Source organism: Emys orbicularis, chromosome 9, assembly GCF_028017835.1.
Source record: "Emys orbicularis isolate rEmyOrb1 chromosome 9, rEmyOrb1.hap1, whole genome shotgun sequence".
NCBI classification, from domain to species: domain Eukaryota; kingdom Metazoa; phylum Chordata; order Testudines; family Emydidae; genus Emys; species Emys orbicularis.
This window is the reverse complement of record NC_088691.1, coordinates 17,531,777-17,592,202: the sequence shown is the minus strand read 5'-3', so window position 1 is coordinate 17,592,202 and position 60,426 is coordinate 17,531,777. Positions and strand designations below refer to the sequence as shown.

The 60,426-nt window shown below is 44.1% G+C and overlaps 1 protein-coding gene across 1 annotated transcript; it reads left to right on the top strand.

Moving 5' to 3' along the window:
- Positions 1-10,012: 10,012 nt before the first annotated feature.
- LOC135883611 (synaptotagmin-like protein 4) lies at positions 10,013-57,719 on the top strand. Its single transcript, XM_065410825.1, has 16 exons — positions 10,013-10,113; positions 22,229-22,380; positions 29,034-29,145; positions 31,097-31,190; positions 31,602-31,683; positions 32,269-33,387; positions 34,901-34,999; positions 36,925-37,016; positions 37,828-37,929; positions 40,101-40,270; positions 42,367-42,469; positions 44,514-44,675; positions 45,534-45,612; positions 46,659-46,758; positions 51,863-52,068; positions 57,574-57,719. The coding sequence occupies exons 1-16, from the start codon at positions 10,013-10,015 to the stop codon at positions 57,717-57,719; spliced, it is 2,919 nt and encodes a 972-aa protein (XP_065266897.1).
- Positions 57,720-60,426: the final 2,707 nt, after the last annotated feature.

The window sequence follows — 60,426 nt, the reverse complement described above, 5'->3', positions numbered from 1 at the left end:
TACTAGCCTCTGTCAAATATTGAACTAGACTAGACCATTGGCACGATCCATTATGGCAATTTCCATGATACTAAGACCATTTCAGCAAGAGCTGTGCAAAACTGGAGTTTTTTGGGGTTCACTGGCAGTTCCAAAAAATTGGGGGAGGGGTGTGAATTGTTTTTGGGTTTACCTGAAATGTCAATTTTTCTGTTCGAAATCTTCAGTGAAATGTTTTCATTTATTTTTGGTTGAATTAAATGTTTTGATCTTGGGGTGTGGTGTGTGTGTAGTTTTTTTTCCTGAGCAATTTTGGTGACGCCGATTTGAATTGCAAAATGTTTCATTGACACTGAATATATGTTTCACCTGAGAAATTTCACCCAGGTCTAATCTCTGTGATGTCATTTGTCACTGAACACTCTTTATAAGCTGTTTATGGAGATGTAAGAGTTTTATTAATAGAAAAAAATTCTATTGGGAGTCTCCATCATACCAAGAGTTATTAGACCGTATATAATGGCAGGCAATACTGAAACTGAGTCCAACCAAGATCATACTCTTGTCTAGTAAAGTGATACCTTTTGTACCCATGTAACATGAATAGTTCTGAGAATAAAAAGCCATTGATTTAGTCAGAGCTGCGTTCCTCCATTGGTTCCTCCCTGTTTACCCATCATTGTGCTTTCAGTGGAAATGACCAATTGGGTCACGTACAACTCCTGTCATGTACAGAAGGTGGGTTTAAAAAAAAAAAAATCCGTGGGAAGTTGAAGTAAATAAAATTTATTCTGCTGCAGGATTTCCATTTTGAGATTGGGGAACTTAACCAATCAAACCCCTCACAGAAGCAACTCTGAAAGGTGAGAGATCTTCACAGGTAGGCCTTGACCAATGCAGAAAAGGTACAGCTGTAAAGAAGGCATTCTCACGGGAGACTGATGTGGAAAACCACACAGCCTTCTTTGTTGAAAGTTTATTCTTTATCCGATCAGCTGTTTCTACAGAACTCAATCACTTGGTTTTATTACAAACACTGGGCATGATTGCCCTTTCACAGGGGTGTAAATCCAATGGAACTCCATTACAGTCCATGCAACTATATTGCTGTCTAAGTGAGAGGAGAGTTGTGTCCATAGTTTTCTGAAAAGTTACTCCATTAGAAACCATTACATTTAATTCAATTTCCACACGCTAGCCTACAGCCACTCATTGTTTGCCAAAGCTAAGGTGGCTCAGTCACTATTGGTGGTGTATCTTATTTTAAGAAGAATATTGTGCACCTCTGTGAAGCACTCCACCTGAAGATGTAAAAAGGACTTTACACATACAGATGAATTAAGCCTTACAACATCCTGGTGAAGTAGAAAAATATCTCTATTTTATAGCAGGGGGAGGAGAAACTGGGGCACAGAGTTAGGGGCATGTCTAGGCCACACAATGAAGGTTGCTCTACGCAGCAGTTAAACACCCTTGGCTGGCCTGCGTCCGCTGACCTGGGCCCCAGCCCGAGCCCAAACATCTACCCTGGAATTTTACAGCCCTGCGGCCTAAGCCCCAAGAGCCTGAGTCAGCTGACATGGGCCAGCCATGTGTGTTTAATGGCTGTGTGTAGACATACCAAGTCAGTGATAGTGTTGTGAGTAGAATTTAGATATTCTGACTTCCAGACCCTTGCGTTAGCTACTAGATTGTGCTCACTTTTGAGCATGAGGGCATGTCGGCAGCCTAGGAAGCTCTAAATTTTACATTCTAAGCATGGTACACTGACAACTCTCCCTCTCACCCAACTGGTCTTATCTGAAAAAGAAACTGGTATGTGCAGTTTAGAACTCTGCTGACTGCATCTGTATTAATGTACCTTCGGGCCTAGAAATCTCTGGCCTTGTCTAAGGACAATAGAAAGAGTTTAAGTATATTAGGATCAAAAAGATCCCCAGCAATGGTATTTGTCCATTACAATAAATATTACTGGTCTAGATTGGGGGCGGGGGAGATAACATGCTTTCCATTCCACTTGTATCTTGGGAGGATGTTAAACAGCAGTTACCAAAATTAGCCATTTTTAAATCCGCAGGTCCAGATAACTTGCAAGAGCTTTAAAAGAGCTGGCTGAGGACCTCACTGGACTGTTAATGTTGGGGTTTGTTTGTTTTTTCTCTCGATAAGTCTTGAAACACCAGGGAACTTACAGAAGACTCAGACAGCTAATGTTATGCTAATAATTAAAAAGAGTAAATGACCCAAGCAGGCCTGTCAGTCTGACATCAATCCTGAGCAAGATAACGGAAAGGTGGATACTGGACTGTAATAAAGAATTAAAGGAGGGTAATGTAATTAATGCCATTCAACATGACTTTATGGAAAATAGATCCTGTCAAACTAACTTTTTTGTTTTTTTTGTTTTTGTTTTTTGAAATTACAAGTTTGGTTGATAAAGGTAACAGTGTTGACATAATATGCTTAGATTTCTGTAAGGCAGTTGGCTTGGTACTGCATGACATTGATTTAAAAAAAACGCAACTAGAAAGATATAAAATTAACATGACCCATTAAATGGGTTAAAAGCTGGCTAACTGATGTGTCTCATTATGTAATTGTAAATGGGGAATCCTTGTTGAATGGGTGTGTTCTGGTGGGGTTGGTTTTTGGTCCTACGCTATTTAACACTTTTTATTAATGACCTGGAAGAAAGCATAAAATCGTCACAGATGAAGTCTGTGGATTACACACAAATTAGGGTAGTGGTAAATAATGAAGAGGACAGGCCTCTGACACGAAGCAATCTACATAGCTCTGTAAGCTGGGGGCAAGCAGACAGTATGTGTTTTAATATGGCTACAGATATATGTATGCATCTAGGAAGACAGACTGTAGGCCAGGCTTACACAATGAGGACCTATTAATCTATATTAGAAAGAATAGAACCAATGGTGCAGCAGCTTTGGGGGAACCAGTGGTGTAAGTGCTAGTGTAAGCACCTTGAGACTGATCTACTCTAGTTGTTTAGCACTGGTAAAATTGCACCGTTGCTGCCTATTGCTGTAATATAGGTACTCCAGTTTCTAGTGTAGGCACAGTTCAAAAACTAGGCAGTGAACTTAATGGATGCAGCTGTATCAGGAGTTGTGCACGCTATTTGGATGTAGTTGTTGTTAGTTTCCTGTGTGTGGTTTAATCCATATAAAGCCACTTTGTTAATAAGAGGACATTGTGGCTTTGGGAATGACTGGAGACCTTTGGTTTTTTTTAAAAAAATTGGTTTTGGCCCCAGGTTATACAATGTCCTTGAGCTATTTGTAAAGGAAAATACACAAGTCCAGGGGCAGCCATCTTGTTTCTCATCACTTAGATTCCTAGTGGGGTTGCTCTGACTGAGGTTCTGCTTTCCCTGGCAGCTCAGGAGCCTGTTCGCATTTGCAAAAACCTCTTGATCTCTCTAGACTTTGTAGCCACCCTCCCAACTTCTATTACCTACCAACTGTGTCCTCTTTGTGCCTTCAGTTGTGGTGTGAGAGCCTTCTCCTGTGCAGCGCCGGCCATCTTTAACAGTCTTCCCGTCCCCTCTCCATGCTCTTTTCATATCCATTTTAAATCTCATTTGAAAACTTTCACTTCTCACCCCCAATCCCTTCCCTATATCACTTACTTTTTCTCTCCCTCTGCAGCTCTTTGCATCTGCACTGTGCGGTTCATTTTAGGATACATTTGCATGGACAAAATGGAGCACAGATATGTGCAAATGCTGAACAAAATACAGTGAAACAAACCAGCAATCAAGTTGTTAATAATGGTGTTATCTGGGCATCCCTGACTATGCTGAGTTCCTCTTTATTTCCCGTTGTTGCTTGCTGAGGATGCAATCCTGGAAACACGTCGTCCTCGTGGCTTCTTGTTACCATGGAAAAAGCATTATTTCTAATGCCCCTTTTTGAGTAATGTGGCTATGTGATGGTGCAGGACAGCCCGGCTGGGGCTAGGGACGAGCCAGCAACTCCCAGTCCCAGCTCGCACCCGATTAGTGTCTCAAGCCTGTCCTGACAAACACTCCCAAGTTATCCTGTCTGTCTTCTGGTTGATTTGTTGAATGAAGTAATTCTAACTAATACAATCAGGATTGTCTCGGGTAAGGGTAGCCTTGCACCTGTTTCATAGCCCCATCTGGAGCTCCTGTGTCTTTGTGGGCTCAATTCCATGAGAGGGCTATGGTCTCTCCTGGCAGAATTCTGCTGAAGTCAGTGGAGTTATGCCAGCAAAGGATCTGGCCTGGGATCTTCAAAAATAGTAATATGTAGAAGCATGAACCGTTCTATGGCTGTCAACAGTGATGGAGCCTGAAATGGTTCTTTGTGAGATTACCTCTTCTAAGGGTGAAACTCTGCCCCATTGAAGTCAATGGAAGTTTTGCCATGGACTGCAAATCTTGCTTCACTGAAATCTAAGAATTCAGTTAAGGCCAATCTAATGCCCACTGATGGCAATAGGAAGACTTCCATTGACATCTGTGGACATCGGCCCAGTCCTTAATGGTTAGAGCCTTTTCTATGGGTTTTCAAGATTGCCTCTTTTAAAGAAAGTGGTCTTTTCTGTCAGTAACAGGTTGGCTTTTTCTTCCATTCTGCTGATAAAAGCAAATTGAGTCTTCCAAATGTCTTACCTTTTCCAAACGTGTATTGCTAATTGCTACTATGGCTTCTGCTTTTAAATATGGTGCAATTTCCTTCTTTTTGTCCCAGCCTACCAGGTATATCTTAACTGATGGATGTGTTGTGAAGTGCTTACCTCCTTGTGCTCTACAGTCTGTAATTCTGTTAGACTATCACAGGTTATTTGGTGGTGGTGGGAGGGAAGGGGGGCTAGAATAGGTGACCTCCGCAGCATGCGGCTGTGTTCGCCTTGCCTTGAATAGTCTTGCAGGGGACAATATCTCCTTTTACCGGTTTTGTTGTGTGTTAGGCAGAAGAAGGAGATTATTTTGTTAAACTGACATTTTCCCATGTCTTGAATTAGTATGGAAAACTGTATATGTTCCATATCCCATTTTGTTCTGGAAGGTGATGTGGTCCAGATCTGGATGACTCTGTTGATCTAGGTGATAGCGTGTGTGGAAGAAACTTTTAATTCTGCTTCCACACGTGGTATCAACTTGTCAGGTATTCAGCCAGCATTAGCGGTGGCTGTTGAAATGGGATTTGTCTGCCAAATTTGCAGATTAAAGCTTCTAATTTGGCTCAGTTTCTCTTTTTTTTGTATGCAGAACACCATAGAGTAAATGGAATCCGCTTAGCCTGCAGTGTGTGGTATCACTAATCTGTGCACATACCAATGTTGAGGAAGAAGACATGCAACACTCAGAAACGGGATGTACACTGTGAAATGAGATCTGAGACTGGCGTGCCCTGCAGATAATCTATAGTTGACAAATGTCTGTAAACAGCTAACAGCAACAGTCTTCTTGTGGCACCATTTATCTCAATGGCTTGTATTAGTCTTCATTAAGAAGCCCATTTGCTGCGCTTTTCAGCTATGCCTACACAAGAAGGCGGGTCTTCTAGTAGTAGCCAACTTTCCAAAAGTGGCAGTGATTTCATGCATAACTAGGCTAACAAGAGCTTCATTTTCACGCAAGTCTTCCCCCAAACTGGTTTATAATTTAAAAGAAGAGGAAAAAAAAACAGAAGAAAGCAGGCTCCTCTGTAAAGAAAAGGTAAAATAACTTGAAGGTAGTAGCTTGTAATAATTTAGAGTGCAGCCTTATAACACTTATGCACATGAGTAATCCTTATTCCTGCAAGTCCTCCTATTTGTAGTCTGTTGGACTACTTCCCTGAGTAAGAATTGAGCCCTTAAACCTTCTTTACACGGGTGGTTATTTGTACAACCCTTGTTCAAACCCTTGAATAACCTGGTAATTTGAGTTCTGATTAGATTAGCCTGGAGGGTGGGGTGGAGGTAATTCAGTTGTGTTATAGTTGGTACTGTGTATGCACACAGCAAACAGTCAGGTCGCAAAAGGGCACAAGAGAAATAAAAAGCTCTCCAGCATGGTCCAGGACCATAGAGGATCTAAATGTACTTTAGCCTGGCACTCTAGATTACAAATCTATTCCCTTCAAGTCACAACGTCTTATTAACCCTCTAAACATAAAAATGCTTCAGAGAAAGTTTGGTGTTTGGCATCTCACTCTTTTTTGTCCTGGGATTTTGGGCTGGTGCATGGGGTATACCAATTTATATGTCTGCTCAGTGCCATTGGTTACAGAGAGAGAACAGGGCTAATTGGAGGAAAGTTAATCGATTGCTGATTTTTTGGACTAGATCCTCAACTGGCATAAATGAACACAGCTCCATTGAACTCGAGTTCAACAATGATGTTGAAATTGGGACCTCTCCCTTTCACCAGTTGTTATAGTGCACTGAATAATAACATGCCAATTTAATATAATTTCTCAACAGCACAGTTCCCTGTGTATATTCAGAGTCAAACTGCTGACTTTCTTGACAAAAATAAGTTATTAGCACTTTAGAGGCAGTATAGATATGGGAGAGTGAGCTGGGCTGTGTTCTGGCCCAATCATCAACAGTTGGTTAGCCAAGTTCCAACAGCAGGGCCAAAGTTTGCAACTCCAGTAAGGTCTTCCACATATAACTGAGGGCACAATTTGGCCTGCAGAAATATGATTATTGGTGATTAATCAAAAGCTAGAAGGGAACCAGGTTGACTGTGAGATCCCAGGCTGGGTCTGCAGTTCTTGCCATTGGGGCTGGGAGGGGAAGAGGGGAATCTTGTTCACTTGTAAACTGAGAGGCCAGAAATACAGACTCCCATATGCCATTTTTTACAGAGCTCCTTTTAAGAATAGACTCCACATCTCCATTGCATGCAGCGGTTTGGATAGGTCACAAGTAGCTTCATGGCAGCAACACATTCCCCATGGAATTTGTTTGGATTTGAGTGAGCTGCTGCTGTGACCAGAGCAGCAGTTTCTTTTTGGGTCTACGTTAAAGAGGCCCAAAGGGAGACAGAGGCTACTGCAGTGAAGGGTGCATCCAGTGAAGGATGGCACTGAGGAAGGAGCGTGGCAGTAGATCTATCAGATAGATAGCCCACCTCCACGTTGGTCATGCTGCATTTTGTGGGGTTTCTGTGGATTTGGAAACAGACTATTCCAATTTGACCTTTCTGGATTTCTCTGCTCAACAAACCTTCCTCGTATTGATCTTTCTAGGAGGTTCTCCTTCAGAGAGATTCCTATCAAGATAATTAGATCTAAAAGACCCTTTTAGACATCTAGTACAGTCGATGCAGGGATGGGTCTTGTTGTTACTGAATAGGGAAACGTTACAATATAGTGTCACCCCTCTCCCATAGCAGATTTGGGAGGAGAGAGGACTACTTCCAGTATAGCAAAGCATTTTAATGTGAGAGAGAGAGAGAACAAATGAGACTTATGACATTTATGGTAAGAAATGTTATGGAAGCAGTATGTGTTACAGAATGCCGTGTTCCTGCATGATAACATAGAGTTGATGTCAGTTGATTTTATTCCTATTTATTGTGCCTCTAGATACTAGTAAACAAATTACACGCTATTGCCCTTAACTTAAAATACTGTGGTGAATAACTGCAGGCTTTCCTGTTTCAAGCCTGAGTCCACAGCAACAGAGGTGTGGTAATGTGCAGAGCAAACATCAAGAAATGCTTTGGCTAAAATCATAAAGGTGACGGTTTTGCTTAGCTCCTATACAAATAATCTCTGTTTACTTCTGCGTGGCTGGTCCCAATGGCTTAGCAGCATTGAAATCAGCTACCCAAACAGCAGGTGGAGATTTCTCACAATTTAAAAACAAAACAACTTTTCCACAGTAAATGCTTCAGGTAGTTTGGGTAGGTTTTTTTTGTTTGTTTGTTTAGAAAACAGGTTTAAAAAAAAAAAGAGGGTGTTGACAGTTTGATTGTGGTGGGCTTTAATTTCCTTTTCCCCCCTCCTATACCATAATGAAATAATTTACTAAAATACAATTTCCAGAGAGTAAAACAGGACACTTTAACTAGTAGATGCTTTATATGTAGGTAATCTTTTGTTTGTAGTTTATTAGGTTGCTAAGTAAATGTGAGTCATTGCTGGAGAGATTCTCAAATAGTTTTGGCCCAAATTTCAGGTTTTGTTAAAAATAAGTTTTGTCAAAATGAAGAGTAACAAATATTTCATGGTACATTTTATTTGAACTTAAACATGTCCTGGAAATGGTGGTTAAACTCATCATTGTGATAGTGCATGAGAACCAGTAGGGAAAAGTGACTGGAAACAAACGTGAAATTGCTCTGTGCAGTTTCATACCAAGCTGCATGAAATGTACATTTAATCAGCAGAAGTAGTGAGATTTTTTTTTTTAAGTATTTCTGTTTTAATCCACTAAAGTGGTACTGGTAACACAGGTAAGAAAATACGACGTTGATCAGACAAAAACAGCATTAGCAACCCCAAATATACATAAATCTTGAGTCATCTCCCCCTCCCCCCGCTTTTAAAATTCAAAAGGGAATTTTAAAAACAATACCTTTTGAGTTCATTTTATGGCTTTTGAAACTTTAGGTGTGTTTTCCTTTTTCTTTTAAATGACAGCTGAGTTGCTCCCATTATCACCTGATTCCAGAAGCTGAGGCTTTAAGAAATGCCAAATATACAACTCATGATCAGATCGCAAGAATTGGCAACACTGGGAAAAGTGCTCTTGTTCCATGTAGTTCTGTGAGCTGCCTATTTAAATAGAAAGCACTTTAAAGGACCACAGTAGAATTGCTGTATTCCATGGATATACAGGTTTTTTTCATGTGTGCAAAGCAGGTGATTCTGTGTTGTAGGTAACACCCACCGAGCATCTTTCATCATTACCTGGAGACCACCTTTAATTTCCCTTACTGCTTCTTCATAGTGACAGAACCTGGAGGTAACTCATCTACAGGTGATCAGGGACCTCTTTATGCTCAAATTGGCTAGAGCCGTGGGGCACACTGTAACAGAGCAATATGTGATCTGCTCCCCCTCTCCACTTCTGTGCTCAGTGCCAGCAGGACCACATAATGATTTAAAAGTCATACACTGCATTTGTATTTGCTATTCAAACAGTAAGGGGACATGCACACACATTACTAAATGAGCAGCATGAAGGTTCTTTTCGTAGATTAACCAACAATAACAGTTATCACTTACATACCATTTTTTTTTTTTTGGATCTCTTAAGTGGGTAAGTGTCTGACATTCACCTCCTTTTACAGGTGGGGAAATGGAGGTGAAGTGAATTAATACCTTGCCTGTGTTTCTTACCTGTTTGTTTTAGAAGCAGTGTGCTAGGGAAGCTATTTACCAGTTCCTTTGAAGCTGACTAAAATAAGCTTGTATCATGGTTAGACTGATACCGTATCGAGAGCTGTCAGAGATAGGGAGAAAGACAGGACGGCTTGCTATGGGACTTGTGCTTAAGAACAAATAAACACCCCAAATGTACACATTCAGTCCCCATATGTCATGTTTATCTATAAAGGCATCTCTGTGCTATTTCTTTGCAGGAACAACTGAACTGCACTTCAGATGACTTCTATACTGAGAAGGACATATGGCAGAAGTTCTGGTGATGGATGTCTAATGTCGGAGTCGGTCCTTCATCTCTTCTGAGGCAGCTAAAGCCAGTGGGAAGCTCTCTTCTCTATATTTGGATATTTGATTGACTGTGTGAGGCAAAGGAAGGAACATAACTGTGGAGAGATTTCCCCCCCCCCCCCAGCACAAGCAGGCATTCTGTATAGAAAACCATGCCAGAGAACTGCTTAGTGCCTTGAAGTATGAGTCAAAATCTTAATGCAATTTCCCTCCAAGCCATGCTGTTGTGAAGTATTTCTTTCAAGCTCTAATACTGTTTGGCACGCTGAGCCCCTCTGCTCAGGGGGCTGCTGATGGCACTCTCACAATTGGCTCTCAAATAGTTTCTGGTCTGTCGGTGCTCCAGCTGGCTGGAGATCATTACAGAGAAGATGCTGGACCTAAGCTTTCTGACAGAAGAGGAGTATGAGAAGCTTATGAAGGTTCTGCAGAGAGATGCAGAGTTGAAGAAAAAAGACAGTGATCGTATCAGGTAAGAGAGCTCAAGTGCACACACATGCTGATCTGTGAGGCTCATCAGCCTATGATCTCCCCACTCCCACCTTTCCCAGCAGTGTGCATGTGTGAGGGCTGTAGGCTGCAGTGGTTCTTTCCCCCCCTTCACTGTAAGAGCCTGAAGAATCCTTCTATTTCCCCTCTTGCCTTTTCTACCACCCTGTTGTGGCCACCACGAGAGCTGGGCACAATTGTCTCTGATTTCAACAATAACTCTCACATGCTTGGAATCCTGTTTGAGTGATGGGAGTGAAAATACAGGAGCAGCAATTGATGTGAGTCTCCCCCCTTGGAGTGTAGATGTTTCCTAGGATTTATTTAAATGGGACTTTAAATCTCTACCTTGTACCCTTACAAGGCTTTTCCATGATGATTTTCACTGTGGTACCTGAGTGCCGATGCACATTAATGACCACATCTTCCCAACAGCCCTGTGAGGGAGGGCAATATACTATCTCTATTTTACAGATGGGGAGCTGAGGCAGAGAGGCTAAGTGATTTGCCCAAGGCCACACACAGTGCTGTGGCAGAGCCAGGAAGAGACACCAGATCTGCAATGCCCTAACCAGAACACCATCCTTCCACTGTTTGATTTTTGTTTGTTTGTTTGACTTCTGGCTGGTTTGTGTTTAGTTGCTGCTGCCACTTCTAAAATGCCAGCCATTAAGCTATTCTGGTTGGTAGTAAGCACAAGGCTTAAAAATTTGGGGCAGCCAGCATAGCTCTATGAAAGTCAATGGAATTATGCCAGTTTACACTAGTGATATGATATTTTGCTGAGCCAGAAAAGCCTGTGCCCATCATGAGGGCAAGACGTGCTGTCTAGGATGATGGGTAGGTAGCACTTCTACAGCAGCCTCTGAGGCGCCTTCATATGTCCTGCCCTCTGGCTAGAGGAAATGTGCTCCAGAGACCAGATAGTGGTGGGGTGGGAATGTCAGAAAGCATGACTGGAGTCAAGGCTAATCTTTTTGTAGCAGAGCAATCTTGGGTAGGGCTGTGATTTTTGTTTTCACTATGGTTCTATACTGGCAGAAGCTCTAGTGTAGAGGCTGTTATACCAGTCTAGCATCATTTGTGCAGGGAACCAGTATAAGCGATACCAAATGCAATTTTTTTCTGGTATAAGCTGCATCTGCATGAGGAGAGTTGGAGGGCATATACTAACAAACCTTTTCTAGTGTACACTAGTCTTTAGACAGAAAGAACATGTGATTGCAAAAACTATTATTGGCACTAATCCAAATTATGCTTTTAACATCATGATTGCCCGTCTAAAATGCAAAATAAAGTGGCCATACTCTGTGGTATGTTTTGTTGTTTTTTGTTTTTTTGTTTTGTTTTTGTGTGTGTGTTGTAGTTTTTTTTTTTTTTTTTTTTTTTTTTTTTCTTTGCTAAATTTTGGCAAAGTTTCCATTTGCTGTTGGTTTGGTTTGTTTGTTTTATGCACATTTAAACTCCTGTGAACCAGGTCTTAGTTTGGAAAGAGTAACAGATTTTTAACTGTGGTGATGCTTGTGGGCCCTACTCTAATACAATTTACCTGGTTCAGCCCTTTTCTGTAGGGGATGTCCATGGTTGGTTTCACTGCCTGACCTGCTTTTGAGCAAAACTCTGGTGGTAGTTGGGAGAAGCTGAGTAAAGTCAGAGGAGGTATGGTGGATTTCCACTAGTGTCAGTGAATTCAGAAAAAATAACAGGAGTACTTGTGGCACCTTAGAGACTAACAAATTTATTAGAGCATAAGCTTTCGTGGGCTACAACCCACTTCTTCGGATGCATATAGAGTGAATCATATATTGAGGAGATATATATACACACACATACAGAGAGCATGAACAGGTGGGAGTTGTCTTACCAACTCTGAGAGGCCAATTAAGTAAGAGAAAAAAAACTTTTGAAGTGATAATCAAGATGGCTCAGTACAGACAGTTTGATAAGAAGCAAGTGTGAAAATACTTACAAGGGGAGATAGATTCAATGTTTGTAATGGCTCAGCCATTCCCAATCCCTATTTAGCCCTGAGTTGATTGTGTCTAGTTTGCATATCAATTCCAGCTCAGCAGTCTCTCGTTGGAGTCTGTTTTTGAAGTTTTTCTGTTTTAAGATAGCCACCCGCAGGTCTGTCAAAGAATGGCCAGACAGGTTAAAGTGTTCTCCCACTGGTTTTTGAGTATTATGATTCCTGATGTCAGATTTGTGTCCATTAATTCTTTTGCGTAGAGACTGTCCGGTTTGGCCAATGTACATGGCAGAGGGGCATTGCTGGCACATGATGGCATATATCACATTGGTAGATGTGCAGGTGAACGAGCCCCTGATGGTATAGCTGATGTGATTAGGCCCTATGATGGTGTCACTTGAATAGATATGTGGACAGAGTTGGCATCGGGCTTTGTTACAAGGATAGGTTCCTGGGTCAGTGTTTTTGTTCAGTGATGTGTGGTTGCTGGTGAGTATTTGCTTTAGGTTGGGGGGTTGTCTGTAAGCGAGGACAGGTCTGTCTCCCAAGATCTGTGAGAGTAAAGGATCATCTTTCAGGATAGGTTGTAGATCTCTGATGATGCGCTGGAGAGGTTTTAGTTGGGGGCTGAAGGTGACAGCTAGTGGTGTTCTGTTATTTTCTTTGTTGGCCCTGTCTTGTAGGAGGTGACTTCTGGGTACTCGTCTGGCTCTGTCAATCTGTTTTTTCACTTCAGCAGGTGGGTATTGTAGTTTTAAGAATGCTTGATAGAGATCTTGTAGGTGCTTGTCTCTATCTGAGGGATTGGAGCAAATGCGGTTATATCTTAGAGCTTGGCTGTAGACAATGGATCGTGTGGTGTGTCCTGGATGGAAGCTGGAGGCATGTAGGTAAGTGTAGCGGTCAGTAGGTTTCCGGTACAGGGTGGTATTTATGTGACCATCGCTTATTAGCACAGTAGTGTCCAGGAAATGGACCGCTTGTGTGGATTGATCTAGGCTGAGGTTGATGGTGGGATGGAAATTATTGAAATCATGGTGGAATTCCTCAAGGGCTTCTTTTCCATGGGTCCAGATGATGAAGATGTCATCAATGTAGCGCAAGTAGAGTAGGGGCGTTAGGGGACGAGAGCTAAGGAAGCGTTGTTCTAAGTCAGCCATAAAAATGTTGGCATACTGCGGGGCCATGCGGGTACCCATAGCAGTGCCGCTGACTTGAAGGTATATATTGTCCCCAAATGTGAAATAGTTGTGGGTGAGGACAAAGTCACAGAGTTCAGCCACCAGGTTAGCTGTGACATTATCGGGGATACTGTTCCTGATAGCTTGTAGTCCATCTGTGTGTGGAATATTGGTGTAGAGGGCTTCTACGTCCATAGTGGCCAGGATGGTGTTTTCTGGAAGATCACCGATGGATTCTAGTTTCCTCAGGAAGTCAGTAGTATCTCGAAGATAGCTAGGAGTGCTGGTAGCGTAGGGTCTGAGGAGAGAGTCCACATAACCAGACAAGCCTGATGTTAGGGTGCCAATGCCTGAGATGATGGGGCGTCCAGGATTTCCAGGTTTATGGATCTTGGGTAGCAAATAGAATGTCCCTGGTCGGGGTTCTAGGCATGTGTCTGTACAGATTTGTTCCTGTGCTTTGTCAGGGAGTTTTTTTAGCAGATGGTGTAGTTTCTTTAGGTAATCCTCAGTGGGATCAGAGGATAATGGCCTGTAGAATGTGGTGTTAGAGAGCTGTCTAGCAGCCTCTTGGTCATATTCCAATTTATTCATGATGACGACAGCACCTCCTTTGTCAGCCTTTTTGATAATGATGTCAGGGTTGTTTCTGAGGCTGTAGATGGCGTTGTGTTCAGCATGGCTGAGGTTATGGGGCAAGTGATGTTGCTTATCCACAATTTCAGCCTTTGCACGTTGACGGAAGCAATCTATGTAGAAATCCAGTCTGTTGTTTCGACCGTCCGGAGGAGTCCACGCAGAATCCTTTTGTTTGTAGTGCTGGTAGGGGGGATTCTGTGGGTTAGTATGCTGTTCAGAGGTATGTTGGAAATAAAAAGGACACTAAACTATCTAAACTGCTACATGCCACAAGGAGCCACAACAGTAGTTCCCTTAACCCACCCAGCAATATTGTTAACCTTTCCAGCTATACTCTTAGCCCAGCAGAAGAGTCTGTCCTCTCTCGGGGCCTCTCCTTTTGTCCCTCCAGACCCACGAACATGATACAGTTCTGCGGTGACCTAGAATCCTACTTTCGACGTCTCCGACTCAAAGAATATTTCCAACATACCTCTGAACAGCATACTAACCCACAGAATCCCCCCTACCAGCACTACAAACAAAAGGATTCTGCGTGGACTCCTCCGGACGGTCGAAACAACAGACTGGATTTCTACATAGATTGCTTCCGTCAACGTGCAAAGGCTGAAATTGTGGATAAGCAACATCACTTGCCCCATAACCTCAGCCATGCTGAACACAACGCCATCTACAGCCTCAGAAACAACCCTGACATCATTATCAAAAAGGCTGACAAAGGAGGTGCTGTCGTCATCATGAATAAATTGGAATATGACCAAGAGGCTGCTAGACAGCTCTCTAACACCACATTCTACAGGCCATTATCCTCTGATCCCACTGAGGATTACCTAAAGAAACTACACCATCTGCTAAAAAAACTCCCTGACAAAGCACAGGAACAAATCTGTACAGACACATGCCTAGAACCCCGACCAGGGACATTCTATTTGCTACCCAAGATCCATAAACCTGGAAATCCTGGACGCCCCATCATCTCAGGCATTGGCACCCTAACATCAGGCTTGTCTGGTTATGTGGACTCTCTCCTCAGACCCTACGCTACCAGCACTCCTAGCTATCTTCGAGATACTACTGACTTCCTGAGGAAACTAGAATCCATCGGTGATCTTCCAGAAAACACCATCCTGGCCACTATGGACGTAGAAGCCCTCTACACCAATATTCCACACACAGATGGACTACAAGCTATCAGGAACAGTATCCCCGATAATGTCACAGCTAACCTGGTGGCTGAACTCTGTGACTTTGTCCTCACCCACAACTATTTCACATTTGGGGACAATATATACCTTCAAGTCAGCGGCACTGCTATGGGTACCCGCATGGCCCCGCAGTATGCCAACATTTTTATGGCTGACTTAGAACAACGCTTCCTTAGCTCTCGTCCCCTAACGCCCCTACTCTACTTGCGCTACATTGATGACATCTTCATCATCTGGACCCATGGAAAAGAAGCCCTTGAGGAATTCCACCATGATTTCAATAATTTCCATCCCACCATCAACCTCAGCCTAGATCAATCCACACAAGCGGTCCATTTCCTGGACACTACTGTGCTAATAAGCGATGGTCACATAAATACCACCCTGTACCGGAAACCTACTGACCGCTACACTTACCTACATGCCTCCAGCTTCCATCCAGGACACACCACACGATCCATTGTCTACAGCCAAGCTCTAAGATATAACCGCATTTGCTCCAATCCCTCAGATAGAGACAAGCACCTACAAGATCTCTATCAAGCATTCTTAAAACTACAATACCCACCTGCTGAAGTGAAAAAACAGATTGACAGAGCCAGACGAGTACCCAGAAGTCACCTCCTACAAGACAGGGCCAACAAAGAAAATAACAGAACACCACTAGCTGTCACCTTCAGCCCCCAACTAAAACCTCTCCAGCGCATCATCAGAGATCTACAACCTATCCTGAAAGATGATCCTTTACTCTCACAGATCTTGGGAGACAGACCTGTCCTCGCTTACAGACAACCCCCCAACCTAAAGCAAATACTCACCAGCAACCACACATCACTGAACAAAAACACTGACCCAGGAACCTATCCTTGTAACAAAGCCCGATGCCAACTCTGTCCACATATCTATTCAAGTGACACCATCATAGGGCCTAATCACATCAGCTATACCATCAGGGGCTCGTTCACCTGCACATCTACCAATGTGATATATGCCATCATGTGCCAGCAATGCCCCTCTGCCATGTACATTGGCCAAACCGGACAGTCTCTACGCAAAAGAATTAATGGACACAAATCTGACATCAGGAATCATAATACTCAAAAACCAGTGGGAGAACACTTTAACCTGTCTGGCCATTCTTTGACAGACCTGCGGGTGGCTATCTTAAAACAGAAAAACTTCAAAAACAGACTCCAACGAGAGACTGCTGAGCTGGAATTGATATGCAAACTAGACACAATCAACTCAGGGCTAAATAGGGATTGGGAATGGCTGAGCCATTACAAACATTGAATCTATCTCCCCTTGTAAGTATTTTCACACTTGCTTCTTATCAAACTGTCTGTACTGAGCCATCTTGATTATCACTTCAAAAGTTTTTTTTCTCTTACTTAATTGGCCTCTCAGAGTTGGTAAGACAACTCCCACCTGTTCATGCTCTCTGTATGTGTGTGTATATATATCTCCTCAATATATGATTCACTCTATATGCATCCGAAGAAGTGGGTTGTAGCCCACGAAAGCTTATGCTCTAATAAATTTGTTAGTCTCTAAGGTGCCACAAGTACTCCTGTTATTTTTGCGGATACAGACTAACACGGCTGCTACTCTGAAACCAGTGAATTCAGAATACATCCCCTAGTTTTTATGTACTATTACTTCTCTACTAGTCCTTGGTCCAAAACTTTCTCCATTGTATGCACCAAAGTGGGGGAGAAAAGGACTAGAAATTAGGCCACAAAATGCCCTAGATCCATGGTGGGGAGAGAGATGGCTTTAATAGTGTGTGTTCTCCCTTTGTTCTGCCAAGCATGCTGCTCCATGTGTTCTGGGACATCTTAGCATTGAGTCCAGAGGAGTCCACTCTGCTTTATAATACAGTGTGGAGTGAGGGGCCAGCTAACTGCATGCAGGGCAAGGCCCTTCAGAGGGGTGATCTGGGGATGTTCTCTGAATTTATGGCCCTTGTCCCTCTCCTCCCACCTGATGGGAGTTTTGGATGTGAGCTCCCAACTCTTAGAGTTTGGATAAAGCATTACCCTTCCCTGGATTTGTTGCAGGAAGAGTAGCATTGTAGGTGAACCCAGGTATACCCCTAGTGCTGGGGAATTCTGCTAGCTGTGCTGATGGTTAGAGGATAATAGGGAGTCTGTAATATTGACAGAAGCACTAAATTCTAATGCTGCTTCCTAACAAAATGTCATACTGCAGCAAGCAGGGTCTGTGCCCTTTCCCCACCACACCTGCTCTGAAACAGGTCAAATTTGACCCTTCATATCTTTGTATCCTCTGGGTTAATACCCCTGCTTGTTGGTAATTGGATCTTGGTGGCTCTTCTTCCTCTGGCACCCTCAGCCATCTCCAGAGGGTTGGAAAACCTTTTCCTTGAATTGTATTGAGTACCGGGAGGTAGAGCCAGCTAACTCAGCAAAGTTTTTGTGTTGTAAATGTACAGGTTAGCAAACAAAAAACTTACTAGCTGGGGTGCCAAACAAGTCAGCGGAGTGTGCCAGGGCCAGTTACAGTACAGAGGAGCGCTCGGGAAGGACAGCTAAGTACTTGTATGCCAAAAATCTGCTTGGTGTGGTGGCCAGGAGAAAAAGGGCTGTCCAGAGAGGGCGTTGAGGGGCCAAATTGATCCCTCGTATGTAACTTCAACAGGGATGCATTTGGCTCCGTGCATGCTGGGGCATGAATTTGGCTCAAGATGTTCTGGAGCTCATGAAAGATACTTGAGGGATTGACAGACAAAGGTAAAAGAAAAGTGCAGAGCCTATAAAACCTACCCCAAACAGGCTCCCCCAAAACAAACTACCAGTGCCTCCAGCTTGGATTTGCATGTGTGGGGACAGCTGAAGATCCATGTTCCCCAAGTACCATTCGCTGTGATTCTCTGTCCAGTTAATGCATGAAGCCATCTTAATTTTCTTGCTGTTCTGACCTAAGCTTTGTAGCACCAGGCAGGCAAATTGCCCATTCTGTGGGCAGGCAGTTATAAAAAAAAAATAACATGAAGAAAGACACAGCTGCTGTGATCTTTGTTTGGCATTCGTTGATATTGTCCAAGTAGGAGTGCTTTTTACTAACTTTCCTCTTTCAGATGGCAGGGGAATGGTTTCAAACTCCTGCCGCATGATTCAGCTACTTGCTGCATTAATAATGAGGGAGTGCAGCTGTTAATGATACTGTCATGAACTGGCTAGTGCATATCCCTCAAAACCGGCTAATGGATGGGATCACAACTGCTCAACTGTGTGTCATGGGCACTATACTATTAAGAGCTAAGGAGATTCTCCTTTATCTCAAGTGCTGGAGCAGGAGGATAAGGGTTTTTTCCTCATTGTCATCATGAAGTTCCCAGTGGCCATGGTGTGCAACACTGTGATAACCATACGGCTCTTGTGTGACCACAGGTTTGTTACAATGCTTAGGATTTTTATAGGGCCCTCAGTCTGAGTCAGAAACATTCATGGATTTAGCCGCACAGTGGCCCCATGAGGAAAATATTACTATGCCATTTTGCAGATAGGAACTGAGGCTCAGAGAGTTGAAAGTTTGCTCAAGTTCCTGAAGGATTTATTTGGGCAGAGCTTAAAGTAGATCCCAGTTCTTTGATCTCACTACAAGAGTTCACTCCCTTCTTCTTGTCTATGACCATCTATCTTTGTATTTGAATGGGGAAGGAACTGAAGTAGTCAATGGGGGAAGTACAATGCTGGGATTTTCTAACCTGAGCAGGGGAAATAGCCATTGGGTTTCCCTTAACTTTATTGGTAGCTCTGAAAATCTGAGTCCCATTGTCTGCTTTCTTCAGTCTTGTGTTCTGAGCTCTTTCCACTTACTAGACAAATAGCTACTGGGAGGATGTGACTGGCTGTACTGCATAGGAGTGTTCAGTCATGGAACATTTGCAATGCCTGGAAAGCAAAGCAGCCCCATGGAGTGTGCTCGCTCAGTCCATCTCTAATCCAGTTCATACAATAGATAATATTTGATGGTGAGAGAGCTTGGGTGAGCCAATCAATTCCTCGAAGAGCCCTTTCGAGAGGTAAATTGCAGCATAGCTCTTCATACCAGCTCTTATCTCTATGCAGTTCAGAGTGTCAAAACTCATTGAGGGAAAGTCCTCACACATAATGTTCATCTACCAGGGGAGCTCACACATTCATGGTGACTGCATCTCCCCTGCGACAAATACTGCTATTTGTGTCTGACTTACCAAACGCGTAAGGTTAGTTACCAGGCCAACCGACCAAGGTGATCCCCCTCTTACTGCCTAGCTGACTGGCACAAATCAAGTGAGCTGTCCAATTTCTAAGTTTCACTGTGGATTGTGTTTAAAAAATTGTGTGCAGAAGCGTCACCCAACATGGGGCCAGCTTCTGCCACCCTTACTCTGCAGGTAATCCTATTGAAATGAATGGGACAACTCAAGAAGTAAAGGTTTACTCACTGTGAGTACAGATGGCAACAGCTGGCGGGCGGGGGCAATTTGCCCTGGGCTCCCACGAGAGTTTTCAGGGGCCCCCACGAGAATTTTCGGCAGGTCTTCGGCGGCAGGTCCTTCATTGCCGTCGAACAAGTGAAGGACCCGCTGCCAAAGACCCGAAGCTTCTTTTGCTCCGGGTCTTTGGCAGCAATTCGGCAGCGGGTCCTTCACTCGCTCTAGGACCTGCCGCTGAAGTGCCCCGAAGACCCGGAGCGGAAGGACCCCGGCTGCTGAAGACCCCAGGCTCCCTGTATCCTCTGGGTGGCCCTGACAGCTGGTCCATAATTGTTCACCTGCTGCCTATGTAGTACAGTAACTCCTCGCTTAACGTTGTAGTTATGTTCCTGAAAAATGCAACTTTAAGCGAAACGATGTTAAGCAAATCCAATTTCCCCAGAAGAATTAATGTAAATGGGGGGGTTAGGTTCCAGGGAAATTTTTTTGCCAGACAAAAGACTACACACACACACACACTATAAGTTTTAAATAATTTAATACTGTACACAGCAATGATGATGGGGAAGCTTGGTTGAGGTGGTGAAGTCAGAGGGTGGAAGAGGGTGGGATATTTCCCAGGGAATGCCTTACTGCTAAATGATGAACTAGCACTCGGCTGAGCCCTCAAGAGTTAACACAGGGGTAGGCAACCTATGGCACGCGTGCCGAAGGCGGCATGCAAGCTGATTTTCAGTGGCACTCACACTGCCCAGGTCCTGGCCACCGGTCCAGGGGGCTCTGCATTTTAATTTAATTTTAAATGAAACTTCTTAAACATTTTAAAAACCTTATTTACTTTACATACAACAATAGTTTAGTTATATATTATAGACTTATAGAAAGAGACCTTCTAAAAATGTTTAAATGTATTACTGGCACGCGGAACCTTAAATCAGAGTGAATAAATGAAGACTCGGCACACCACTTCTGAAAGGTTGCCGACCCCTGGGTTAACACGTTGTTAATGTAGCCTCTCACTCTACAAGGCAGCACAAATAGAGGGAGGGGAGAGGGCATGGCAGACAGACACACACCCCTGTGTGTGTGTGTGAGAGAGAGAGAGAGAGAGATGCGCATTGCCCCTTTAAGTACGCTGAACCACTCTAAGTAGATTGTCTTTTTACGTAGATCAGATCAGCGCATTGAGACAGCAGCTGCTGCCAGCAAGCTCCCTCTGTCCTGAGCCCTGTTGTCTCTTCCCCCCCCCACTCTGACATTAGCACCCCTGTTCTCCCCCTCCCCCCCGCACAGCAAGCAGGAGGCTCCCGGGAGCAGCACATGGCAGTGGGGGGAGGGACAGCTGAACTGCTGGCAATTGATAGCCCGCTGGGTGGCTGTCACACGGGGGGCTGCCAGTCCACCCTGGTTCCAAGTCCCCACCAGCTAGCTGCAACGGGCTGCTCTTCCTGCAAGCAGTGGATAAAGCAGGCGGCTGCCAAACAACGTTATAAGGGAGCATTACACAACTTTAAACGAGCATGTTCTCTAAGTGATCAGCGACGTAACAACATTAACCAGGATGACTTTAAGTGAGGAGTTACTGTATGTTACCCTGCTGCCTACAGTGATTTTATTAAAATATGCATTTCCTGACAGGAGGGATGGTAGTGTTGGTCTTGACTGGTTATGGACAGGCTCTACTAAATAGTCACCAGTTGGCTGGGCAAGACAGCTATAAAATTGGAGAGAGAGTGGATTCAGTATTTTACTTACTGGAACATACTGTATTGGATGAGTTTTCAACAGGAAACACAGAAGCCTACATTATTAAAAAGTTTAAATGTGATGGACCTGCAGCTGTATTCCCTTGGGCTGTGATCTCAATTAATCCACAATTTAAGCAGGAATAGGGTGGGTCTGTAACTGAATGGGCAGCTATCCAGGATTATGCACTTGCTGCAGAAAATGGTTTTGGTGATTCAGTGGATGTCCCTCTTCCCTCTTGATCAGAACTGAACCAGTGCCCTGGCTAGGCAGGTGGAAGCAGCTGAGTTGTAAAACCAGGTTCCTGTCCCCTTGCAGTTACGCATGATCCTGTGGCACATTTAGTAAAAGAAGAGGTGTGTTTTGTTTGTTTTTTTTAAGCCCAGTGTCTTTCCCGAATTCCTGCGTAAGTAATTATATTCAGCCCACCTAAATTCCCCTGCATGTTCAATTGGGTGTGGTATTCTTCACCTCCTGTCCTTAATTTTTAAATCAGCTGCTGTGATCCATCCTAGCCACATTTCAATGGGGTTGAAGTAATTTCTACCTCCTAGGAAGGTTTGGGGGGCAATGTTTGTAAAGGAGCCCTGGAGATCCTCCATATGGAAGATGAAAAGTATTAGTATATCAGCAGGTTTACATTTTGGAAATGCATTAAAAAAATCCCATGTTCGGCTGGGTTTTAAATAAATTAAAAATAACTCTAAGAATGTCTGACTTTCACGTGCAGAGTGTTTTGGATGGAGAATACTGTGTGAGGCTTTCCAAAGTCTCAGTGAGCTCAGTCGGCTGGAGTCAGGGTTCCTACGTGACTTCTGGCCAGCATCAGTAAAATATTTGTGAATATAGTGTATTTTTAGTGCATCACTTGTTCAGGGGTGTGGTGTTTTTTTGTTTTTTTTTAAAATATATAGACGGTTACAAGGCTCTCTCAAGGATGAAAAGAAGAAAAAGTTTGTGACTGGTGAATGGTTTAATGAAGTGAAGGCAAAACGTTTTCAAGAGGAGCTAGAGGGGCCAGACCTGCTTCGAGCATCCATTAGAAAGAAAAAGGAGAAACCGGAAAGTAAGTACATTAGTGTGCAGTCTGCTGGTAACCAGAAAAAGGTGAGACCCAGACACTTTGTGGTCTGATTCCTAGATGCCATGCCTTTGGGGTACTAGCCTTTGTATACCCTGACATTTACATTCCAACAGGGGTTTTGTGAACTGTTTTCAGTACTAGGAAATATAACTGGATCTGCATTCGGGCTTACAGGTGAAATTTACCCTGCTGCAGAGATCAAGTGCACTTGATCCCTGTTTTGGGGACTAGCTAGGACTAAATGGTGCATAGTACCTGGCTTGGGTCCTCAGCGCTGGGCTGCTTTCTCCATTAAAAACGTAGCCTCAATAAACTGGGTCCAAAGGCCCCACAAGTGTTAGCAACAGGCAATCCAGCTAGAAATGGCTTCGCTAGTGTGCCTTCTCCAGACACAGCTAGTGGGGACCAGAGGCAGGTGACTTGTGCTGAAGACCTTCTGTTTTACCACAACCTGAAAATGTCTTTTACTGTTTCTGGTGTGATTTCACTTTGACTGAGTTGTGAGAATGAGAATTCTGTTTGTTAGATCAAGGAAACCCAAGATCAGTGGCCTGGTTTCTCCACATCTCACCATCCCTTCTTATTAAATTATGGGTTTTTGTAAGGTATTTATTCCTCTAGTGGCACTTATGGGTCCCAACTGAGATCAGGGCGCCATAACACTATGCATATCAAGAGACAGTCCCTGCCCTGAAGAGTTTATAGTCTAAATCTACTGTCATATATGCAGTAAATGTGAGTTATGACCAACTCCTCCTCTCCACTTCCCCAAGTAGACGGGACAGAGTCCTGGTGCTTCTCAGCTCAGAGGTGAGTGCTTCCTCCTTGGCATCATTCCTCTTTCCCTCAACCCTGAAGACACTCTGGCACCCGGCAGGGCTCGGATGTATGAGGGGTGGGCTGGAAGTGATGGCTGCTCTCCATGGCATTGTTCCCTCCCACTTCAGTCCCACGGGACTCGACAGAGCGCAGTAAGTCAGCACTGTGGCCATCACTATTACATTACTAGGGTTCCTCCTCCAGGATGTGAACCATCCCTCAGAGGGGTTTGTGGAGTTCAGATGGCAGGGAGGGAGCTAGAAGGGAGTTGCCTCAGGGCTTCCATGTGGATGGCTGCCTCCTTCCTTGTGCTTTCTGCCACTTCTGCTGGAGGGGGAATCCTTGCCCCTCTAACAAGAGAATGACAAGGCAACTCGGCAGGTCTATTCACCTACAAGGGAACAACAAAGTGTGCGGAGACAGTGCTGAAAATGTCTGATTGGCACCAAGGCCAGGGTGTGTCTGGGACCATGCCCTAATTCCAAGATGCACTGTACTTCATTTGACACGCACGTGTAAATTCATCATCGTATAAGGAACAGAACAAATCTCCTATGACTGCTAAGGGCACTGAAGAGAATAGTGTGGCTCTTTGTGATATGGGTAGGGCTGTGCATTGAGTCCAAATATAACCAGCCTGCATTTGGCACTTTTTACTGAACACTTGTGGAAAATAATACTGGGGATGATTCACATCCAGTTCTGCTGAATATGAGCCAAGTAAGACTCTGCAGAAATGCTGTGGAACTGTATGCCAGTCTTGTGCAGTCTGCAGATTTAATTATTTTGGTAGGGTGGGAAATCGCAGATATACAGACATGCCTGATTAATTATTGGCTCCAGCAGATTCCAGGAAGCCATGGTCCTGATGGCAATCTTTGCTTAAAGCTGCCCAAGGTCTTCAGTGATATAATTGTGCTTTGCTCTTCTGCAGAACCCCGGTTGAGTTGCCTTCCAATTTTTCAAAATTCTCTATAGTGTGGCTCCATCTGATGTCATATCCACCTGCTCTCCATACTGGACTCCTTCTGCATTTCCTTCTTGATGCGCTCCAGGAGAGGGGGTTGCTCTTTCCTTTGAACTATCCCAACATCCCTAGCACCAGCAGAGTTTGGCCCCAAAGGAAAAGTGCCATAGACTACATGTGTCTTATACCTTTCCAAGTCGAGGTTCTCTCATCTCACTTCATAACAATGCTCAGTTTTAAATCAGGATTCAGAGCCCTAGACTCACGGAAGCATTGCACTAATCTTGTTAAATGAACACCTACCTCTTCCAGTCAGATTTAAGAACTGACGGCAGGGTGAACAGTTCTGATCTCTGGAGGCAAAGGATAAAGGTTGGCAAGACAGCAATTGAACGCCCTCATCTCATTGATTTCAGACTCCACATAGGCTGTGTCTTTGCATGTGTGTCTTGAGCTGTGTGATCAATATTTTTTAAACAGGACATTACGAATGCTGCTAAACTTTCATACTGTTTATTATTATGGTTAGACTTTGCCCTCTCTTCCTTCTTCCCCTTCCTCCTTGTTTCTCTTTCTAATCTGAGACTGATTTCAAATCACTGGAGCAGCATATGACTTTATTTCCACATAGAATTCCTCCTATTAACCTTCCCACTGCCATTCTATAGCTTAGGTTATGGGACAAAGGTCAGGCACTGGAGCCATTACTTCTACCAAAGGCCAGATGCTAAAATCCCCTCTCTGATTACTGTGTATTAATGTATTAGCCAATTGCTCTCAGCTGTAAGAGGCAAATGGTGATCTCACCAACACTGGTGTGATTCCATTGACAATGAAGTTACACCAGAATGACTGGTGTCACTGAGAGCAGAACCTGGCCCATGCAAGTAAGCGGGACATACCCTATGGCTTATGTGGAGTCTGAAGTCAGTGAGATAAGGGCGTTCAATTGCTGTCTTGCCAACCTTTATCCTTCCCTCTGGAGATCAGAACTGTTCACCCTGCCGTCAGTTCTTAAATCTGATTGGAAGAGGTAGGTCTTCATTTAACAAGATTAGTGCAATGCTTCCACGAGTCTAGGGCTCTGAATCCTGATTTAAAGCTCTGAGCATTGTTATGAAGTGAGATGAGAGAACCTTGACTTGGAAAGGTCCTACCCAACTGGACACTGACAGTCCCTTCTACCCTTAGCTGCTACCAAAGGGAAATAGAGGAAATTTTTGAAGTCTAAAAAATCCTAACAGCCCTACTAAAAGCAGAGTTTGGACTCCAAAGGAAAAGTGCCAAAGACTCCATGACAATGAAGTTACATCCTCTGGGGACTTTCACTATTGCTGTTCGATATGGAAGATGCTCTGATACCGTCAGGGCTGGCTCTGGCTTTTTTGCCGCCCCAGGCAAAAAAGCCTCCCGCCGCCCCCGCCCCCCCGGAGCGCGGCAGGGGAGGGCGCCGAGCCCGGCCGCGGGCCGCTCTCCCCAACTGGCCGGAGCGCCGGGGGGAGGGCGGCGAGCCCGCCGCGGCTCCGCTGGCGGCCGGAGCCCCGGGAGGAGGGCGGAGTGCCCGGCCGGGGCTCCGCTCTCCCCGACGGGCCCACTGCGGCTCCGCTCTCCCCGGCGGCCGGAGCCGGAGCGCCGCACCGCGCTGCGCCCCTCCAGGTGCCGCCCCAAGCACAAGCTTGGTGGGCTGGTGCCTGGAGCCGGCCCTGGATACCGTGGTGATCGGCAGCAGCATAAAGCCCTAAAGGAGACAGGCTATATAGAATGATTATGGCTTGGCATTGAGTGAATTTCCCAGGTCCTGGAGATACAGTAACTCCTCACTTAAAGTATCAGAGGGGTAGCTGTGTTAGTCTGAATCTGTAAAAAGCAACAGAGGGTCCTGTGGCACCTTCTGTTAGTCTTAAAGGTGCCACAGGACCCTCTGTTGCTCCTCACCTAAAGTCATCCCTGGTAGGGGCTTGGAACCAGGGTGGACCGGCAGCCCCCCTATCAGCTCCCCGCTCCCCTAAGTTCCCTGTGCAGCAGCCGCCCAGCAGGCTATCAATTGCCAGCAGTTCAGCTGTCCCTGTCCCCACTGCCATGTACTGCTCCTGCCCTCTGTCTTGGAGCTGCTCCCAGGAGCCTCCTGCTTGCTGTGTGGGGGCGGGGGGGAAAGTGGGGGGCTAATATCAGGGTGTCCTCCTCCCCCCTGCTCCTGCCCCCTGCTTATCCCATTTCCATAGAGCGGGGGGTGGGGGGAGACACAACAGGGCTCAGGACGGAGGGAGCTTTCTGGCAGCAGCTGCTGTCTCAACTTCCTGATCTACTTAGAGTGGGGTCAGCGTACGTAAAGGGGCAATGCGCATCTCTCTCTCACACACAGGGTGTGTCTCTGTCTGCCGTGCTGTCTCCTCTCCCTCCGTTTGTGCTGCCTTGTAGAGCTTAGTCGCATTTTTCAGGAACATAACTATAATGTTAAGCGAGGAGTTACTGTAACTAGTTTTTTAAATCCTGGGAGGAATGTGATGGTAAGTGTTTGCCTAGTCAGCTGTTTTAGCTTATTGTCAGACTAGGTAATTTCATTAATTTATTTATAATTTCTTTGTTCTTTATCCTTTGACAATCAATATCTGAGGGGTGTCAAACCTAGTTGAGCAGCCAGTTCTTTTCCCCTGCCAATGCAGGATGGTTCCCTTTAGTACAATTTCTAGTGTTTCATCTTGTGTCAAATGCAGGTCTGAATTTTAATGCAATAAGGAAAGGAGAGCTGATGTAGGAGTTGAAGTATTAGAGCCATATGATTAAGCTATACCTATGTATTTTTCTTTTAAAGAAATAGCTAGGCAAGCTAAACTGGTTGAACAACTGTTAATTCAGGGTGGAACTTGCCTCTCACTGTATCTGTCTTAAAGTTACCAAGGCCACTTTACTGGCTTTTGTGGGTTATAATACCCTGATAACCCATTTGTAATTAAAAACTCAGTTATGATTGTTGATTTGACGGAGAAATCTAGGTGGCCAGTATGAGAATACATGAAGACCTCACGCTGCTCAGCTAGCAACAGTGCGAATATGATGTGATGGGTTTCATAGTGAGTTGCAAAGTGAATGCAACTGTTTGTTGTTGAGGCCTCTCATGGCTTGAATAGGCCAAGTATAAATGTGAGAGGTTTTTGTGTTTGCCCCCTCTCCTTCTGGTTCCAGAACAGTAACCTGTCTGCGTCTTGCTGTCTCGGGTGCAAGAATGTTAGGGTGGAGGAGGAAGCTCTTGCTTGTACCCATCAGCTTGGTTTTACGTACACAGCTTGTCAGTTGCCAGTTCTCCGCATGTGCCCAGCCAACAGGAGACTTCTTACCACGTTACGCTCTGTGGCTTTTCTTGGTACACTTAAATACTACTACTTGTGCCGTTCTCTGAAAAAAGATTATGTAAAAATGGAGACACACGGTGAGTGAGGCTGTACAACACTGCATGAGTAAAAAGTGGCACGTTCTTACATACAGGGAGCAGGCCACTGAGTGTGGGTTATATCTGCTCACATTACTCCTGTAAGACTGGCAGAACCACAGCCGCTCTAGGAAAGTTCTGGCTTGTGCATCACCAACAGAACTGTTATTTAAATTCCAATTGCGGGGGCCGTATTCTGCCCTCATTTACACCTCTGCAACCCAGATGAAGACAGAGTTACATAGATGCAGGCGAGGATAGAATTTGGCCTGCAGAACCTTTGACACATGATAATGCACAGACTAAAAATCCAGCTTGATTTTTCAGATCTTAGGAACGTAGGTGTTGCCATGTTGGCTCGGATAGTCATCCACCTGGTTCAGTGATTGGTCTGACAGTGACCAGCACCAGATGCTTCCATGGAAGGTTCAATAATCCTGGTGGATGCAGTAAGCCGCTGTATCATAACCTGTCCATAGAGAGTTTCTCTGCTGTTTGACCCACGTTTTTGCAAACCAATAGCTGAACAGCCAGGGATCCCACGTTATATAATGTGGTATATTGGGCCTTTGAACAGGAGCCCTTGTATGGTCTGTTTCATACAATATAATCTAAAGAGTGCTGGCAGGTTTAGTAAGAGGTACATTGTCTCTGTGCAATAGACCTTGCTGGGTGGTGAATAAATATATTAAGATACCATGTAATTTCTATTGCTCAGAACAAGTTGACTTTTTTTCATCCCTGTTTGAGAGTTTAACCCTTTTTTTGTTGTACAGTAGATATATTTGACAGTTGAGTTTCTAAGGCAGCTTTTGTACCCTGGCATGTTGCTTTAAACGTTACTGTCATCTCTTGTTTTTTTTCCCCCTGTCAGTTGGTTCAGTAAAATTCAGAAGACACAGCTTAGTCCTGTGCCAGTACAAACAATAGGGATCTTCTCTTATTAACTTGACTGGCCTCCTCCTCTGTTTGCCAAGATCAGATGACTTTGAGTCAAAACAGGAAATAGCTGAATTCAAATCCTGGAATGGATTAACTTTATTGACCACCACTGCAGTGTCCTGTTAAGGTTTATAGCTGGTTTGACAGCTTCTATCATTAGTAGTCATTAGCCAGATCTGTTTATGCTGACAAATCACAGGGGACTGGGACATGCTTTTGCCAATGCTGCTTTTGAAAGTGGTGTGTGTGCATGTCTCTTTTGCACTCTCCACCCCCATTGAAACCGGCAGATCTTTTGAGCGAGAATGTGGGAGTGGAGAGCCGGCCAGCCTGCCTCTCTATCAATTACCCTGCGTTAATTTCACGGTTTAGCTCTGGTATGAATCATTAACAAGTGTTTGCTTGCACCAAAATAAAACATAGCGGCTGTCACAGTTTTAATTAAAATGTCATTTCCCAATCCTCTCTGTTATATAATAGATGAGCCTAACGAACACATCCGGCAGAGCCTGGAAGACACAGCAGCTTCACTGCCATCAGATGCAACCAGTCCTCTCTTCCCTGAACTCACTCCAGACTTGGGAGCCGAGAGGTAACTGACGAAGGACAACTGTTTCAGTGCTGCATATTGGCTGCACAGGCTTTCCATTATTGTTCATGAAAATTAAACATAACAAGCAAGATCCTGGTTCATTAACTGAGCCTTTGGTTACTAAGGGATATCTTAAAATACTTTTCAAGGAATTGTTAGATATTAACCTCCCTTAATAAAGGTCTGGTAATGTGTTTATTCCATCAAGGCTTTTCCTGCATGATTTGATAAGGGGCCAGCAAAAAGGCGGCAATGGCCTATCTCAGAATATTATTGATAACTCTTCAGATAAATGGTGGTTTTATATTTGTTTAACTTTTTGCAGCTGAGTGTCATTAACAAAAGAAGCTGTTTTGGAACATTGTTCATTTCTTGGCAGTTCCTTGCCACCCCTTTTAACAATTCTGTACGCCGCATCATAGCTTGATTGGGCAAAAATACCCCATCAAAGTACAAGCAAAGCGGTGACTGCCTTCAGTATTAATAAGCTCTGGATAAACCATTAAAATATTTGCATTTCTGTTTGTTGCAAAATAAGAAATCCTTCTGAGAAACAGGAAGGCAATGAATTGTTAAACATGTGGCACAACGATGCAGCCATGCTCAATGTGGTTTATTAGGGGGAGTATTTAATAAAGGACACAGTATAAAAGAGTTTCCTTGCAGAAGGATGTTCTGTGTACTTTCTTTGCCAGTACAGAAGTTCTTTAAATTTCATTTGGGCCAAATCCTGAAATCCTCAAGATTTTACACTGTTTTTCTTGGTCCTCACTTGGGCAAAAGTCCCCTGGGGGTCAAACCTGAACACTGGAATTGCTGTATTGGATCTGACTAGCAGTCTTTGATGTTGGCCAGAACTGTCGAAGAAAGGGGCAAGCAATCACATAGCCTGGTCATGGGGAAGTTTCTTCCCAACCTGCAGGCAGTTAGCAATTGACTTCTGCTCTGAAGCATTTGTATTCCATAGGATTTATTTTTATCCTGTCCAATGCCATTGTGGCTGTTCCCATTGTCCGTATAAATGTCTAAACCCCGCTAAACTTTTTGGAGTGAAATGAAGAAGAGCTGGGGGCCCAGTCATGCCCAGCGCCTCCCAGAACCAGGTCTAGAAGGGCCTCCCTCTCCTGTGCAGAAAAGGTCATCTGCCTCCATGGCAGCATGATATCTGGGGAGCCATGTCTGATTGCACTGGCTGGGCTGGGCTGGAGTGGGCATTGGTGGGTGGGAGGAAATACACATCGATGCCTCCATTTAAGGCAGAGGTTTCAGGAAAGCTTCCAGCTAGGGAAGGCATAGCAGAGTGACTCCATTGGAGTCTCAGTGCCGGATGGTAGGGAGAGGCCAGGGGCTAGCTGACAAAGGCCAGTGCAGTGGCATGGAGCCTTCTCACAGATGGATCTGGTCTCCTGTGTCTCCTCAGGGCACAGCTAAGAAATATGAGTCTCTTAGGAGCTGGACCCACCATCTGTTCTGCACCAGTGCCAATCCTACTCCTCTGATGGAACATATTGGGAAGGAGATTCCAGTGGAGGAATCTCCACAGAGTTTTATTCCCTCAGGTTTTCCTGCAGAAGGGGAAAATCTGACCCCAAGGAAACCTAGGGATTTGTCCCTCTATTTTTATTGAGCAATGTCTCTAAAGACCCTATTGACTGCAGTGGGAGAGTTGTCAGTATTACCCAGAGTCAAGGATCAGGCCCTTTATCTGCACCAAGCCATTCCAAATGCGAATGAAGGAAATAAGTGAAGTCACTGGCTCTGGATGATCTGAGCAGAGAGATGTCCGCATAAAGAGCAGACACACAATGAAAGTAACAAAAAAACTAGCTCAACAGAACTGAGCAGGCATGAAAGAAGGTTAGGTCACCCTGAAAAATCTCCCCACAAAATGTGCCTTCGCATTTGGTGTTGGAATCTACATCTTTGCTAAGGCGTCTCTCATCTTCTGCAGATCCAGTACAACTGCTTTGGATTCTTCAGAGAAGCAGAATACCTGGCCAAAGCCAAAACCAAGACACGTCATACTGCCACCCTCATTAAATGAGGTAGTGTACACACAGCCTCTATATTTTGCTTGATTATCCTTGGGATCTGTACGTAGCCTATGTCTACCTGAAGGGCTCCAAAGACTGGCTGCTTGGTGTTTATGCTGAGATACAAGACAATGTCTTTCCAGTTTTTATAGCATTTAAGGCCAGAAGGGACCACCCAATCATCTAGTCTGGCCTTGTATCACAAATTACTTAGCCCCACCCAGCTTTCCCTGTATGGAGCCCAATAATCTAAACTAGACTAAAGTATTAAAGCCCTCTGGAGACTAAACTATTGTGTGCCATAAGCAGAGAACAGGAGGTACTGAGGTGCCCCAATGCCTGACGCCTCTACAATGGCAGAGAATTGATCTGGTGAGAGAGACCCAGATGTTTATACCCTGATGGGGTTTATTTTCCCTGCAGAGATCCAGTGTAAATGATGTCTCGCCAGGAGAGAGCAACACTGGAGTAAGTACAACAGACAACTGGCAACTGTCTGAAAAAGGTAAGGGTTTTGTTGCTGTTTCAGCTATATGACTTTTATTATGCAGCATGGAAGGCATCTAGGTACAAAGCATTGCTTGGTGTGTATGATGAAGGGAAGTTCTTACCTCAGCACGTTGGAATGGGTTCCCTGAAACACACAAACATTAACCCTCTAGCACATTATGTCAAAGACAGGAAGCAGGGAGAGAAACCCTCTGACTAAAGCTTTTTTGGATCCCTCAGTGTGTCCTATATTGTCTGTTTGGCTTGTAAACTCCTCAGAGTAAAGACCTGTCTTCTGTCTCTTGTACAGCACACTGTTAGTGCATCACAAATAGTGCATATGAATAATATCTAAACCGAGTCAAAGCTGTGCCAGCAGTGCTGCTTACCTTGCCTCACAGGGACAAACTAGAGCTGGGTGGGTTTTTTTGAATTTTTTGTTTTTGAAACTTCTAAATTTGAGGGTGGGGAAAAGGGGAGGGAGGGAATGCTGGCCACGTCTCCAAAATTTTCTCCTTTTCTTTTTGATCAGCTGTAGCACAAACCTTCTGGTGAGATGATGTGAGCTCTTGCAATAGGCTGTGAATGTTTGTTTTTGCAGGTCATGAAGTACCTCCGTCGCCTGCCAAGCTCTCAGAAGAGGATATGGTTCAGACCAGTTATTCTTCTGGGGTGGAGGTTCCTGATGTGCTCAGTGGCACCCCAGCAATGCAGAACGCTCCCCCCAAAGACACTAATATTGCCAGCAAGATACCAGTCAAGAGGAAAGCAAGCAAAGGCCTGTTCAGGTCAGAGACTCTTGTGAATCACACAGAGCAGACTGAGGGCAGTCATGCAAAGAGAGAGTCACTTAAAAGCTCAAAATTATTGTCTGGAGAGGAAGACAACAATCTGGTTCTGAAGCAAGGAGCCAACTATACCATCTCTTCCATGAGCAATAAAGATGAGGAAATCGGCCTAGATCGTGAACAGTTCAAGAACCTGAGGAACTTTTGGGAGAAAGGTGCAGATACTGTAGTAGCAGGTAATGTTTCAGAGGAGTCCTTTGAAAAGCCCAGTGTGGTAGGGTCAAATGGGAGACCGTTCACATTGAGTCGCTCTCTCTCTAATCAGTCTAATCAAAGCCAAAATGGTGAAGAAAAGTCCAATGTCTCCATGAAAACCAGAATTCCCTATAAAAGAACAGTGACCTTGTCTTCTAGTGAAGATGAACCGTGCTACGTAGCCCATTCAAGGAAGGGCTCAGCCTCCTCTATGGCCAGGTCTACATATGGCAAGAGCAAAGGGGCCGTGGTTACTAGAAATAATTCATTGACTGAAAGTAATGGGAGGCAGGAGGAGGAGAGAATGGCACAACGCTGCTTGAGGAGATCCAAACTGCCTGTGCGAGTGCCTTCAATCAAAATAGAATCGCCCACAAAAGAGGGGCCCAGCAGCACATTTGAACCAGAAACGCCTGCAGATGAGTATGTCATGCCTGAAGAAAGCAGGCGCAAGGTGGACTCATTGGCGAGTAGGATTCAGATATTGATAGAACCTGTACATTCAGACAGTGATAGTGATAGGGATAAAAGGTCTGATTTGGGCATTCAAGAAAACATGGAAACTAATGGAGAGCTCCCTGAGGCTAAGACACGTGAGCCTGCAGACAACCTAAGGTCCAAGGATCCAGCCATGGAGAGAGAAGTGATTCAAGGAACTGACTCAGCTATATTCTCAGGTATTGAGAACTCCACCTGCATCCCCTATGAAGTCCTAACAAGTAGTTTTGGGTTTTTTTCTACTTCCCTGCATATTCTCTTCCCTAAGGCCCTTTTCCCCCCTTTACTTCCTGCATAAAGTTTTTAGTGCTTGTGGAATGTGCCAGGATAACAGCTTTGGAGACCGACAAGTCCTCTGTTTGGCCACAGGTTTGTTGTAGAATGGGCAATAGTACTGAACAATTTCCTCACATCACCCCACCAATGGACCTAATCTCTGATTTGGGAGTCACCTAATCTGTGGAGGAGGACAGTTCAGTCTGTCTGCTCACTCCACTCTCTCTGGAGGCTGCCATCAGAGAGCTTTTACCTAGAGATTTCATGTTAATTCGCTACATGCATGTCCTTGTAAAAGGCCTTCGGGTTTATTACAGGAAACTTTTTGTTTTTGTTTTTTTGTTCTTCCCATTGAAGTGTTGCTAGAAATATCAGACACCAGGATGCCTAATTTAGTGCGGTGGTTATTTGGATTTTTGGTGATATGGAGACCTCTCCATCAGGAATTGAATTGAGGCCACCAAACAGTGTTCAGATAGTAATGACTTTTGGGCATTTCTCAGGCCTCCAAGATTTTATCCATAATTAAACTTGTGCACAAAATTGCAACCACAACTAATTGCACTGCCATTCTTCATCTCTCTCTGGATTTTTATACCCTGCTCCTCCTCGTGGTAATGTTGCTTTGATATGCCTAACTGCCTGAGGGGTGAGTTTGCCCCCCAGTAGCACCCATTGAGGCATGTAAGCAAAGTGAACTGTGCCAGCATGTAATGGAAGGTGGAAAAACAGTACTTGCAATACTGGAGCTGTTTTTCTTAAAATGTGGGCTGTCTTCCTGTGGCCAGTGACAGAAGTGGAAGGCTCCCAGTTTCATATGCAGTCTCCCTAGCCACATTCTACTTTTATCATGGCCTAGAACAATACCAAGTTAGGATCTAGTTAAAAACACTTTCTTTAAACTTCACCTACCCTTATTTTCAAGTCTTGCTGCCATGTCATAGCTTATTCCCTATTTCTCCTAACGTAGAAATACTGAATTGCAATTTCAGTGAATAGAAGTGTTCGATGTAGGTACCAGGCAATTTTTCAAAGATCTATTTAAATTTCTTTGTCTACATGTTATCACAGGAATGATCCTGCCAGGTGTTGTGTGGGAAGCTTTGTGCCTGTGATGGTCTATTTTGGTGACTAGATTAATCCTTTTCCATGATGGAAATACATTTTTGTTTTGTTTTGGGGGAGATTTTTCAAAGGCCCAAATGACTGTTAGATGCCTGCCTGTCACTGAAAGTCACTGAGAGTTAGGTGCCTAAACTGCCACGTGTGCTTTTTGAATCTCCTCCTTTATTTAATTCAGTTGGCATGTTAATTAAATAATTAGGACACTAACAGTGAGACCCACTCGCCCTGGATCTATTGTTTCTTTTTATTCATTTGCTTATTTTGGTGCTTTGGTTTTTAATTTTATTCCAGAAGATGACGGGGATCAATCCCCTGTTGCCATGGCTCTGGCACGAGCGAATAGCGTTAATCTAGCCAAGAGCATGGTGAACATTTACACAACCAGTGAGAGTGAGTAATGTCTGTCTTTTCTCTTTGTTTTACGTTTTTCATAAGCTCATACTTTATGGCCTGGATCTTGCAGCCATTGGGTTCTTGTACGGGGACTAAGCAAAGAATGTTTCGTCATCAAATTAGAAAGCTGATTCACACCCAGCAAACCTCTAACCAAGTTGATGTTCGTCTTTGGCTTGTCATACATTTTTCTAGGTGAAACCTTGGGAGCTTCAGTGAGTTGGTGAAAAGGCTGTGCATTGGCAGTCCAATCAGTGGTATCATGGGGCGGGGGGACTATGGCAGAATACAGATCTGCTGGCTGCAATCCCTGTGTTGGGAGAGGTTGGAAGAGGTGATGCTGCAGTAGGTCCCTACACACTGCACAGCTCCGTTATTTGGCCTTTGCACAGGGGACCAGGATTTCTGCCTCTATTTTAAGATTGCTATGAAGTTTTGTTCAGAGCCATAAGCCCTGAAGGTAGCAAAACCAACTCTGTAGTGTTGTTTTGATGTAATTTGTTTGCAAAATAATAAACCTGGAGGGAGGGTTGGAATCAGCAGCTTATTGTGTTCCAGTTTAGAGGTGAAAATGACTTGTAGGTTTCTATAGTGCTGAGAGTATGTTTCGGCACTTTGATCATTGTAGCTTGGTAGGATGTATTGGCCTTCATGACTGATATGTTTTGTGTGTGTATAATCTTAAAATCAAGCCCATTGTTTTAGAAAGGGGTTAGTCATTGGAAAGAAGTTAAACAAGGATCAAATAGGTTTTATTTAACTTGGCTGTTTAAATACCTAACCCTCTTTTTAACATGGCACATTTTAAAAACTCTATTTTTTGTTAATACAACAGGCTCTTTTTTCCCTCCCCCTCCCCACTCTTGTTAGTTTAATTTTGGAGTTATGGCAACATCTCAGGGGGAAGAGCCAATGTTCTGGAAAACCAGCTAGTCCGTGCCAATGCAGTAACTGATTTTTTTTAATATATATATATATATATATATATATATATATATATAATACACTGTGCAAACCATGTGTTTGAAGACTGACCAAAATCTCAGGACCAAGTTCTGCTCCTAGTTACACCGGTGTAAAGCAGGAGGAACTGAATAAATTCAGTGGAGTTTCCCTGATTTACACTGGTGTGACTGGGAGCAGAACTTGTCGTTGGATGTTAGTGACCAACATCAATCTTCTTAACAATAATTAAGGAGTGAGATGCCTTTTCCCCCATATCTCATGCAGCCTCAAGATCAAATTAGATGATATTAATAATGAATTTGATAACTTATGATCTGATTCAAGGCCCACTGGAATCTATGGGATTCTTCCCATGAACTTCAGTGGGCTTTGGATCAGGTACCTACATAACTACAAAGAGAAAGTTGGATTCAAAATAAGCATCTGCCTGTCTTTATCAGAAGTATTGGAAGGAGAGCATATACAACTCCTAAATTGTAGGCACAAACACTTAGTGAATTTTTTTTTTGCAAACACTGAATACTGCATGCAATACACTGAGATGAAAATATCAGTAATTTTGTTTGTGTTTACATTCTATCCTAAATTAACAAGGAGATAAACTGTTGTTCAGACTGAAGACAGTGAGTGACACAATTCTTTAGGTTAATATTTAAATTAAATTAGCCACTAGAGGGAGTTTACATACTCCGACAAATATAATGAAAACTCATTGAAAATAGTTCAGAAAAGTTAGCTAAAAAGTATTTCAGGGATACAATTCAACTTATAGGGCTAAATTCAGATGTGAAGTAAGTGGGTAGAACTCCAGTGACTTTCAACATTTCCCTAGGTCATCCCAAGCCCTATGTACAGTACATGCCACAGTTAATGGAAACTTGGGTCTGTCTTCATTATGTTTTCCTGCCTCAGCCTGTAGGACAACTTGTTGCCTTTTTTCCCCTTTGTGCCTACAGCGTACAATAAGCCGCAAATGATAACTCATCAACTTCTTGAGCCCGAACGAACCAAAGAGCTGAGCAGATCCACCCCTGTCCTTCTATCTGAGGTAGGGATGTGCGTGTAGCCCAAACTCCACCAACTTGAACATGAATCACGTCCACTGAGAACCTTCATCTCAGTAAAATACATGGTTGCAAATGCTCTTTTTAAGTGTTGATTAAACCATAAACTCTGGAGATGAACCTGTGTATGGCCACTTGGAGCACTCGCAGGGCCAGCCTTACGGGTGGGCGACCGTCCAGGGCACTGTGGTCAGTGGGGCACTGTGGTTAAGGAGCAGGGCAGGCCTGGGGTGCAAGGCCGCAGAAGGGAGCTTGGGGCAATGGGGTGGGGAAAGCAGCGAGTGCCGGGTGGGGAGCCTGTGGAGGCAGTGAGGACCGAGGGGCAAGGGGGGTAGGGTGGGGAGGCAGTGAGGACTGGGGGGGAGGCAGTGGGGCCCTGGGGTGCCAAAATACAAGTTTGTTCAGGGTGCCAATTTCCGTAAAGCCGACCCTGAATAATCCTAAACTATGCCTTAGGTTTGGGAAGTTGAATCAAAAATCCTTTTTAACAGAAATAGTCCTGAAGGATACCCAGGACTTCTCTCCTTGGTCGTTCTCCCCCAAGCCGTAACATTGTGGTGATCTCTTCAGCCAGGGAGATTGCATGCGGCTCCATTGGTCATCAATTAATGATGATCTTTCAGTCGGTCCGAGGGAATATCCCTGAGGAGACTCCCTGCATTACATTCCTTTTAAACATTCTTCTAACCTGCGTCTGTCTCTAATGGGAGTCTGCTGAGAGATTGGTTTTTTGTGCGTCGTGCTTCAGAGTGCTCGTACCACAGTGTTTAAAGATGCTTGTTACTTTCTGCACAGACGGAATCGGACACTGCTTCAGAAATCAGCTTCCAGTTTAACAGACACAAAAAGACTCCTAGCCTTGGCAGCCACTCCTCTGACATGGCATCAGTCTCTTCGGTAGGTACTTAATGGGCTCATCGTGCTAAAAAGAGGTTTGCGGTAGGATGCAGTGACGCTGCATTTAGTTCTGGTGCTATGGCACCTGGAGTCTCCCATTATTTCTGGGCATTCTGTTGCTGTGAGGAGGAGGATTACTGTAATGATTGTATTTTCTTTTTATTATTTGTTTTAGCTTGTGTGTAGAGATCCCATCCAAGATCAAGGTCCCATTGTGCTAGGTGTTATGCAACCAAGAATAAGAAAAAATCTCTGCTCCAAGCTATTTACAGTCTAAATAGAGAAAACTAACCATGTGGTGAGAAAGAAAGGCTTATTACCCTGGTTTTATGGCTGGAGAACTGAGGCACAGATTAAGTGACTTGCTCACGGACACACAGGACATATGTGACTGAGCTGGGAACCAAACGCAGATTTCCTGAGTCCCAGTCCAGTGCCCCAACAGCAAGACCATCTTTCCGTTGCCAACAAATTGGAGGGAGTTCAGAGAAGCACAACAAAAATGGGACAAAGGGTACGTCTACACTTACCGGAGGGTCCGGCGGCAGGCAATCGATGTTCTGGGATCGATTTATCGCGTCTGGTTTAGACGCGATAAATCGATCCCGGATCGATCCCGGAAGTGCTCGCCGTCGACGCCGGTACTCCAGCTCGGCGAGAGGAGTACGCGGCGTCGACGGGGGAGCCTGCCTGCCGCGTCTGGACCCGCGGTAAGTTTGGACTAAGGTACTTCGAATTCAGCTACGTTATTAACGTAGCTGAATTTGCGTACCTTAGTCCGAAGTGGGGGCTTAGTGGGGACCAGGCCTAAGGGAATTGATCTGAGGGAAGATTAAATGATCTAAATATGTTTAGCTAGGTGAAAAGAGGAGTATGGGGAAGGTATGTTGGGTGGGATTTTTAAAAACTGCCCTAGTGAGTTCAGGAGCTTTCAACAGGTCTTGTGTGTCTAACTCACTAAGGTGCTTTAGAAAATCCAACTCTAAACTCTCTGCTGCGGTAAGTCAGTGCAGCACCTTATTAGGGCAGTGAATTTGGCTCCCAAAACTGAGAGGAAATATTTAGGGGATTCCTGAGGGGTAATGGAATGAAGTCAAGAAGGGAGAAAGGGGAGGCTGAATAGCAGGGAAAACTCCCTATAAATGGGAGTGAAATATTGCCCAGGAGATGTTGTGAAGGTTAATGACTTGCTTTGTATCCTGCAATGCCATCAACATATGCCTTCAATGAATCGAAGTAATTGGCGTACTGGAACTTACCCTTTGCTTGTGTGTTATTTCTGCCTAATCACCTGCTCCTATTGAAGGCAATGGGATGGGCCTTTTTTTTTTTTTTTTTTTTTTTGAAAATGGAGGCCCAAAGCCAGTGAGCAATTGCACAGCTGTGTTTGAGTTCAGAAGACTGTAGGTGTCTAGCGATCCATTTCTCTGTGCAGATGCACAATTTGTATGTCCTGGCAACCAGGCACACAAAGGAATGTATCTCACAGAACATCAGCTCCTCAGGGCAGGGGTTTGCTTCTCTTTGAGAGTGCTCCAACAATATAGTAACAATGGGGCTAATCCTGAGGTTCTAGCTCAGTTTTTCATCGGTCCTTACTCAGGTAGGGCATTCCCTGGCATCAGTGGGAATCAACCTGTATAAAAACTGCATAACAATTGAGTAAGGCACTCTGGGATTTGGCCCAATAATTGTAGATTTATGTGTAACGAGTTCTGGTAGTCTCAACTTATTTCTGTTCTGAAAAATCCAGTGGTGATATTGGGTTAGAATAACAGACAGCTGTCCTGATGTGTGCTGGGGTAAAATGGCTCATTCAGTCTACTGTGGCCAGGCAACCCAGCTACCCTATTCTCAGAGCGCTTTGAGATCTCGGGATGAGAAAAATTCTGTGTGTCATTTGGTGAATTCAGACATCCAGTATTTCTATAGCAGAGCCCTGAAAGAGTATTCCCACCTGTGCCTGGCCTGCACTCCAGAGGGATTGATCCCACAGCCCTTCCTCACATGAATTGGGCCAGTGTTACGTTGGTACCCATGAGCCAGCTAAGATCAAGTGCAGAGTTTTTTGCAGAGTGTTTTGCTGTGAATGTACTTTAATTGTTGCCTTTTCCCAGCATAATGAGGTTGCCTGCCTTATTAGCACTAACCTCACTCTTCTGCCCGGACAGGTAAGCGGTAGCGTTCTCAGCGTTTACAGTGGTGATTTTGGGAGCGTGGATGCACAAGGGACTGTTCAGTTTGCTCTGGATTATGATGAGAAAAACCGAGAATTCCAGATTTATGTTTCCCAGTGCAAGGACCTGGCTGTGGTGGATGAGAAGAAAGGCAGATCTGACCCGTGAGTGAGGCTTATTTGTTTTGGTTTTATTTAGAAATTGCCTGATCGCTTGCCCTAGGGGATTCTTGCTTTACCTGTTCAATACATTTCTAAACAGAAAACATTAGTTTCCTCCCTCCCTCCTCCAGATTTCTCTCGTTGGCTTGGCAGTACTGCTTTACTAGCATCCAGCCCTGCACTCACTGGAATCAATAAGGGATTTGCCACTGACTTAAATTTGAATGGGATTTTGAAACTTCAAGCCCTGGTCATGACCGGGGCTAAGCATCTGGAAATCCTATTGAAGACAATAGGGGATATGGGTGCCAGTGTTCCCTCTAATTTTTTTACATCCATGTTCGGAATGAATTTTATTATGTGCACCAATATGGCGGTGGTGGGGGGTGGGGCTGAGGGGTTCGGCGTCTGGGAGGGGGCTCAGGGCTGGGGAAGAGGATGGAGGTGCGGTGTAGGGTGAAGGCTCTGGCTGGGAGTGCGGGCTCTGAGGTGGGGACAGGGATGAGGGGTTTGGGGTGCAAACTGCCCCAGGACTGCGGCGGGGAGAGAGGACTCCCCTCCCCAGCCCTCTCTTGCCGCAGCAGCTCTGAGGCTGGGACTGGGGGCGAGGCGCCTCTCCCCATCTGCTTGATAGCCTGCTGTGCAGCTACGGAACTTAGATGGGTGCATGATACTGCTTATGTACAGACACTAGTTTGTTTTGATTCCTAGAGACCTCTGGCATGTAGTGGCAAAACCACCATCACAACATTGTAAACACATTTGTGGATGTCCGTGATTCTCCATCATGTGAAGCTGAAAAGGATAACCTCCCTTTTAGCTTTGTAGGAGCTTCAGTGGAATGTCTTCTAGATTCTACAGCCTAGGACAAAACCCACAATACAATTGGGGGCGAGGGGGAAATTTTAAGAAAACACTTTTGGTGTGATGCACAAGTAATACTCTGCTGTAGCAAATGTTGAACCTAGAAATGTGTACGTTCCTTCCGGTGTACAGGTGCCCCATACACTGAAAGGAAATCTATCTGTCTATCTGCATATGTGGCCCCATCGCCGTAGTATCTGAATGACTTGCAAACATTAATAAATTCTCCTGTGAGGCAGGGTAGAATTATAATCTCCATTTCACTGATGGGGAGCTGGAGCACAGAGATGGAATGACTTCACCAGGAGTTTGAAGCAGAGCTGGGAATTGAACCTAGGTCTGTTAATCCAGTACCCTATCCATGTGATACCCTACCCAAGCAATAACACACAAATTTCCCCCACATCTATGTGCCATAATCCTGACCTGGTGGTGATCACTTCTGGGAGTGAAAGGGTAGTTCCTTTCTCAGGCAAATTCAACACTGTATTGGCATGGCAAGCTAGACAGGCATTTCCAAAGCACAAAGCGTTCAAAAGACCTCCCATCCCTCACCTTGGGCCTGCTGCAGATCAATACAGATAATAGAGCATTTGTGCAGGATGGAATTTCACAATATGCTTGGGGTATGTTCTCCTGTGTCCATTTTGTGCCTTATTAATCCTTGGCCTCTCTGTGGAGAATACCTAAAAAAGAGCACTTCGGTCCTAATTGTAATGGTGGTGGTTCTGATGTGGATGCTTCTCCACTAGCAATTGGATGGTTTCAGACGGTGGTAGCTTCTGATTACCACCAACACAGTTCGGACTCAAACATGACAGGCTCAGTCCCCTAGAACATCCCATCTCTCCTCCTCTCTTATTTCACCCTTGCACAATGTCACTGCGATCTTGCACGTACAGCTATCTTATGGTATGACAGCTGATCCACTACCCCATTTACTGTTACAGAAAATGGTCTCTAGTGCTTTCTAAATCATTACCAGTTTTACATACTGGCTGGGGAGCCACTTGCTTCTGGTTTCATTAGAGTTCATCCATCTCCACTGAACGGTTTAGAACTTCACGCAGAAGCCAAGTGAATATTCTAACAGGTTTCTTAGTTTTGTTTCCAGATTGTCAACTCCAGGTCTCTTGTTAGCATAAATTCCATGTAACAGTTCAGAAATCTCCCATGTTTGTTGGTGGAATGTTACTCTACTGGAGTTCTTTTTTTTTTTTCCCCCCCCCCCTCAGGTATGTCAAAACTTACCTGCTCCCAGACAAAGCTCGAATGGGCAAGAGAAAAACCTCAGTGAAGAAGAGAACAGTGAATCCCATTTACAACGAAGTGTTAAGAGTAAGAACGTTTTTTTGACGAGCTTTATTGTAGCACACCTGGAACTCGCTAGCAACACCCGGGTCTGATCCTTAGCATTGCTGAGCACTTGCAAGCCCCTGTTGACTTCACTCAGAATTGTGGGTACTCCTAACTGCTTCGGATCTGGCCCTCAAGCGTGGTGTCCCCTGCGATGTCACCCAGCCCTGCTCTAAGCAGGCTAGCTCCATGACTGAGAAGATAGCCCAGCCACCATGCTCACTCATGCTTTGACCTCTAGGGTGAGGCTGCCAGCAAGGATACTGTATTGGGTTTTGTGATGTGGATAGATAACTAGAAGGAACTGGGCCTATACAGCTCACAAAAGCAACATGGGATAAAACTAACTCTGTGTGTGCATTCTGGTGAACGTTAGTCCTTTATAAACGCTAACTACTGAAGTGTCACATCCCCTTTTATAAGGTGGGTAATCATTGACTGATGAAATTAAGACTGGTTAAGTACCTTGACCAAGACCACAGAGTGAGACCTGTCAAAACTGTGGTGAGCACTCAAGGCATTAGCTGTCAGGCGTGTGTGACCACTAGCCCAGGCTATCAAACAGCCTCTCCTCATCTCACCCAATCACTTCCCTGCTATTGCAGGAGCCTCAGGCACTGGTGCATCTCGGTCCTTCCTATTCTCTCCCTGTGGCACATAATAGACTAGTCTCCTGTGGACTATCACATTTTGGTCTCATTTCAGTTGTTGGGTTTTGTGCTGGGTGGTGCTGTTGGCCTCTGATATGCAGGAAAGCAGACTAGATAATCTGTTGGTTCCCTTCTGCTCTTAACACTGGCAGCTTAGCAAAGGACCCTGCTCATGTGTAGGTCCTGGCTTGGAGGGAGCTTGTGCTAGTGACCCTAGTGTCATCAGTAATGTCCGGGGGTGCCACTGTTCCCACTGCATAAATAGGTCTGGGGTCCTCCAAAATATGCATGAGGGTTTAACAGACCCCAAAGCCTGGGGAGGAGCGGGGTGGGGAAGGAGAAGGGGGGGCTTGCGGATAACCGCAGATCTTTTGGAAAAATCGGTGGCCGGTATCCAGCCCTGTTGCTTGGGTTAAACTTTCAAGGCGCTTTGCAAGAACGAGAGGCTACAAACTTACTTTAAACAAACGCAAAAAAAGTGGAGATTTTTTTAAAACCTTTCTTAATCCCCGAAATCAGAGATTTGAGATGTTGCCAACCCTCATGACTTTATCATGAGTCTTATGGTAGTTTGGTGGGTTTCTTAAAGCCACAGCTGCTGGAGGCCTGTGATAACATGAGAATCTCCGCTTTCTTTTAAAGGCAAAAAACTCTAGCGTTCCTGGTTGCAAAGGAAAATTTGAAAATGTAAATCCTAAAGGTTGTAAAAGCAGCGGGCCAATAAAAAGACCCCCACATGTATTCTCTCTCTCTCTCTCGAAATCTCATGGCTTTTAAAGCTAATCTTATGTTTATTGGGAGGGTTGACTCATGACTTTTGAGTGTTTAGGGTTGGCAATACTGGGGATTGGAAGAGGGAGTTTTAATGAGTACTGAGAGCCCCTATGACCAGCTGTGCCTGAGCTATTTATTTCCTCTACCCTGCACTGGCTCCCATTCATAACCTAGGACTATGCAGCATTCACCACTATGATCTTACTGATGAGAGCTCGAAGGATTAATTAAAATTAAAAAATCCTTTTTAATAATTCTTATAAATGTATTGGGGTATCCTTATAAAAACAGAAGTCATTGTTTCCCTGCTCCCAGAAAAAGGCATTAGCAATATCTGAATAGAGTATGAAGCAGCACAAAGCTAGGCTGACACGAGATTTATAATTTTCCAGAGAAGGGGGGCCCAATCCTTCGAAATAAGCACCGAGCTGGTGTCTTTTGGTTTGTTTTCTATAGGCTCTTTCTTTTTGGGGCTGAACTGAGACAGGTTACTACTTTGTGTTTGCAATGATGAAAAATTAGGTCCATCTTAAAATTCTATTTAACATTCAGACAAAAGCAAAATATTTTGAACAGTCAAACCCTCTTTTTCTCCTCTCTAGTATAAAATAGAGAAAATGGTGTTGCTGATCCAAAAATTAAATCTTTCCGTGTGGCACAATGACCCACTGGGACGTAACAGCTTCTTGGGAGAGATAGAAATAGACCTAGCCAGCTGGGATTGGAGCAACAAGAAACTCAACTGGTACATGCTGAAGCCACGGGTAAGTATGTCTTAGCTGGTATCCTACTAAATTTGTTAATTATGCTTGAGAGTTTCTGATCTTTAACATTTTGATAAAATATTCTGAACTCGATATCTTAAGTAACAGCTTGACAGAATGGCACCGCGCCAATGAAAGGACACCGCTCTCCACCTGGAAATGGGGCCTTTGGGGCTGCAGGGGGGCATCAGTTGCAAAGTTACTGTAACTGCCCAATGCAAACCTGGGATCTGTTAGTGCCTCATCTGATCTCTAACTGCCGCAGTAGAATGAGAGCAGAGAGGCAAGACCCAAACCACATGGCAATTTCTACGTCAAAGGCAACAGTTTACATTGCACCTGGAAATTAATCGGAAGGTGGTCCAGGCAAAGCAAAAAGTGTCATTCTAATTCTGTTTTCTTCACATGCTGCACGGAGGAGAAGGTTATTAGAACATCTCGATGCTACAACCTCTTTCCTTCTATAACTAGGCATTGCAACACACCCTGACAGTCCGATAACTTGGGTGTCAAGTGACGATTGACTTGTTGGTGCCTCCATGTTGAGATGCCCGGTTTGAGATCCCTTTCAAGAGGCCTGATTTTCAGAAAGTAATGAGCACTTGCCCTCTGAAAAAACAAGCCTCTTTAATGTGTCTCAAGCTGGACTCATAAAATCACAAACCAGTGTGGGGCCTTTGGGTTCTGACAGACAAAGTGAGGAAGCAAAGCCTCAGAGTGAAGAGCCCTCCCCCGAGAACAGACTGCCCCAGCCCCTAGGACTATCTGTGTGAACATCCCTACTGATCTTAAATGCTGCCGTGTATTTTACGCTACTACAAGCGCATGGTTCGCCTATCCTGGATCTTTCTTTTTCAGAGCCTTTCTGCTATTAATGGTGTGGATCATCGAGGAGTGATGAATCTGTCTATTAAGTATGTCCCACCAGGAAGCTTAGGTAAAATATATTTTATACACTAAGAAAAAATATTTCCTGTGCCTAGAGGGCATGCAGCTTGCAACCCAGTCTATTTAAGGCCTCATTAAAGGATAATCTCATTAGAGCAAGAGATGCTCTTTGTGATTTGCATGAATGAAGACCCGCAGGTGCTTTGTACTTCAGTCTGCAGGTTGTGTATGGTTTGTGCTTTAATCAACTCTTTGCTGTTCATTGCTCAGCTCTGGGTTAGACAGGAGCTTGGTCTCCCTCATCAGTGCACTCTGCCCACCGTTTTAAGACAGCAGTGCTGGCAAGTTCTGAATGGAGCCCTGTTGAGACTTCCTCCACCATGGGGGCTGGTAGCTGCAATGTGGGGTGTTATGGAGGGAAAGGGGATGGAAATCCTTCTGTGTTAGTCTTGGGTGGAGATGAACTCCCAGGACAGGGGCACTTGCAGACTGAAATGTTGGGCAGTGGCTCTGTAACAAAAAGAAACATTCATTAACCAGGGGACTACTGTCTGCTTGGACCTCTGATAGGGTCCAAAGGAAATCTTTCTCTGAAGGGGGAAGAGAGGGTGTGGTAGGCACTAGGACAACAGCAGATTTAGGTTGATATGAGCAGAAAAGAGGCTAGCAAAAGAGTACATGGGTATGTTCTATCTCCCCTCAATAATGCAGATCAGGCATCTCCTCTCTTCCATGGTGCAGAGAGGTTTTCAGTCCTGCCAGTGCCTCTGAGCACGTACTGTCTCCACCTCCCAAGCTGCTACACAGCCAGACTGTCCTGATAAAATGATTCTTCTGGGGGTATAGCACCTTCTGTTGGCCCGTGAGAGGAAGTGTTGTGTCTAGTGTCTCTTAGTAGGAGAATTTCACTGGGACAAACAAGCTGATAAGCAGCTGCACACCAGCTGGTATCTAGCTGCTCTGTGTTGTGGGAAGTAGGGGGCAGAATTGGGCCCTGGATCCACCCCTTCACACTTTAGTGAAGGAAGCTGCTCCTCTGCTTGCTGACTACTATTAGGACTTGATTGAAAACCGTTCTATTTTCTGAAATGGCAGGTCCAAAGAATCCTTCATCTGGGGAAGTTCATATCTGGGTCAAAGACAGCAAGGACCTTCCACAGTTGCGCCCTTCCGGAGTTGACTCCTTTGTGAAATGGTAATTGTATGAGCTTTTTCCCATGTACATAAGTGGGGAAGATCTTAGTTTAGATGCAGGGCTCAAATACACACCTGCCTGGAGACCTATTTTTGGAGGCGTGTTTCCTCTAATGGTCATATCTAGCAGTGCATCAGTTCTTTGCACTATAAATAGCCGCACGCTATCTCCGGTGCAGTGCTCTGTTCTCTATGATCATCTGGAGTGAATTGCCTTTTGTTGTTCACCATAGGGCAAATCCAGAAGCCCTTACTCTGGGAAAATTCCCACTGAAATCAATGGGAGTTTGGCCTACGTGAGGATTGAGTAAAAATGGAGGGAGGGCCTCAGGGTCTGACAAGATCTAGTCTATGGTTACAGTTGGGGCCAGTTGTAGCCCCGGGATACGAGAGTGTTGGGACATGTAGTGGGCCCCAGGTAAGGTTGGAGTTAGGGCTGATAGCGGTTCTCAGGCCAGGGTTACAATTGGAACAAGTTGGAGTAGCCAGGGTAGTAGTTAAATGTGTTGTGACCAGTGCTGGCCTTGAGCTATAGGGTGAGAATTGCGGCCTGTAGAGTTCTCTGGACGAGGGTTAGGCCTGGAGCTGTTAGTACCCAGGATTAGTGTTAGGGATGAATGGTTACTATGGGAACTGGTGGTGGTTGCTGGGTTAGGGTTTGACTTGGGGCCTAATTCAAGACCCTGGGTTAGGGCAAAGCTTGGGGGCCCAAGCTATGATTTGACTGTGGGGAGGTGTGAGGGCACAAACTAAGTTTAATGTTGTTGTACAGGATTTCTGTCTCTGAAATATGTTTAAGGTTGGAGCCTGTAAGTGGCCTTCATGTAAGGTTAGGAGTACTGTAGACTGCAGAGTAGACTGAGTAGAGTTAGGGATAGGCCAGGTTGAGGACCCCAGACTAGATTTAAGGTTTGAAATTGTAAGTGTCATTTAACCAGGGGTTGGTCCCCTAGGTTCATGGTGGGTAGGGCACCTTGGATGTGGATGTGAGTTGCCATTAAGGGACTCTGGGGCAAGTATTTGAGTTGACGTGGATTGGAGTGCTGCCAAAACACAATTTTAAATGTTTTCTAGAGAGCCCTAGCTCCCAAATAAAAATGATTACACATAATTTTACCTTGCTTTTTTCTTACTGAAAGATTTTTAGCCTACTTGTTGGGGATACAAGTGTGAACACATGAACATTAAAATCCCAAACAAGATGAGAAATAGAAGAAAATCAAATATATTTTTAAAATTTCATGAATTTAAGTCCAATGTCACAATTTTTTTAGCTTAAATAATGACTTTTGAATGGTTGAAGGTAGCACTGCTGGAATGGTAAGGATATCATCCCCAAATGGGGGTTACAGTTGAGGAAAGGGATTGAGTTCGGGGTCAGCAATGGGGCCAGCAGAGGGCCTCAGGCTAGGGTTAAGGTTAGGACTTGCAGGGCTTGCCCAGCTACAGTTAGGCCAGAAAAGGGCCCTGAACTACGATAAGGATTAGGAATGGGGTAGGCAATGGCTCCAGGGCTAGGGTTAATGGAGCCAGCAGAGGGCCCCTGGCTAATGTTAGGATAGGTGGCAGAGGGCTCGGGCTTGGTTTAAGGTTGAGATCCGTGGGGCTTGCCCGTCTACAGTTAGGTTTGGGGCTGGCAGCGGGCCCCAGGGCTAAGGTTAGGGCTGGCAGAGGGCTGTTGTGACAATTGGGCCTACAGATTTATGCTAATTTGTGAGCTCAACTGTGAACAATGAGTAAAAGTTCATGAAGTGTCACAGTAACCTGCAACAACAAATGTTGTTGATGGGGAAAGTTGCAAAAGGAAGACAGACTGACTGAACTGCTCCAAACAAAAAGGCGTACTGATATAACTCAAGGACTGTTATGCTTGGTAAACAAGACCATGTGAGATCAAAATTGATGTGTCAGAAATTAGGCCTAATTGGTGGACAAAATAGTGAAAGGATGGGCTATTCCTTTGGGGGGTGGGGATCCTTAAAGATTTTTTTTGGAAGGAAAAATTGGCTACTGGAGTGAACTTCATCATCATGCCTGCCACCCGCACCATTTCCTGGGACCCCAGACCCTCTTTATTCCAATACTAAGAGTTGTCCTGACCAGACTGGGTCAGAGAGAGGGAGAAAAATGACATCCCCACCTCTGCTGGCTTCAGCTAAATCCTGAATACCAACTGCAACATGAGACTTTGTCCCCCTTCTTTCTGTTCTTTTCCTTCCCCACCTTGTTCTCATTCCTATCTCTCTCTTCTTCTGTCTGATAAGAGTCTGGCTTAGTCAGCTAAGACTGTATATTTTGCAACACTGCTGTAAGCCTGTGAACAGAAAGAAGCAGCTAAAAGCAGTGCCCTAAACAGCTTGATGCTGGTACAAGTTTGCCAATCTCAAAATTGCTGGTAAGACTGTTGTGGCAGGTTCAGTCACAGAGACCCCCTCGAGACTGTCACCTGATGTGCTGAAATTACCTCTGAGCCCGTTTTCCCTGCCAGCTTGGGACTCCAGAACCCTGCCTTGTTGAGCCAGACACGCTAGCCTGTTGCAACACAGACCCAGGTCTGGTCCACCAAAGCTGCAGACTTTAACCAAAAACTGCTCAGCAGGTCACCTATCTCCAGCACCCAGACACCCAGTTCCCAATGGGGTCCAAATCCATTTTACTCTGTATAAAGCTTATACAGGGTAAACTCATAAATTGTCCACCCTCTATAACACTGATAGAGAGAGATGCACAGCTGTTTGCTCTCCCCCAGGTATTAATCACTTACTCTGGGTTAATTAATAAACAAAAGTGATTTTATTAAGTATAAAAAATAGGATTTAAGTGGTTTCAAGTAATAACAGACAGAACAAAGTAAGTCACCAAGCAAAATAAAACAAAATGTGCCAGTCTAAGCCTAATACATTTAAGAAACTGTTTACAGGTAAATCTCACCCCCAGAGATGTTCCAATAAGCTTCTTTCACAGACTAGACTCCTTCCTAGTCTGGGCCCAGTCCTTTCCCCTGGTACAGTCCTTGTTACTTCCAGCAGGCATCTTTGCTGAAAAGCAGGGGCTTTCTCATGAGTGGGACCCCCCCTTGTTCTGCTTCAACCCCTTTTATAGCTTTGGCCCAAGGTGGGAACCCTTTGTCTCTCTGGATCCCCACCCCTCCTTCTAAATGGAAAAGCACCAGGTTTAAGATGGATTACAGTATCCTGTGACATGGTCACATGTCCTGCGAGACCTCATTCTTCCAGGGCTGGCCCGCAGGTACCCAGGGAGGTTTGCAAGTAAACAGAGCCATTTACAACCAATTGTCTTAGTCAATGGGAGCCATCAAGCTTCCAACCCCACCATTAATGGCCCACGCTTTGCATAATTACAATAGGACTTCAGAGTTATACTTCATATTTCTAGCTTCAGATACAAGAATGATACATACATACAAATAGGATGAACACCCTCAGTAGTTTATAAGCTTTGTAATGATACCTTACAAGAGACCTTTTGCATAAAGCATATTCCAGTCACATCATATTTACATTCATAAGCATATTTCCATAAAACCTTACGGAGTGCAACGTCACAACTGTGTGCTGTGCCTGTTTTTTCCCAGCTGTGAGGTTGCAAGAATCAGTGCCAGAAACAGAAGCTACGTTTTCTATCTTTGCTGTTCTTTTTGTTTCTCCTCTTTTTCTTTCATCTTGTTTTTTCTTCTAGGAAACAGGATCAGACTTTAATAACAGCAATGACTGCTCCAGCCCATCTTTACTAACTTCTTCTCTTTTCCCCAAAAAGGACAGTTACCATCTAAGAGACTAAGGAGGATACTCCTTCTAAAATCTCTCTAGCTAAAGGGAAAGGGAACAAGAGATGGTGTTAAAGTGAAAGCCTTATTTAATACTTTACATTTCAGATGCGTTAACTGTGTTTTCTTTTCTGTATCTTTAATAAATGGTTTTAAAGGATTTTTAAAGGTGGGCTTGCCATGATACTAAGCAGGCTGAGGTTTCTCTATCCCAAACCTTGTTTAATGTTGGACAGTGACAAGGTCTTTAACACCTTTGACCCTTTGGGCCCATATGTTCCACCTAAATTAATACAATAAGGCCCTGGGCTAGGATTAGGGGTGGGGCCAGCAGAGGGCCCCGGGCTCAGGTTACGGTTGGGGCTGGTAAGCCTTGCTAGTCTAGGACCGGGGTGGGGACTGTATGACTCACTGGGCCAGAGTTGGAGCTAGTAGGGCTTGCTGACCTATTCGGTTTTGAGCTGGTAGGGCTTGTCAGACTAGGATTAGAGTTTGGGGCTGGTTGGGCTTTCTGGGATACGGTTAGGGTTTGGATCAGTAGAGCTTTCCAGGCTAGGGTTTGGATTAGAGCCGTTAGGACTGGGACTGGAAGAGATCTGTGGTCTAGGGTTGTGGTTGTGGCTGGAAGAGGGCCCAGCCTAGGGTAGGGCTGTGGCCAATGGGGTCCTCTAACCAGGGCCAAGATTGGCGCTGGTAGGTTTCACCATGCTAGGTGTAGGATTGGGGTCAGTAAGTGTTTGTTTTTGGATTGAGGCCAGTAATTGTACCAGTGCTACTATTGGGTGTATTTCTTGTAGGAATCCCTGGACTTGTGTTAGGGTTGGATCCTGTAGGACTTTCAGTCTTGTTTAGAATTTGTGCTGAGATGTGGCCAGAACTATTATTAGGATTGGTGCTGGATTATTAAGTATCACAGTAGTTGGGTTCTTGTGCTAATGTCCATTCAAGACATTGTTTATTTTTAAAAAAATCAAATTTATTTTTTATAAATATAAAATGAAAATGAATAATTTTTATAAATGCTCACCAAACCTTTGCCAAAACCATCAAATTTTAAAATAGAGAAAATTCTTCATGAAAACTTTCACTTTTAAGATGAAATCTTATGACCAAGTCTTTCATTTAAAACTTTTGACTATTCTAATGTCTCTAGAGACTAGTTGTTAAATTGAGACCAAATTTCCCCTAAGCTCACAATTGAGGAGTCTGTGGACCCAGAAATTTGGTTCAGATCCATCCTTACCAAAAATAAAACCAGAAAATAGTTTAAAAATTTGTTTCTCTGCATTACATGATGTATTTTTTTCTCCTTGCTAAGCTACGTGCTTCCAGACACCAGTAAGAAGAGTTACCAGAAGACCAGAGTTATTAAAAGAGACCCAAACCCTGTTTTTAATCACACTATCGTGTACGATGGATTCCACACAGAAGATCTGAAAGATGCCTGTGTTGAACTGACTCTGTGGGATCATGAAAAACTAACCAATCACTTCCTCGGAGGGATCCGGCTGGGCCTTGGGACAGGTAATTGGATGCTTATTTGAGTCAGTAGATTTTTTTTTTCCTTTAAATTCAATTTTGTTGATTATTGTCACCGCTCTACTAAGCCATAGAACATGATGGGGCCTTCCAGGTCAGCTTCATGTTGGAGGAAACATCAGTGACGAGTGTGGGTGTATTCCAAGTGTAACTTGGATTTACATGCACACACCAGTCCTGGGTCAGAGGTGGTCACAAATGGCATGCTGGCAAACCCCTCTTTCAGGAATCTCAGCCCAGACACCAATATCCCTCCCAATTTTCTCATGGGCTAAAGTGGGATGGGCCTGCCCCCAGAGGGTGGGAGGGTGGGGGAGTTGCAGAGAGAGTTTGTCCTGCACTCACCCTGATGCAGCAACTCCTGTTGGAAGGGGCTGGCTGGGCTCTGCTCCAACATTCTGAGCATGTACCAGGCTCGGAGAGGGGCCAGGAAAGGCCCGTGGGGAGGCAGACATGGTCTCAGAGCAAGGAGCAAATTAGAGAGCACAGGAGGAGGGGAAGCAGGTTGCAATGCCTGGAGCAGGGAGTCAAGCCCAGCCAGCTCTGCAAGACCGGAGCCATTTCAACCAGGACAGAGGGTTTTTATAGGTGAAAGCAGGACAGTCCTGCAAAACCTGGGACTAATACCTGGATCCTAGGAAGCAACTCCATCCCAAGAACTGGCTCTACTTCTGTTTGCAACAGCTCCCCCAAATAAAGTGCAGCACTTCTCCATTGACTGAATAGTGCTTGCACATTAAGAAAAAGAACTTGTGTATCCGCACCACCGGGTAATTCCCTCCTATAACAATATATTGACATTTACAAGTGAGACCAATAATGAATACCTTACAATGGCGTTGGATGCACACTGGGTACTCATGGTGCACAGTCAGTGCGGAGATTATGGTAGCTGGAAATAAAGCACAAAATGGAAAAGTGTAGACTGCTGGACATAAATATTGTTAGATTTATTTGGATCACAGTAGTGCCGACAACCCCCCATGAGATTGGCACCCCATTGTGCTAGATGCTGTATAAACATGTTAAGAGACAATCTCTGTTTACAGTCTAAGGTCCAATTCAGGCAGGCACTTAGACATGTGCCCAACTTCAAGTGTGTTATTTCACCAGGATTACGATGCTTAAAGTCAGGGACATGCTGATGTATTCTGCCACTGTGGCTCCTAAATAGACCAGATAGACAAAGGGTGGGATATAGCTGATGTCCATGTTTCTATACCAAGATTTCTATATGGACCTCCATTAGAAATTGTGTCTTCTGACACAGTGCTTCGCTGGCCTTCACTTGGATAGTCGGCCTTTGTTGCCTCTTCGCTTCAGTTTCCATCTTACTCCCCCCACCCCTTTTCAGGGGGAGATCTTCATAGAATCTTAGAAATGAATGGCTGGAAGGGACCTTAAGAGCCATCAGTCCAGCCCCCTGCTCTGAGGCAGGACCAAGTAGACCTAGACCATCCCTGACAGGTGGTTGTCCAACAGATTCTAAAAAACTTCCAGTGTTGGGGATTCTACGGCCTCCCTTGGAAGTGTGTACCAGAGCTTAACTACCCATACTGTTAGGTTGTTTTTTTCCCCCTCGTATCTAACATAAATCTCCCTTGCTGCAGATTAAGCCCATTACTTCTTGTCCTACCTTCAGTGGACATGGAGAACAACTGATCGCTGTCCTCTTTATAACAGCCCTTCACATGTTTTGAAAACTGAGGGGGGACCTGATCACAATCTTCTTTTCTCAGGACTAAATATGCCCAGATGTATTTAACCTTTCCTCATAGGTCAGGTTTTTTAACCTTTTATCATTTTTGTTGCTTTCTTTTGGATTCTCTCCAACCCCACATCTTTCCTGAAGTGTGGTGCCCAGAACTGAACACAGTACTCCAGCTGAGGCCTTGCCAGTGCCGAGTAGAGTGGGACAATTACCTCTTGTATCTTACATATGACACTCCTGTTCATATGCCCCAGACTGACATTAGCCTTTTTTTTTTTTTTCAACTTCATCACACTGACTCGTATTCAATTTGTGATCCACTATAATCCCCAGATCCTTTTTCAGCAGCACAGCCAGCTAGCGGCTAGTCCCCATTTTGTAATTGTGCATTTGTTTGGGGGGGTTTCCTTCCTAAGTGAAGTATTTTACACTTATCTTTATTGAACTTATCCTGTTGATTTCAGAAAGATTTTCCTAATTTGTCAAGGTCACTTTGAATTCTAATCCTGTTCTCCAAAGTGCTTATGGCTCCTCACAGCTTGGTGTCATCTGCATATTTTATAAGCATACTCTCCACTCTATTGTCCAAGTCATCTTGCCTTTACACACATAGTTGACGTAAAAAATGTTGCCTCCTAATGCAGAGATTATAATCAACATTATTGATGCTAAAGAAATGAATTCCATTCTGTTGAAATCTGTTCTGTGCCTTTTTCTGATGGTGCTCATTGTGGGCTAGCTTGCAGCGTGTCCCACATTTAGGCCTCGGCAGATTTTATTTTTCTACATGAAACTGTTAAAGTGCAACAAGTATAACTCACAAAAATGAATGCAGTTTAGAGTTCTATTATTAGACCAGGAAATTGTTACAGGAGGCCTTGCTGAGAGGGAAGAGGCAGAGGAAATTTCAATGGGTTATAATACAGGATGAACAGTTCCCCAGGGGTTGTTTGGAAAACGTTTGTAGCAGTTGGAAGATCTTCCTCTCAGACCTACTTAACAGTGTGGGACTTGCCAGCACACCTTCTGTGTTCTGTCTCCTAACATGTCACCAAGAGTGTTATGAAGTTCCCAACTGTGAAATAGCAGCTACAACAAGCTAATAAACAAGATATAAAAATATCACATTCGGGATTCACTGTTGCCAATATGATATGGTCCAAATTCCAACATTTCTCTGGTTGGCAGTGGTATAGAATCATAGAAGTATAGGACTGGAAGGGATCTCAAGAGGTCATCTAGTCCATTTCAACCCCACCCCCATGCTGAGGCAGGACCAAGTATATTTAGACCATCCCTGACAGTCATATGTCTAACCTGTTTTTAAAAACCTCTAGTGACAAGGACTCCACAATCTCCCTCGATAACCTGTTCCAGTACTTAACTATCCTTATAGTTAGAACATTTTTCTTACTCTCTAACCTAAATCTCCCTTGCTGCAGATTAAGCCCATTCCATCATGTTGTACCTTCAGTGGACATGGAGAATAATTGATCACCATCCTCTTTATAACAGCCTTTGACATATTTGAAGACTGTTATCGGGTCCCCTCTCAGTCTTGTCTCAAGACTAAACATGCCCAGCTTTTTTAACCTTTCCTCGGATGTCAGGTTTTCTTAACATTTTATCACTTTTGTTGCTCTCTCCAGTTTGTCCACATCTCTCTCAATGTATGGTGCCGAGAACTGGACATGGTATTCCAGCTAAGGCCTCTGTTATCTCAGTTAGACTTTTTTTTTGCACCTGCATCACATTGTTGACTCGTATTCAATTTGTGATTCACTATAAGACCTGAATCCTCTTCTGCCGTACTACTGCCTAGCTAGGTACTACCTATTTTGTAACTTTGCACATGATCTTTTTCTTACTAAATGGAGTACTTTGCACTAGTCTTTATTAAATTTCATCCTGTTGATTGCAGACTAATTCTTCAATTTAAGATGATTTTTAATTCTAATACTGTCCTCAAAAGTGCTTGAAACCCCTCCCAGCTTAGTGTCACCATCCACAAATTTTATAAGCAGTCTCCTCTCCCTTATCCAAATAATTAATGAAAGTATTGAACAATGCCAGACCCAAGACTGACCCCTGAGCGATCCCACCATATACACCTTCCCAGTTTCACAGTGAACCATTAACTACTCTGAGGATGATCTTTCCACCAATTGTGCATCCACCTTTTAGTAATTTCATCTCAACCACATTTCCCTAGTTTGTTTATGAGAATGTCATGTGAGACTGTGTCAAAAGCCTTAGTAATATCTACTGCTTCCCCCTGTGCACTAAGCCAGTAGCCCAGTCAAAGAGGGCAATTAGGTTGGTTTGGCATGATTTGTTCCTGACAAATCCATGTTGGCTATTACTTATCACCCTATTATCCTCTGATGCTTACAAATTGATTATTGTTTGAACTTAAAGCCAAGTGCTAGGTAAATGAGAATTGCCAGAGTAATTGAATTGGAATTAAATGTACACATTCTTACAGTATCAAAAACTTGATTTCTATATGAAAGAAATGTAGGCCAGAGTAGCTCTGGATCGCTACCAGATAGAATGCCCCAGGATTCAGTAATATTCTGAATGAGTCCTAAAATATCTTGGTTCATTCACATTCATATTTTGATGCATCTTTAAAGTATAGTTTTAAGGGAGGCTTTTGGAGAAATTGGGTTTGTGCCTTATTTTGCTGCTTCATTGTTATCTGTTTATCATTTTATCTCACACTAGCACCCAGAGGCCCCAGTTTGGATTGGGTTCCAGTTGTCTTGGGCACTGTGCAAACATACAGAGGCAGTCCTTGCCCAAAATGTTCATGTTATATGGCCCAATCCCGCAGACACTAAGCACGTTTTAACTTTAAGCAAATGGGTAATTCTGTTGACTTCAATGGGGCTACTACTTGTCTGCTTAAAATTACATGTGTGTAAAGTGTTTGCAGGGTATGAGCTTAAACAGAGGAATCAAATGGCGGGTAGTGGAAAGGGATATAATATAAAGGTAAACATGATGAATGGTGATGACAGAAATATAATATGCAAAAAAAAAAAAGGCATAAAAGAGTTTTTTAAACTTTTTTTTTTTTCTGCTTGGATTTTTACCTTTTAAAATATCAGGAATGTCAAGTCTGGTGTTCACTCGTTTTGCTCCAAGACCTGGGGCCTCCGCATGTATGCATTCTGAGGTCTTAGGAGTCAATTAAACTAGGGCTGTTAAAGATTTAACAACAGCATCCTTTCTCCAAAATGTTCATTAAGCATTGGTGTTAATACACATTTAACAACACCAAAAGGTTTTCAACAGTCTGATTTTTAAAAATCCCTTGTCTTATTAGCAGAGCTTTCAATCTCTTGAAACCTTGTGATACCATCATTTCACTAGTGCTTCCAAGGTAGACAAGCGATGAATTGCTGGTCTAAAACAGGCAAAAAACACAAACCTCCTTCCCCCCCCCCCCCCCCCCACACACTCACAACAAATTCCTTTTAAAAACAGAATTTTTAAGGCCTTCTTTATGATCAAAAAAAGGCAAGAAAGGTATGAGCCCAATATAATTTTTCTTTGCAAGTTGCATTTAAGGGACTTCTGACTTTGGGCACTTAAATTGACTTTGGCCTGACATTCACAGTCTCAGCAGTGGAACAGTAAGTGTTCAGGGTGCACAGCACTCCTCCGGATTGGACCCCCAATGAAGGACTAGATTACATTTAAATATTCTTGCATGTAATAGAAACCTCTTCTGCAGCTCTTGCCATGATCCCCTCCTTCTTGTTCTTTCTAAGGCACTAGCTACGGTATCTCCGTGGACTGGATGGACTCCACACAGGAGGAAGTGGCCTTTTGGCAGGAAATGATGTCAGCCTCCAATGAATGGATTGAAGGATCGCTGCCGCTGCGCTCACTGGCAGGGAGGAGGAAACTGAAATGAAACTTCTGTTGTACAATTAAAACTATGAGCATATTCATTAGAATTGGGAAGCTCCCTGTGACCAGGGAATGGAGCCCCTCCCCTACCTGCACAGGTGTCAGGTTAATTAGATAATGATTGCATTGTGCTTTAAAGATGGTAGGTGCTAAGTGGTGTTAATCCCCCAGTAGAGGATTTAGAAGATGCTAAACTGATGCTATGCTTGATCTTAGCAAGAGGCCAATGGTTACTTTTGTTAATCATTTATATACTCTATCTTATATTTCATTAGACTCTCAGTATATTGGCAGGGAAGAAGTGTAAATATTTTTTTTTTATACAGGGTTTATTTTGTTACTGGATTTTTGTGCTGATTTTCTGTGCAGTGAGACAGCTGTAATAAAGCTGCAGCTTGGCATTATCCATATTCCCTTTCACGTGGTACGCTTCATACTGGCTGCAGGATTGCAAGCATCATCTCAAAATGGGACCTTTCCATCTGTCACTGATAATGTGGCAATGGCCCAGAGGAAAAATCCACTTTAGATTGCTTTGAGATCCAAGGTGAACCTGCAGAAAGAGGACTGTTTGGAGCAGACAATGTAGCAACATGACTAAGATATCAGAGAAGAATTCAATAAATTTAATTCCATACTGTTTTTATTTGGAAACGAGGAATGATGGTCTTTCAGCTAATGTACCAGCCCAGTAGATACAGGTTCTATTCCCAACCCTGCCACAAACTTCCTCTGTGACCTTGGGCAAGTCACTTAAAGGAAAACGGCAGTGGAATATAAATTAGTTTGCACTCAGCCAAATACAAAATATGATTAAATCACTGCTGGGCCAAATCCGTTCTTTCAAATGCCTTGTGTATATAAAACATTAAGTATGAAATTAAGATGTGTAGCAAGCAGCCTTTCTGTCAGACTCATGAGGTATATCAAGAAAGGTCAAAACTGCAGCCAAGGAGAGGAGGGAGATTTTTGGAACTGATGGGAAAGGTAAGTATTCCATGACTGTACATACTGCACCAAAGTAACAAGTTACATAGTAAAAAGAGCTGGCGAAATCTCCCACTGCTCCCTGTACCTCTGGCTACTTCTTTGATCTTCCTTTCTCTCGACTGATGTCAACAAGTTGCGGTCTGTGTTGGCGTTATCATTAAATAGCAGCTTTTGGGGATTTTGCATCTATCCAGTGCATATCAGTAGAGATTTTGCAACAATTTTAAATGCAGGTTTGTAATTTTCCTCTTTAAATGTACATACTCTGATTAAATAGAATGATTTCCCTCAGGTACCAAATGATCTCCTTACACCTATCGTTAGTATGGTCTGAGTAATCCTATATATACAAAATAAAACAGAGGCAATGCCACTAAACAGAATCATACTTGCCTAGTCCAGAGTGGTTACTCTTGGAGAAATTTCTTCTCTAGGTATCTGACCTTTAAAAGCAATTTGCAAGGCTGAGTAGAGCTGGTTGAGAAATGTGGGGGGAAATCACGAAAACCGTTGAAGTTTGTTTTCCTTTTGAAGGGTTCAAAACTGATGCCTTTTTGGGGTTTTGTGGATTTCTTAATTTCCATTTTTTTTTAAATTATTTGTTTACCAAAGCACCTGTCTTAGATTACCACAGACTTTCAGCTTACCAAAAAACAGGTCATAAGTAAGTGATAGAGAACATTTTTGATTAAGAATATCAAGACACTTTTTTTTTTTCCACAAACCCTGAAAAGTTAAGTTGATGTAGGTAGCTTTTTCATTAAATTCATTTTAGTAAAACAATCCTTTAACTTTTGACCAATGTTAGAAAAATGTTGGCCAACTGTAGTGTTGAAGCACTAAGCAATAGCCCATAGGACAGTGGTCCCCAACCTTTTTCATCTGGCAGGTGCCAGGCGACGAGCCACGGAGGACCGTGGCAGCGGACGAGCATCCGCCGAAATGCCGCTGACAAGCAGCAGCATCCAGAGGCGTCGCCGCTGAAATGCTGCCGAAAATCGGCGGCATTTCGGCGGCGACGCCTCTGGATGCTGCTGCTTCTCGGCAGTGTTTCAGCGGATGCTCATCTGCCGGCCAGTACGCCGGCGCACTTAGACCCGCGTTGGGGACCCCTGCCATAGGAAAACAAGATCAAATGAAGAGAACAAGATACTAAAGATTGTCTGAGTCGCAATCTGGTTCACTTCGCTCACACAAATTATCCCATTGACTATCTCTGAAGTGTGAACAAAAGGAGCTAGATTGGCCCCATGGTTGGGATTGGCTCAATTTAAAATCTTAACTTTACTACCCTGAGTAGCCTTGTTGGTTTCAATGAAGTTACTCAGAGTGGATTCAGGTACTTTTACATTGAGTAATGCTTTACTCCATGGATAGTGCTATCAGAGTTGAGAGGATTACTCCTTGGCTAAGGTGCTACTAAACCCGAGTAAAGGTATGAACATCTGGCCTATAACACACTGATTTTCTGCTTACATAGGAGCAGATTCTGATACTCTTACTGTTTGAATAGTACCTTACTCTGAGTGGTCCCACTGACTTCTGTGGGACTATCTGTGGAGTGAAGTGCTATTTATTGTCAATAATGGGTATCAACATTTTGGGCCATAATGTAAATACATACTTGTTTTTCCTTTCAGTGATTTACAGTGTTTGTACATTTGTGATGAATGTGCCAAAACCGCTGTTTACACACACATGAACTTTTCAAATTACTTTTT

Bases quoted from the DNA above. Each gene is read 5' to 3' on its own strand.
- LOC135883611 (XM_065410825.1), top strand. From the start codon at position 10,013: ATGCTGGACCTAAGCTTTCTGACAGAAGAGGAGTATGAGAAGCTTATG. The intron at 33,388-34,900 runs GTATTGAGAACT...ATTTTATTCCAG, and splicing joins TGACTCAGCTATATTCTCAG to AAGATGACGGGGATCAATCC. The intron at 37,017-37,827 runs GTAGGGATGTGC...CTTTCTGCACAG, and splicing joins CCCCTGTCCTTCTATCTGAG to ACGGAATCGGACACTGCTTC.